The following is a 72,089-nucleotide window of genomic DNA, read 5'->3' on the forward strand; positions in this document are numbered from 1 at the left end:
AAATGTCCTACTTTTTAATCTATTTTTATCTGAACAATTTTTAATATCTGGGAATTGTAAACAAGGCAATTTTAGTAAATGTCAATGACTGGGATGCTTGAATGTTTTATTGAAGGTCTGTTATGTCAACACAATCTCACAGCAATAACTTTTTGATTTAGTGTCTAATTCGTATGAATTCGTACAATTTAGTACGATTTTCTCATCCCCCAATGATGGTTGGGTTTAGGGGTGGGGTTAGGTGCCACGCCTCCTTTTTAAAATCGTACAATTTCGTACGACTGAACTTATACGAATTCGTACAAATTAGCCACCAAACTGACAAAACGTAAAATACTTAACGTTTTCTCGTGAGATCAGGCTGGTTATGTACATTTGAATAACAGTGATGGGTAAAAAATTAACCCCATGGCAGTTCTAGTGTTATTAAGGGGACTAAGCCAAAAAGAAAATGAATACCTTAATCATATCCTCACAGACAACAAGTGACATATGGAGTATGTATGACATGAAATGTTCATAAGTCTTCTTTCAATGTGCCAGAAAATGGCATGTGGCAACGGTGCCGTATTGACCTCACAGTGAAGGTGTGAAGAGCTCACAGCCTGACCCCACGCTGTCATTCGCCGAATTGAAAATATCGAGGGGGGCTTGTTGTGTAGCGTAAACTAGAAGCTGTTCCAGAGGTCAATAGTCCTTGCTTGCTTCCTTGCTTTTGTCCTCTCCTGTAATAGTACATTACAACTGAAGATGGACCATGTTTTCATTTGAATAGGTGAATATATATATACAGCAACATGCACAACACAGCTATTAGCATTCAGAAATGAAGTGAAAATTGCATCGTATGATGAGGCGGACATAATGACTTAAAGATGGGCCAGAAAAAGCACACAATCATCATTTAAATTTTTTTTTTGCACCCTCCTCTGAAAGGCTTTAAAACAGCACCCTGATTTTAGCAAAGGTCGGCACAGAAAATCCTTTTTTTTTTGGAATGAAAACATTGCATTCTCTCATCCGAGAAATCCTTGGGCAACTTAACACAACTGTGCACAATTATTTCATTATGCATTCATATCAGAATTTATTATCTATTCGGATTCACGTCCGTGTGCATGTCTCAGCTCAGCTTGGTGATTAAAAAAAGCCGTGTCCTAGGAAGAAAGGTCAGGCTTTGTGTCAAGGCAGAGCGCTGGCCTTGTTTTTGCAATGAAAGAGTTTTACCCCTTGTGGGCTCCTCCCAGTCTCCAAAAAGGACCATGCATAAGATTTTAGAGCATAACTACATGGAAAATCTGCTCTAATGACAGCCCAGGGCAAGGCTGTGTCCATTGTGCTTCTTGTTTACATGGCTTTGTGGAGATAATTGTATCAGAGGGAGGGAGAAAAAGGCTTACGAACTGAATGGGGTCTTTGTTAGGCCAAGCTTCTCATTGTACTAAATGAGTTTTAGACGAGTAAGTAGCCAGTCGCGGCTAAATGATGAGTGAAAAGCATAATGATTACTTCCTCTAAAGTGTCACAGAGCCACATTTATAAAGAAACAAATGGATACAAAAATGAACAGCAACATGTGTAACAGTGTACATTAATAAATAACATGTCTGGTGGTTAATCAGTGTGATTAATTATTGAGTGTCTTTAGGAGGTAATGCAGGTCACGGACAGTAGCTGAAAATAGCTATTGATACATTGTGTGATGTGTGAAATCAAATTTTGCAATGTTTATTTTGGTAGTGTGTGTTATTCTTTAGGTGACAAAATTAATCTGTGCATGTTAATCCATTGAAAAAAAAATGTTTGTCGTAATCTTCAATCAAAGTGTGACCATTTGCTTCTGCGTTTGGAGTGGTGATGTCCTGACTTTTTATCCTACCCATCGGATTATGCTAACAACACTGTATTTAAATGATACTGAGGTTGGGTTTAGGTAGGTTTATTCATTCATTCATTTTCTTTTCGGCTTAGTCCCATTATTATTCTGGGGTTGCCACAGCGGAATGAACCGCCAATTTATCCAGCACATGTTTTACGCAGCGGATACCCTTACAGCTTCATCCCATCACTGGGAAACATCCATACACACTCACTCACACACATACACTATGGCCAATTTTAGCATACCCAATTCACCTGTACCACATGTCTTTGGACTTGTGGGGGAAACCAGAGCGAACACTGGGAGAACATGCAAACTCCACACAGAAATGCCAACTGACCCAGCCGAGGCTCGAGCCAGTGACCTTCTTGCTGTGAGGCGATCCTTCCCGGATTAGGTAGGTTAGGGCGATATTATAGCTATCACACTACTTCACATTAAAATTTACACTGGTAGCAAAATCTGATGGGTAGCATATTCGGAGACATAAAAAATGGGCACCGGAATTGGGAACACTGACCTAGGTTAGGGATGGGCAACTTCAGTCCTGGAAGGCCACTACCCTGCAGAGTTTAGCTCCAAACCAAGTGATTTTGAAGACATTGGCTGTTTCTCAGTATGCGTTCTTAACCGCTCTTGCATCCTAGGCTGTGTCCGAAATCGCCTACCACTCAGTAGGTACTGCATTTTAATTTAAATGTACTACTCGGCCATTAGAAAAGTATGTTCGATACAGTATCAATGTAAGTAGTATGAATGGAACTTGGACGTACTACATCTGCCATTTTATCATCATCACGTGACCTACCCACGTCAGTAGCGTCATTTTACTCCCATTCATGAATTTTCTCGTGGCCATCATGGGAGATCATATAGAGCACATCAGATGCACACTTCAGAATCTCGCCGGAAGTAGTAAGGCATCAGGGTACTTCTCACATACTGTTTTTCGAATTCTATGAATTTGGACATAGACTGAAAAAAATATTCAAAGATGATTCCTTGGATTTACTAAAAAATTTTAAGTTAAGTGGTTGTAAACAATTTATTTGGACTGAATTTAAACAAACAAATTAGATTGAACATCACAAAATTTTATGTATTTGTTTAAATTCAACACATATAAATAGTTTGCAACAAATTTGCAAACATCATTTTTTTTAGTGTACTACTCGGCTTGCATATTGTTTTTAGCATACTATATAGTCGAAATATGCTATTTTGGACGCAGCTAAAGTGTCCTCATGTAACGTCATCATCAACTGGCAAAGTTAAATTCCACCTCAAAACTACAAAAGGTTATCCTTTATTTTCACGTCTCAATGTTGACAGGTATGGAATCAAAATACTTTGTTTCATTATAATGATAGACAGCTTGCTAAGTTTTACTATCACAGGGAATGACCAAGAAGTCATATTGAACCCTATTAAACACACACACAAAAAAAAGAAATTCTAAAAAAAGCTGAAAAACTGTAACCACTGACTTCAATTGTATAGGAAAAACAAACAATCGAAGTCAGGTTTCAAGCTTTCTTCAAATGAAAAAGTATCTTTTTTTTTGTGATCAACAGAAGAAAGAAACAGGTAGCCTAAGTGATAAGTTAATGATCACATTGTCATTTTTGGGTGAATCCTTTAACCTCAAATTTGGATCGAACTGAACCTTTTAATTGATTCTGTTTGATTAAGTTAGCGGAAGAAACAAAACCTGATAAACATCTGTCAATGTTGCTAAAAAGTGAAAACCTGCAAGCTAAGCGGTTATTGTTTTCCCAGATATAATACGATGAGAGGAGACGATGGTCAGTCACTAAAGCGAAAGTAGAGTCCAGTCAGTCAGTCAGTAAAGTCAGTTTTTTTCAGTCAGGGCGGGAATGGGAAACGCGCGTGCTGAAGGGAAGCGAGAGCCAGTCATTACTGAAATGTTTGGAATTCCACTTCCGTTTAGTAGAACGCAAGAACTCCCCACGACTTAAAGTCCGCTATTTACACTGCACGTCTGAATTAAAGCCGCCGTTTTTCTGATCAAATGGCTTCTTCACCGCAGAAATCACCGTCCTCGCCGAAATCGCCTTCCTCCAGGAAAAAAGATGACTCCTTTCTAGGAAAACTTGGAGGAACTTTGGCAAGAAGAAAAAAGGCAAAAGAAGGTGTGAATTAAGCTTAATATAAGTCAGTCTTAGTATTTAATTTGACTAAATTTCTCTGCTTAAAAACATCAATGTTTCAGCATAACCTGTCATATATGAACATAAACTCCTGCGTTTTTTAATGTAAGGCTGGTATATTTAATATTTTACAATGTAGTACATCTGTGAAATAGAAATGTGGTCTTATAATATAACCCTGCACATATAAATACTAATTCAGAATACTCCATACGAAAGTCATGTTTTTATAGTTTTTTTAAGGTTATTTTAAATAAAAAGATCTATCTATCTATCTATCTATCTATCTATCTATCTATCTATCTATCTATCTATCTATCTATCTATCTATCTATCTATCTATATTCTAGCAATAGGTTGAACTGTAAGTAGGCTACAGTTATACATTTGTGTTTATGTGAGTGTTTTCAAAGGCTGCACGCCTCTGATGTGTCCATATAAGGAAGAGAAGTGGTTGTTAAATACTCATGCTGTAAGATGTTTGTGTATGTGGTGATATGCATGAGAAAAATCAGACATGAAAATATCTTAAATATTTCATCATTCTGTGTTAACAGCAGCTTTGTTTTGATTCCATTTAACTTGATTTCAAGTAATTATATGAATTCCAATAATTTCCTAAATATTTAAAACAGCAAAATTAACTGTTTTTTAACTTTCTTTCTTTCTTTCTTTTACTGCCTGAACAAATTATCTAATCAAAACATATGAAAAAAATTTGTTTTTTATTTAGAATGTCAACAAATACGATGAAAACGTTTTACAAAAGTTTTGTGTGCATACAACAATGGTGTCAAAAAGATGCCCATTATAAATGCTATAAATGACTGAAACTATTTGCATACAAAAATTCCAAACCAGAATTTTATGAAGTCACATTTTAAAGAATGTGCACTTATGGTCTTGTATTATGCCATTGTTTTATTTGTGATCACGATATAGCGTGTAAGTGCATGACTTCAAAGATTTCACAAATCGCAAGTTTTTTGGCTCCCAAAACACTTTCTTATGTAAATGAACAATGCATATTTGATGTAATGATGTAAGTGTAAATGTTACCAACCCAAAGTATTCAGCTGTCTGTGTTCAAGAATAGTCTGCGCACTCCTCATAACACACTTTTTTCATCAGTGTTTGTAGACGTCCATGTAAGACAGTTTTTATGTCCATGTTGACAATGAACGTAAGGTGCTGTTAGTGCATTTTCATTTTAGAACTGCGTTTTAGAAAGAAACACCTGATTAATTGCATTTCATAACAACGATCTGCACTTTAGAGAATAAAATGTGTTGTACGTGACTTTACATGAACTTTTGCATTTTAAAACATAACTAGCACACTAGCGAAATAAAATAAAATTTTTGTTGAAGCAAATTTATTTATCTCAGTTTACATCAGTCAACGGTCTAAAACTTGAAACCTGAGTAAATTATTTAAATGAATTAAGATAACATAAAATCAGTTTCCTAAAAAACATTTTAAAATTTAAACTTATTTTTTTTTAAATAAGCCGAAACAACACAATTCTTTTTTTTTAAATCATTTTATGTCCAATTATTCATTTTATGTCCAATCCACTTAAATTTGTTAAAACTAATGAGTTAACCTAATTCCTATATGTTGTCCCAACATAAATTGATAGTATGGAGTTTTTTTTAACAGTATATGACCCATAGGAGCATTTACTAAACTAGAGCCTCCACAAGTGTGCCTCCACATTTGTTCAACATAAAAATTAAGGACTTGTGTAGCTTTGTTAGAGGCAGCACAGTGGCTCAGTGGCTAGCACTGTCGCCTTAAACCAAGAAGGTTGTGCATTCGAGTCCTAGCTAGGCCGGTTGGCATTTCTGTGTTTGCATGTTTTCCACGTGTTGGTATAGGTTTCCTCAGGGTGCAAATCCTCCAGTGCCAAGTGCCTAAATGTAAATAATCATTTAAAAAAATTGGAAATAGCAAAGAAAAGTGGGTAAGACACCTTTTAAAAAGTTTATGCATTGCATGTAATGATCCTGCATTTGTATTAAAGCTGAGGCAAAATCTTGATTCTGAGCTTTTCAAATAAAAAAGAGAAAAAATCTTCAATAAAGCTTCAACTCTTTTGAATCGATTGTGAGCTCTTAGTTTTTAACAGCAGATGGCACTGTTGGCTAGTTTTTAATCTTACACTCAAATTCAAACGAAGAGCCATGTGTCCAATTACTACAGTATATGAATACGGAAAAACGTATATGAAAACATCCAAAATAGGCTCAATCTGAAAACGTAGCCCTAAATAAGTTTCTGGAGATCACCAAGTATGTAGCCAGAGGAGGGTATTTCTTTAAAACGAACGCTACAGGGTAGTATGATAGTTCCTTTTCTCGCTTACCAGCTGACTATTTGTCTGGTAGCTCGACACTTAGGTCGGCGGACTTGAGATGCAGAGGGAGTTGACTGCGACAACGGGGTTGGAGTTCGGTGAAGAATAGTTCCAGAAAGCCAAAAAATAAAATAAACAAGTAAATAACAGGGTGGGAATGTGGTAAAACACTGGTTGGGTTTAGGGAAGGGGATGGACGAATCAATCGGTGCTTTAAAAACACTATTGGTTAGGTTTAGGGAAGGGGGAGGGTGGGTGTATTGGTTGGTTGGTCAGTCAGTCAGTTAACAGCGGCCTCTGGTGGATTTGCGAATAACATAGCTCCTGGGACGTATTTTGCGCTCTCCAAAAATATATATAGGGGTACATAATCAGAATGAGCCCGGGTTTAAATTTTTACACTCCGGTGTGCAAAGACCTTATCTTTAAAACGTAACTAAAAGTCTTAATAAACTGCTTGCACAAACCACCAATTTCATTTTTTGGAGGAGAAAACTGTCTTAAAAGCTGTGTACCCAATGAAGCACAATGTGGGAAAAAAAGTTTACCCAGTCCTACAAATAGCTGCTGTGTTTATTTTTGGGTTTAAAACAGAAACGACCACAAGCCACAACAGGAAGTACAATCTGGCACCCCTAGAGAGAGAAAAAATCCGGTAAATCAGTTGTTATGCGCATGTGAGTTCATCGGGAAGCCGAAGAGTTGCTTCTCGTTGCCCTCGACTGACCAAGTTTAAAGCATGTTACAAGCCACCATGGCAGGATTCGAAGCTGATTAAAAACAGGATGTCAATATCTCTAGGGATCTGTACCGATTCTTCTTCTGGACTGCCTCGCTGCAGCATTGCTTTAGTGATTGGCCAGTATTGACCTGACAGACGGAGACAGAGAAGCGTGTTCAGAAGATCACCTACATGAGGGCCAGTCCAGAAACCACATGTACTGATTCACAGGGTCAATTAAATGAGAGATTCAATGAAACAGTGAGATTTTGGAGACTTAATCTATAAGTACTAAGCAGCACTAATCTGGTTAATTGGTTTGACAGTTACAAGTCCAGTGTCTAGCAGTAGCAAACCAGCCAATGTTACCATTTACCACTGACAGCATATTAATGTGCTCTTTCGACAAAAAAGAAGTATGCTTAGCTGTACAACTACAATTTTATGCACTTCAAATCTATATATGCTTGTGCTTAAGTATACAGTTGAAGTCAGAATTATTAGCCCCCCTGAATTATTAGCCCCCCTGTTTATTTTTTCCCCCAATTTCTGCTTAAAGGAGAGAAGTTTTTTTCAACACATTTCTAAACATAATAGTTTTAGTAACTCTTCTCTAATATAATTTATTTTATCTTTGCCATGATGACAGTAAATAATATTTGACTAGATATTTTTCAAGACACTTCTATACAGCTTAAAGTGACATTTAAAGGCTTAACTAGGTTAATTAGGTTAACTAGGCGGGTTAGGATAATTAGGCAACTTATTGTATAATGATGGTTTGTTCTGTAGACTATCGAAAAAATATAGCTTAAAGGGGCTAATAATTTTGACCTTAAAATGATGTTAAAAAAATGTAAAACTGCTTTTATTCTAGCCGAAATAAAACAAATAAGACTTTCTCCAGAAGAAAAAATATTATCAGACATACTGTGAAAATTTCCTTGCTCTGTTAAACATCATTTTGGGAAATATTTAAAAAAAAAAAATAATTAATCAAGTAGGGCTATTATTCTGACTTCAGCTGTATATATACTTAGACTGTATTTTAAGATAATGTGTGACCATGGACCACAAAACCAGTCATATTGGTATCAGTGTTGGAAATTGAGATCTATACATCAAGTGAAAGATGAATAAATAGACTTCACATTGTTAGATCATTTTGGCTGAGATACAATTATTAGATAATCATGAGTCTCAAGGTTTAAACAATTAAAACAGGAAATTCCATTTAAAGTTGTCCAAATGACTAAGTTTTGATATTTACATAAGGAAATTTACAAATATATATTCATGGAACATGATCTTTAATTAATATTCTAATGATATTTTTGGCAAACAAACAAACAAATTATAAGTGTTGAGGGTATGATTAGGGTATAATTATTTGGACTCATACAATGTGTTTTGGCTATTCCCACAAATATACCGTACCTGTGCAACATCTGTAAGACTTTACCTTCATTCATTCATTTTCCTTCGGCTTAATCCCTTTAATCATTAGTGGTCGCCACAGCGGAATGAACCGCTAACTTATCCAGCATTTGTTTTACACAACAGATGCCCTTCCAACTGCAGCCCAGTACTGGGAAACACCTCTCATTCCCACACATACACTACGCCAATATAGTTTATTCAATTCACCTATAGCGCATGTCATTGGACTGTGGGGGAAACCCCTGCACCCGGAGGAAACCCACGCGAACACGGGGCGAACATGCAAACTCCACACAAAATACTTAAACTGTAATATTTAAGTTTTCCTTGCATTTTGCAGACCATATTTTAAAGACAATAATAGTATGCAAGTGGGCCAAAAACGACAATTAATAATTTATGAATTAATTATTAACAAAGTTCATTTTATTGAAATTAACATACATTTTTAGTTTCATACATTCTCATACGATTGTTAATCACACAATTAGGTGCACAATATTACAATTTATACTTAAAGGGGCTGTTCACCCAAACATGAATATTACTTCATCTTTTACTCTCTCTTTTATAGTTATGTTTAAATATAAAAGAGGGTTGTCAGGAACCATTGACTTACATAGTAGGAAAAAAGAAATGCTACAAAAGTCAATCAGCATTCTTCAAAATATCTTCTGTTGTGTTCAACAGAAAAAAAACCTCAAATAGGTTCAGAACAAGTGAGGGATGGGGAAATGATGACAGAATTGTAGTTTTTAAGTGAACTTTTCTTTGAAGTTTTCTTTTAAAGCATACAAATGTAAAAAAAGGTAACTATGAAAACTTATTAAAATACTTAATAGTGAAAAAATATACCCAATTTTGAAATGTAAGAAAATTAGAACAATATTGACTGAAGGTCCGAGTTGTAGTTCTTTTGTTAACCTGAACGTGTTCAGGGATGAATGCATACCATTAAATCAGACCCTCTGAATAGCCCCCTCCATGGTAAAACCAATACTAACTGACCACCAGTGATGAGATGAACAACCTAAAAAGAGCTCTGCCGGCTGATAACGTATTCCTAGATGATTCTGCATTTGATGGTGCATTATTTTTCATAACATTAAACATGAATAATGTAAGTGTATTAGAAATGTTAATGTAGTGCATCATTTTTTATGGTTAATGATGCAGTGATTCACATATTTGTGTAGTGTCTGAGCTCCAGGAGGAGGGTATGAATGCGATCAACCTGCCCCTCAGTCCCACACCCTTTGAGCTGGACCCTGAAGACACCATGCTTGGTAAAGTTTCTAAGCATAATCTCAACATAATCATTCAGAGTTGAACTCTGATGTTGTTTTTCCACTTGTCTTAAAAGACGAGAATGAAGTTCGAACCATGGTTGATCCCCATTCAAGGAATGATCCCAAACTGCAAGAGCTAATGAAGGTAACGCCAACTACAATGTGAATGTAGAACTGTTTTTCCTTGAGATCTTTGACCTCTTCCATGATCAATATTTAAGCTTACATATTTTTTGAAATGTCAGGGTTATGTTGTTTTGCTCTGTCATATCTCGGGTTTGCGACAGGATCCTGACACGAGTCAAGCAATGTAAAACATGTAAATTGTAGATTGAAGTAGATTGTAATACATTTTTAATTTCAGTCTAAGTACATATTAGTTAAAGAGCCCCTATTATGCATTTTAAAAGGTCCTATTTTGGTTTTGGGGGTCTCCAACAACAGGCTGATATGCATGCAAGGTCAAAAAACACTTTCATTGTCTTATAATATGCATTTAATTTTACTTAATTATCCCAGTGGCTCCTATATGATTTGTTCAGCAATTCACTTGTTCCCAAACCCCTCCTTTGCATGAGGCTAATCTGATCACCCAGTCTACAGTGATTGGTCGCTTGCGTCAAATCGGTAAAGGAGTAAGCACACGTCACATTTTCAACATGGTTTTGGACTTGATATGTAAAATATAATACAGATTTAACCTGAGAGATACAATACATTACAAGTACTGATCTATAACAGATACAGTACATGATTACAAGCTGCGCGGAGGGATTACAAGTTTCAACACACAATTAAAAACATATTTTTCAAACTACAGAAAACGAGACAACAATTTTAATCACACTTACAGAAATTCTTACAGGGTCTGGAGGAAGAACAAACTGGTCTATATAAACTGTGTAACAGTTACTGTCAAAGTCCCATACATTAGTAGTCTTTGCTGATTCTTGCTGTAATAACAAACGCCCGACGAATCCTGTGTTGCAGCGTGGGTTATTGTGTCAATCATCAGAAAAATGACAGGAACAAACACAGCACTAGGTTGGCTATACTGTGGTATTGTTGTGAAAATTAACTGTAACCATTTTATTCCCCACAGCCACACGTCTGGCCATCTCTCAGTGATAGTAATCTTTGCATCATGATCAATGGGAACGGCGCGTTCACGTTTTACCGGAACCGGTAGTTCATATATGGTATTGTTTCGTGTCAACTTCTGTACGAACAGGCAAAAGATCCAGACAAATGATGAATCATTTAAACGACTCTGAGTCGAATCTTTTATCAAAAAAATCTTTGTTTTTAAACAAGGTGCACTTTCAGATGGAACCTTCGGCTGGATGTTTTCATTCACGTAGAGCTTCCATAATATAGAACCCTTAATAGGGGCTCTTTAAGGCATCTTAAAATAAAGCGGGACCAAATATTCTTAATGCATCTTCATACTGTTTTTATATATAATAATAATAATTGATCCGTCTAGCCTTGTGTTTTTTTCTACCAGCTGTTTAGAAGCTGATCATCCATATTTACAAATGAATCACTCTTTTGAACTGATTAAATGGATTTGCATGGATTGTGTATGATTTGATTTGAATTAGTAGGACAGACAGTTCACTCATGAATATCAGCTTGTGGACAGCTCTGTACTGTAGGTGCATATCCAGTTGCCAACATAGGCGCATTGTGAATACGTATTCACATCTACATTTCTGGAGAGCACAAATAATGTAGCCAGAGGTACGTATTGTTGAATTTCGTCTTTGAAACAAACACTATGGGGTGGACTGACGCCACCGATGGCTTCTGTTCCTTTTTGCGCTACCAGCTGACCGCTTACCTCCAAGAGAACTTAAAATTTATACTCAATTACAAGTACTGTTACATTGCTGAAATTATACTCAATTACAAGTAAAAGTACTGGTGTTAAAAAGTATTTAAGTAAAAGTACAAATTACTTTTTTAGCTGGTGGTATTGGTAGAATTATCCATAATTTCTGAACCAGACAAGATCCAGACAACAAAACACATTATTCAAAACACATTTAACGATACTATAAACACTTTTGAAACCATGTTAACAGCATTAACTGAACTGTCAGGTGTGGTTTATATAGGAATCAAAACCGGAGCACCCAGAGGAAACCCACGCCAACACAGGAAGAACATGCAAACTCCACACAAAAATGCCAACAGACTTAGCCAGGGCTTGAACTAGCAACGTTCTTGCTGTGAGGCGAAAGTGATACCCACTGCGCCACCATGTCGCCCTCCCCTAAACGTATACATACAAATAAAACAAATAAAATGTCACAAAAATTAAGTTGTAAGTCTTCTTACCATTATATGTTTTATAAAAGACTTTTGTAACTTTATAAACAGTATTAACTTATCATAACAGTTTACCTTCTGAAGTTTTTGTTTAGTTTCAGCTGTTATGATGGATGTTTCCTTTGGGGAAAAAAATCACAGAGGAATCATAAAAATTAAATTATAAATTAATTATAGATTTTCCATGTATAGGAAAAAACAGTATGCCTTACTAATATACATTTAAGATATTAAAACAAGTACACAGTAAGCAATGAAATAAGAACAAATAAACAAATTAGAAGTTAATGAATTAATACAGTCTGTATTACAGTGATTATGGATTTACATGTTCTTGTGATGATTATCTTATCAATAGAGCGCCGCAATTATTTTACAAACACAATGTTTTGGTATTGTGAGTATAAAGACAACAAAAATATACACAAATAAAATAGACTCTTTATAATTTCAAATGATGCCTCTTTATCTGTACGATCAATAGATGATTTAATTAGAAAAAACACTTGCAAATTATTGAGAAACTTTGCTAATTACCTAATCGCGGGAACGAACCGTCAAAAACCATAGAACAACACTGCCTAGTGCCTAAACATATTAATAAATAAATTCAATTCAATTCAATTCACCTTTATTTGTATAGCGCTTATACAATGTAGATTGTGTCAAAGCAGCTTCACATAAAAGGTCACAGTAAATAGGAACAGTGTAGTTCAGTTTGTAGTGTTTAAATTCAGTGCAGTTTAGCTCAGTTCAGTGTGGTTTAATAATCACTACTGAGAGTCCAAATATTGAAGGGCAAATCCAACGATGCGCAGCTCTACAGATCCCCAACCATGCAAGCCAGTGGCGACAGCTGCATAGTCTGAGGGCCTCAGGAAGAGTATCCCCAGGTGGAAATGGAGAATAAAGAGAATAATTAGCGTAGCTGATGTTCACAGTGTATATCAACACAAATTAAGTTATATGTCTTCTTGCCTTAATGTGTATTTCCAGATTAGAGACTGAAGTCTTGTAAGCCGGATGGCACAGCAGAGGCCAGTTTTCATCCACTTATTTGGATATGCACATAAAAAACGGTTGATGGAAACGCCATGATGCGCTAAAGTGTTGTTTTGGTCATTCTAAAACGCCTTAACCATTTCAGTATTAGTGTTATTTTATTATTAATTAATTATATATTAATTACCTCCATAATTCCCAAAACGTCTGCACTCCGTGTCTCGCGCCTTCAAACGCCAGCGCTCGTTCACTGCGTGTCAGGATTGCCTTCTGAGATGCAAGTCATTTATTAAATGAAGAAAATATTCACGCAGCTTCACCTACCGCAGGAAATTTCGTTTTTACTTTTGATATTTGACGCCTTTCAATCGGTGCGTCTGAAAACACTATTGGTTGGGTTTAGGGAAGGAGGAGGGTGGCCTTATTCGTCAGTCTGTCTCGCGAGAGAAATTTGAGATCTGAAAAAGCATACGCAGCGACCTCTGGAGACTTTCCGAAAACAAAAACTGCAAAAAAAAAAAAAAACATACCTCCTGGGACATATTTAGCGCTCTCCAGAAATGTATACAGGGGTATGTATCCAAAGTGTTATTGCCAGTTGCAGTGTTTAAAAAGAGTATCAAGATATAAGGCTAGAAACCCCAATGTTCTCCACCTCTCCGGTGTTTTTTGGCAGGTGCTCATCGACTGGATCAATGATGTGTTGGTGGGAGAGAGAATCATCGTGAAGGATCTGGCTGAAGACCTCTATGATGGGCAGGTTCTTCAAAAGCTCTTCGGTGAGGATTCTGCTCTGTGTTGTTGTCCCAGTAAGACCCAGTAATTGTGCATGTCACCGATAATCTGTGTATTTGTTCCCAGAGAAACTGGAGGAAGAGAAGCTAAACGTGGCTGAGGTGACTCAGTGTGAGATCGCTCAGAAACAGAAGCTGCAGGACTGTCCTAGAGAAGATCAATGACACTCTCAAAGTTTCCTCCAGGAACATTAAATGGAATGTTGAATGTATGTAGCTTTTGGATTCTTTTGTCTTTTTTATTTGTATGATATATTTGTACGTTTGTAGTATTACTGTACATTATAGGCTGTAATTAGAAATGAACTTTTTCAATAGTGTAAGATGCAGTGTTAATACTTTTATAATTACCTTATGTGTATCTGTATTGATTTTGATTGATGTCAGATATTTACATTTATTACTTCAGTCAAAAACTGTTATCCATAATAACAAATTGTTTAAATCAGTATTTCTGATTTCTCTTGAAATTTCAGTAATGGTTATATATTTCAAATGAACAGAATATAAAAAGGTTTTTGTGTTTGTGAAGTTGCATGTCATCTTCTGGCTATTCTACTCACTAAATCTTCCCTTAATATTCACAATTACAAATTTTTGAATGTTCTTAAAATGTTCTCAGAACATGGTTTAAATTCCATCCACATTACATTAATGTTCTAAGTTGTTTCCCTAACATTCTCAGAAAGTTACAAAAAAGTTATTGTGGAAAGTTCTTAGAATGTTTAAAATGTCCCTTTTTTTACACAATGTAATAAAAAAAAATGTTTTTACTACCGCCAGTTATAATAACATTATTCAAAATGTTTTCATAATGTTTCCGTTGCATGTTATGTTAATGTTCTCAGGATGTTATTTTAAAACATTATTAGAACATTCCATTCACATTGTAATTAAATGTATTTAAGTTTCTCCTTAATCGCAACATAATATTTTAGATTAATTGCACAGGGCTGTATTTCACCCCCATATCTTGAATATGTGGTGCATTTTTATTTTATTTAATTAATTGAATTTAATTTAGTTTAATTTTAATTTATTTTATTTTATTTTATTTATTTTTATTTAACTTTATTTATTATTATTTTTTTATTAGTTATTTAAATTTGATTTATTTTTATTTTATTAATTAATTTATTTTATTTTATTTTATTTTAATTTGTTTTATTTAATTTAATTTATTTATTTTAATTTGTTTATTTAAATTGTTTTATTTTATTATTTTATTATTCTTTTCTGCTTATCCCTTTATTAATCCGGGGTCGCCACAGCGGAATGAACCGCCTATTTTATTTTATTTTATTTTATTTTATTTTATTTTATTTTATTTTATTTTATTTTATTTTATTTTATTTTATTTTATTTTATTTTATTTTATTCATTTTCTTTTCAGCTTAGTCCCTTTATTAATCAGGGGTTGCCACAATGGAATTAGTTTAGTTTAGTAAATGTAATTTCTGAACCTGATTCAAAACAGCTAATTTTCTACTTTTTGCATCAATTGTAACTGGACATCATGGATTCTATTGCATACATTTAAAAACAGATAATCAGAAAAAAAGTATATAAATAATCTAAGTAAATAAGTCATAGTATAAAAAATAATCATAGATTTTATAAATTGCCTGAAATCTGCCATGAATTGGAATTGGCAATGCATTTTTAATAATGCATAAACAACAGTTTCCGCTTCTAAATGTTGCTTTGTACACTTTAATATGTTTTTATTGCATTAATTAAATGTAGTTTTATCTGTTAGCTGTAATTCTGTAAATTGAGAACCACTGTTAAATAGAACACAGAGTTAAGCCAATTTAATTGCTGACCTTTCTTCACATTATGATGAATGTTCAATATTTTTAACAGCTTGGGGATATTAAGAAACATTTCAGCCTGCTGTTTATTTTCTTGTGTGTTTCTCAGCTGTTCATGCTAAGAATATTGTGGCCATTCTTCACCTGCTGGTGGCTCTTTCTCAGCATTTCCGGGCCCCTATCAGACTGCCCGAACATGTGTCCATTCAAGTGGTCGTGGTCCAGGTTTTGTTTCCCGTTCATAATTGCTTTGCTCTCAGTTAATACATCGCTTTACACACAATTAAGGTTGTTGATGTTTAATGGGCTTTATTTTTTAAACAATTGTTAGTTAGTAAGTTAGTAAATGCTTTAACATTCATACAGATACTTATTTTACAGTTTTGGTAAATCTGTATTTCTCTATCCTAACAGAAACGAGAAGGAATACTTCAGTCTCGGCAGATACAGGAGGAAATTACAGGCAACTTCGAGTATGTGTTTCTTTTTTTTTTAATAAATAAAACAAATATTGCAAACTAAAAGGGTCAACATTAGCATAGTTGTTAAGTAAGGGATAAAGTACATCCAGATGGTTGTTATCACAGAATAAACCCGACAGGCTTATCTGCAGCTTGACAAACTGGATGGCTGCTGTATACGACTGAAAGGCGAAAACAATTGCCTGGATCTACTTTATCCTGCTTTTTCATGCTTATTTGTCACAAAATGTAAAATTAGACACATAATATTGTTCCAAGCCTTTAAAGTTGATTTTATTTTCGGCTTAGTCCCTTTATTAATCCGGGGTCGCCACAGTACCCAATTCACCTGTACCGCATGTCTTTGGACTGTGGGGGAAACCGGAGCACCCGGAGGAAACTCACGCAAACGCAGGGAGAACATGCAATATATACATATATATATATAAACCCACGCAAACGCAGGGAGAACTGCGTATATCCCTGCGTTTTGCGTGGGTTTATATATATATATATATATATATATATATATATATATATGTATATATTGCATGTTCTATATATATATATATATATATATATATATATATATATATATATATATATATATATATAATATATATATATATATTGCTTAAAGGGGCTAATGGTTTAAATAGTTTTTTTTTAAATTTTAAATTCTATTATTATTCTATTTTATTCTAGCCAAAATAAAATAAATAAGACTTTCTCTGGAGGAAAAAATATTAAAGGAAATACTGTGAAAAATTCCTTGCTCTGTTAAACATCATTTGAGAAGAAAGTTCACAGGAGGTCTAATATTTAATGACTTCAACTGTATATACACATATCAATCAATCAATCAATCAATCAATCAATCAATCAATCAATCAATCAATCAATCAATCAATCAATCAATCAATCAATCAAGTGAGAGGTATTTGTTGCTTTTGTTTGGTTTTGTTCCAGAAACTGTCGGAACAATATTTTCTACTTGTCTGGATAATGCTCCTTGATTTAATAATTTGGACTAGAAACAAGATGACAACTCTTTTTTGGCAGTGTGGTTCATGTTAACAAATGAAACTTTACTGTAAAATCTTCCCAATATGTGCATATGTGGTTAAAATGCTCAGATATGAGGGATCCAGTGAGTGGATCATGCAGGGACAGGTCAGTGGTCTATCCGTGCTGTGAGTCTGTGTTTCTGGAGGTTGAGCATTGAGGATGATGTTCTGCCAGCATTAACTGCGCTCCAGCGGCCTCAGATCAGCTTGGGGAGAGAAGGCAGAGAGCCGCTCTCTTTGGCTGCGGATGTGGACTCGGGCAGCAGCTGCTGATTGGAGCCTCTGCGCGGGCAAACGTCCACCAGGCCAAATCCTGGAGCCCGGTTCTGTTTGATCGGCCGCTCCTGGGACCCAAGCTTCCCCTTCCCTCATAATCTCTTTGTTTGCCTTTCATCCTGGCACTCTTGATACATCCCTCTGAATTTGGTTATTATTTTGCCATTTAGCGGCTTGCTTGCAAAAAACCCTTTCATTCAGATGTAAATAGATTGTTGATTTCTATTGTCGCTTAAATTGATATTGAATAATGATGTTTTTTTTTATTTCCCCACAGGGCACTGTCTGGAAGATATGGTGAGTGTTGTATTCATTTTGCATATGCTATAATGTCCCTATATTAGATCACTATATTGGATAAATAGATTTTCAGTTCAAAAATGTATTAATATTAAATATACTTTAGGGCGGCATGGTGGCTCAATGGTTAGCACTGTTGCCCTCACAACAAGAAGGTCGCTGCTTTGAGTCCCGGCTTGGCCACTTGCCATTTCTGTGTGGAGTTTGCATGTTCTCCTCTTGTTTTGTGGGTTTCCTCCGGGTGCTCCGGTTCACCCAGTCCAAGTGTACTATAGGTGAATTGGATGGACTTAAGGGTGTGAATTAGAGAGTGTATAGGTGGTTCTCAGTACTGGGTTGCAGCTGGAAGGACATCCGCTTTGCAACAAAATTGCCGGAATAGTTGGTGGTTCATTCTGCTGTGGTTATCCCTGATAAATAGGGGACTAAGCCGAAGGAAAATTAATGAATAAATATACTTTATTCTGTATTTACTGTGAAAGTTGCACTTTAAAGGACAATTTTAGAAAAGAAAACACAATTTTAGGCTTTTTACTTGAACATTTGTGAACATGTATTACCTGCTATGTATTTGTAATTTTGAAATCTAGTAAAAAAACATTTTTTTTTATTTTGCAAATGCTATGAATGTCATTTATATGAATGTTATTTTAATTAAATCATAGATACTTAATTAATTTTAAACATTTAAACATTAATTTTAAATGTAATTTTAATATAAAGAATGTAACTTATAATATAAGCAGATTACTTTGATGAAATTAATTTAATACAATTACTTTAATACATGAATTGTATACAAAAATATGCACATTTAAATACACCCAAAAAGACATTTTTGCTTCTTGTTTAAACTACTTATTTAAAAACTGAATCAACACAATTCTTGAGGTTTTTAGGTTCACTTAAATTTGTAAAACATTTGAGTTAACTTACTCGATTTGTGTTGGGACAACATGAAGGTAATGTGTGGAACCCAGCCCTTTTTACAGTGTATATTTATACTGTATGTACTGTAAAACGCTATTTTAGTCTTTCTACTTTAACGGACTTTAAAGTGTTACTTGCTATGTATTAGTAAATTTTTTTATTTAGTAAAAAACAATTATTCCATGTAAGCCATGAGTTTCTTTGTTTAAATTTAGAAAAAAATATTTCAATTAAACATAGACATGAAAAATAATATGGTTTTAGTAGTTGTGCGAGAAGGCAAAAAAGAAAAAAAGATGTTTTGTATAATTGTGGTGAAAATATAGAAAGAAAGTAAATTTCCTGTATTGAGTAGATTCAAAATTCATTAAGTAAACCAAACATTGTTTGAGTCATTTTTGCTCATGTTCTTTTAACCTACATGCTTTACTTAAACATATAAAGTAAGTAAACAAAAGATTTTTTGTTACAGTTTATAGAATGACATATAAAGGTGGGGAAAATAAGTATTGAACATATCACAATTTTTCTCAGTAAACATATTTCTAAAAGTGCTGTTGACTTGAAATTGTCCATGGATGTTGGTAAGAACCAAAGAAATCCATATATGCAAAGAAAACAAATCGAATTAGTTTACAAATTAAGTTATGCATAATAAAATGAAATGATGCAGAGAAAACGTATTGAACACATGAAGGAACGAAAGTGTTGAAAGGCAGTGAAAGCCCAGACAGCAGCTGAAATCTCTCAGTAGTTATTCAGCAACCATCTGCTCTTCGTTATTGTAAATAAATATTAACTGCTTTACATTAGCAAGATGATGAAGATGAAACCAGGGTGGACATTTCAGCAAGACAATGATCCAAAACAACCAAGGAAACTCTCAAATGCTTTCAGAGAAAGAAAATCAAGCTGTAATAATGACCCAGCTAATCATCTGACTTGAATCCAATACAAAATACAAAATAAAGATCAGATTTGATAGACGAGACCTACAGAACCATCAAGATTTTAGTGTGTGAAAAACTCACACCTGAGCAATGCATGTGACTTAATTCTCCATATGAGAGGTGTCTTTAGGCTGCTGTCACCAAAAAAGCCTTTTATATAAAGTATTAAATACATTTCAGTAGTTCAGTACATTCTCCTTGTGTCATTGCATTATTATTACACAGAACTAAATTTTCAGATTTTTATTAATGTTTGTATTGTTTGGGTTTTTACCAAAATCCAGTTCAATTCCATGTCAACATCTCCTTTAGAATCATTATTCCCAGGAAAAAGGCATGACGTGTTCAACACTTATTTTCCCAGCTGTATACACATAGGTGATGAATTATCTAATGCTGAGTTCAGACTGCATGATTTTCAAAGTAGTCGTGTCACGGATGTTTTCACACTGCATGACTATCTGGGCTAGCGTTCCGTCGTGCTGTGTTTAGACTGTAGGATGGATCGGCGACAGGAGGTTTCACACTGCATGATTTTAAAATAGGAAGAATCGCAGACAACTTTGTCCAAACTTCGTATCACAACCAAACACGTGAGAAGTGACATGGAAACAACATTAGGTCACGTAGTATATCTTTTGTTATCAATGATAACATACATAATGAGACATCATGAGACCTAATGAGAGAATAAGAAAGAAGCCTTTAGTGGAGTAGAAAATGTACTTATTTTGCTCACCTGGGTTTAAAGGGAATTATCAATTTCTCCTCAATTTTTTTTCTTTTTTGACTCGGTTGTGGTCTTGACACGTCAAACAGACACTAGTGCTCCTGCCAAATTTCCAATAGTTTTTCCTTCATTTTTTGGGTCCAAATAAACTGATAATGAGAGCTTTTACGTCTCCCCCAACCTCCCGCTGGCCTGCAGGTACCCATGCTAGTAAATGCTGCTTTATCATTGGCTGTAGGTGATCACCGATGTTATTTTCAATCAGAACTCATTCACACGGTATGATTTGAATCGCTACATATATCCAGATATGTAGCACGCCAAATATCTCACGGGTGTCTGCGACTCATCGGCGATTCTCTTAGATCGCGTCTTTGCTAATTCATACTGTGTGATTGTTACTCATGTGCACGAGCACCGATTTGCCTGTGATTTCAGGCATTTGTCGGCAATTTCTCAAAAACCTGTCGGCGAGTCAAAACCGGGGCTAAAATCATGCAGTCTGAACTCGGCATAACCAAACTCAGAGACCTTGTACACAAGAGAGAACTTTTTACAACAATAAACAATGCCTGCACTGCGGCGGTTTGCTTCCGAGTGTGGTGCGGCTGGGATGAGAATCAGCACCTCCAAGTCTGAGGCCATGGTGCTCCACCGGAAAAAGATGGTTTGCCATCTCCACGTTGAAGGAAAGTTCTTACCCCAGGTGGAGGAGTTTAAGTATCTCTGGGTTTTGTTCACGAGTGAGGGAAGGATGGAACGTGAGATTGACAGGCGGATTGGTGCAGCAGCAGCAGTAATGCGGTCGATGTACCGGTCTGTTGTGGTGAAGAAGGAGCTGAGCCGAAAGGCAAAGCTCTTGATTTACCGGTCAATCTACGTTCTTACTCTCACTTATGGTCATGAGCTTTGGGTCATGACTGAAAGGACAAGATCTTGGATACAAGCGGCCCGAAATGAGTTTTCCTGCGTAGGGTAGCAGGGCACTCTTATGGATAGGGTAAGGAGCTCTGACACCCGGGAGGAGCTCGGAGTAGAGCCGCTGCTCCTCCAAAATGAGAGAAGTCAGCTGAGGTGGTTCGGGCATCTGTTTCGGATGCCTCCTGGACGCCTACCTAGGGAGGTGTTCCAGGCATCTCCCACCGGGAGGAGGCCTCGGGGAAGACCCAGGACACGCTGGAGGGACTATGTCTCTCGGCTGGCCTGAGAACGCTTCGGGAACCCCCGGGAGGAGCTGGAGGAAGTGTCTGGGGAGAGGGAAGTCTGGGGTTCTCTCCTAAGACTGCTGCCCCTGCGACCCGGCCCCGGAAAAGAGGCAGAAAATAAATGAATGAATGAATGAATAAACAATGCTTTTAGCAATCAGTGTTTATTTAGATTTTTTGAAAAGTCAGTGAATGTGTCATATTGAGTAGAATATTAACTTCAGATGTCATAAAACAGCGAGACACAGCACCCAAAAATAAACGCAATGATAAATACAACCCAGGCTCATTCTGAAAATGTACCTCCACGGACGTTTCTGGAGACCGCGAAATACGTCCCTGCGGCACATTTTTCTACAGTTTTTGTTTTCGCGAATCCACCAGAGGTCGTCGTGTATGCTTTTCGAGATCTCAAATTTCCCTCGCGAGTGCCATTCTCGCCTGCTGTTCTCGCGTAAACCCACCAGAGGCCGCTGTCGACTCACTTTTGGACAGACTTTCTGACTGACTGAGCGAACGATCGGCTGACCCACCCTCCCCCTTCCCTGAACCCAACCAATTTTATCGATTGACCCAACCACCCACTTCCCTAAACCCAACCAACACGTTTCAAAAGCAATCCAAAAAAATAAAAAACCTCGTCTGACTTTTTTTTTTACAACATTCTCAGATTTTACGACGTTCTCACACTGCTATTCGCTTGTTTGTTTTATATTTTGGATTTTGTTTTTGTCTTACCTGCTTTCTGGAACCGCTCTTCACCGGACTCGAACCCCCATCTTCGTGGTCAACTCGTCTCTGCATCTCAAATTCGCCAACGGACGTGGTGCGCTAACGGGACAAACTGGTTGCGGCCGGAATGCCGTCCATACGGTCGGCTTGAGGTAAGCGGTCAGCTGGTAAGCGTGAAAAGGAATGGCGTCACACCGCCCCGTAGCGTTCGTTTAAAGAAATGAAATGCAGCCATACGTACCTCTGCCTACGTAATTCGCTGTCTCCAGAAACGTCCGCAGGGCTACGTTTTCACAATGAGCCTGTGTTGGATAAATACAACAGGAAAACAGTGAAATATATCAAAACATAATGTTTTTACATAACCTAAATTATTCAAATATATTAATATGTTGAAGCTTTAATTAGTGCAAGCTTAAATTGAGTCCTGATATTCAGTACAATATATTAATTAATATTTTTAGACATTTATTTAATGTAAATGCCATGTTTTTTTTATTGATTTCCTGTTGATTGATTTGAATGATGACACAAATAATAATAATAATAATAATACATTAATAATTATAATACATTAACAAGTGGAAACTTTACTTTTGTACAAGCTTAAATGGAGTACGAATATAGATTATATTATGTTTTAATGAACTTTTTTTTTACATTTATTTAATGTATAAATTAAATTAGGGGTAGTGCGGTGGCTCAGTGAACAGTACTGTCGCCTCACAGCAAGAAGGTTGCTGGTTTGAGCCCTGGCTGGGTCAGTTGGTATTTCTGTGTGGAGTTTGTATGTTCCCCCCATGTTGGGTTTCCTCCAGGTGCTCCGGTTTCCCCCACAGTCAAAAGTCATGCGCTATAGGTGAATTGAATAAGCTAAACTGGCTTGTAAGTTGTTTCCCAGTACTGGATTGCGGGTGGAAGGGTATCCGATGCGCAAAACGTATGCTGGATATGTTGGCAGTTCATTCCACTGTGGTGACCCCTGATAAATAAATGGACTAAACCAAAGGAACATGAATGAATGAAATTAAATTAGGCTCTTCTGTGGTATACAGTTTACTTGATCACAGAATCATTTTATCAGTGTATGGCCAATTGTTGTCAAACCTCAGTGAATGATGTTCATCAGTGGACAGATGTTTTTATTTTCTGCAGTCACCTTGAAACATATTGATAGCAAAAAATAAAAAAAAGTGTATTCATTTCTGAGAAAGGGATTGAATCATTTGTTTGCGGGTACAGCTTGGTTTAATATTTTATATCTAAGGCTTATTTATTGTCCAAATACTCTTCAGGGTTACTGTACATATTAACATGCTTTTTTTAAGTGATACAAATGTCGTTTTCTTCTTTAAATCTTCTGGTGCATTTAAGCATTCATGTCTTTTTTTTGTTCTCTAACAGAGCGAGACGCCTTTGACACTCTCTTTGACCACGCGCCAGATAAACTGAATGTGGTGAAAAAGGCAAGTGCAGATTACACACTATTTGAGAGGTTTTACACTTCGAGAGCTTTGATTTTTTTCCCCCCTCTGATCTCTTGAAAACTCTCACATGAAAAAAAATACTATAGTAACTTATAGTAAATACTGTAGTGTTTTTTTAATCATGTAGTGCACTTGTATTATTCTGTGGTTTTAATTCTGTAGTTTCAATACAACAACTCTAGCAATATGAACAGGTTTGGGTGCAATTGGTTGTAAAAGCAGTCAGTTTTTGTGAAAAAGAAAGGATTACTATTATTTTTTACATAATTTATTTACAGTTGCTTATAATATGCTCGTCTTACTCAACAGATTTAGTTCAGAGAAGCAGAGTAATTTATTTTTTGCAGAATAATTAAAAGTAAAGAAGAACACTCATATAATTAATCAATACAACTGCATATTCTTAAGAAAAAATAATAAATATGTTGATTTTTATTACTAAGTGAATTTAAAATTATTAAATTAGTCAGTGAGTAACTAAGTTACTTTTCAGAAAAATTTATTAGAAAAGTACTTTAAATGCAATTGTAGAAATATAATTAGCAAAGGGTAAAGCGGTGGCGCAGTGGGTAGCAAGAAGGTCGCTGGTTCTAGCCCCGGCTGGGTCAGGTGGCGTTTCTGTGTGGAGTTTGCATGTTCTCCCTGCATTTGCGCGAGTTTCCTCCGGCTGTTCCGGTTTCCCCCACAGTCCAAAGACATGCGGTACAGGTGAATTGGGTAAGCTAAATTGTCCGTAGTGTATGTGTGTGTATGAGAGTGTATAGGTGTTTCCCAGGGTTGCAGCTGGAAGGACATATGCTGCGTAAAACATGTGCTGGATAAGTTGGCAGTTCATTCCACTGTGGCGACCCCAGATTAATAAAGGGACTAAGCCGAAAAGAAGATGAATGAATGAATAATAATTAGTAATATTTTTTTTTTTTTCATTAAATATAAACAACAATATACTGTAAATAAACTACCCAGTAGGGTTTTCTACAAATATAGATTATATTCCACCACATCCCAAAGGTGCTCTTTTGCTCAATTGGTAGTAAAGTGTGTCAAGAAAATATCCCCCACACCATTACACCACCATCACCAGTAACTGTTGATACAAGGCAGGATGGATCCATGCTTTCATGGTGTTGATGCCAAATTCTGACCCTACCATCTGAATGTCGCAGCAGAAATCAAAACTCATCAGACCAGGTGTTTTTCCAATTTTCTATTGTCCACTTTTGGTGAGCCTGTGTGAATTGTAGCCTCAGTTTCCTGTTCTTAGCTGACAGGAGTGGCACCCGGTGTGGTTTTCTGCTGCTGTAGCGCATCTGCCTCAATGTTGTACGTGTTGTACATTCAGAGATGCTCTTCTGTATACCTCGGTTGTAACGAGTGGTCGTTTGAGTTACTGTTGTTTTTCTATCAGCTGGAATCAGTCTGGCCATTCTCCTCTGACCTCTGGCATCAACAAGGCATTTGTGCACACAGAACTGCCGCTCACTGGATATTTTTTCTTTTTCAGACCATTCTCTGTAAACCCTAGAGATGGTTGTGCGTGAAAATCCCAGTAGATCAGCAGTTTCTGAAATACTCAGACCAGCCCGTCTGACACCACCAACCATGTCACGTTCAAAGTCACTTGAATCACCTTTCTTCCCCATTCTGATGCTCGGTTTGAACTGCAGCAGATTGTCTTGACCATGTCTACAAGCCTAAATGCATTGAGCTGCTGCCATGTTATTGGATGATTAGAAATTTGCGTTAACGAGAAGTTGGACAGGTGTACCTAATAAAGTGGCCAGTGAGTGTATATTACAGTATTTATTTACTTGAGTTGATCAGTTCACTATAGTTAATACTATAGCATGATGTACCATTATTACAAAGTGTTTTAAATGCTATAATATATACAGTGTACAATACTATAGTATGGTTAAAAAGCAGTAGTGAATATAAATTACTATAATTTTTTTATTATTTGTGGGCTTTTTTTCAGACTCTTATTACATTCGTGAACAAGCACTTGAACAAGCTAAATTTGGAAGTGTCGGAGCTGGAAACTCAGGTATAACATGCTTTTCACCGCAGTCTTGTAGCTATGGACGTTTCAATGTTCTGCAATCTCCTGCAGTTTGCTGATGGTGTGTATCTGGTCCTGCTGATGGGGCTCCTGGAAGGATACTTTGTCCCCCTCTATAACTTCTTCCTCATCCCTGAACATTTTGATCACAAGGTATTGCTAATTAAAAATCAATTGTGTGTTGCAATGCTGACTATAATAGTAATTAACGCAACAAAACATACCCATAGCAACACATTTTACATTTCGCAAAAGACACATATTTTCAATGAGCCTGGGCTGTATTTATGAGTCCATAGAAGATGTTTAAGAACTCTGCTTGTCCGTGGTCCATATTGGCACCTCTGTTTGTTTTAAAAGCATTCTTATTTCTTGTTTAATCACTTTGTCACTTAATCACCTAATTGGTTTTCATTGTATGTTTTACATGTAGGTCCACAATGTCGCTTTTTCTTTTGAACTGATGCAAGATGGTGACTTGGAGAAGCCAAAGCCCAGACCAGAAGGTAACATTAAGCTTTATCTTGAAGAAGCTGTATGCAGAATTCTAAATCCCTTGTTATTAGCGACATTGGTGGCCATTAAGTGAACTGCAGCCTGCAATTTTTGCCCTTGCAAACACTTGCACACACGGAATGTACACCTGTATACTTGTGGTAAAGTTTTTTTAAATTCTTTTTATAGAGCTAAAATAAAGATTAAAATATCTTTTCAGCGATACACTAAAGGCCCGATATACCTCAAATAAAGTTTTTTCGTTCTTTGCAAACTACTGAAAGGAACTTTGAAAAAAAGGAAAACCACATCATTTCAGTTAATTCGTTCACTCGTTCGTTCGTTCGTTTGATCGCTCGTTAGTTCATTTGTTCGTTCATTCATTTGTTCATTTTCATCCACTTTTCCGGGGCCGGATTGCAGGCAGCAGTCTTAGGAGAGAACCCCAGACTTCCCTCTCCCCAGACACTACCTCCAGCTCCTCCAGGAGAGATCATAAGGCGTTCCCAGGCCAGCCGAGAGACATAGTCCCTCCAGCGTGTCCTAGGTCTTCCCCGAGGCCTCCTCCCAGTGGGGCACCCCTGGAACACCTCCCTAGGTAGGTGTCCAGGAGGCATCTGAAACAGATGCCCGAGCCCCCTCAGCTGACTTTTCTGGATGTGGAGGAGCAGCGGGTCTACTCCGAGCTCTTCTCGTGTGACAGAGCTCCTCACCCTATCTATAAGGGTGCGCCCTGCCACCCTGCGAAGGAAACTCATTTCGGCCGCTTGTACTCATGCCATCTATTGGCAAAGTTCATGACCATAGGTGAGAGTAGGAACGTAGATTGACCAGTAAATCGAGAGCTTTGCCTTTCGGCTCAGCTCCTTCTTTACCACAATGAACCAGTACATCTACCGCATTACTGCTGCCGCTGCACCAATCCACCTGCCAATCTCACGATCCATCCTTCCCACACTCGTGAATAAACCCCAAGATACTTGGGGTCACCTGGGGTAAGGGCTTTCCTCCAACCTGGAGTAGCAAACCATCTTTTTTCAAGTCATTCTGTGATTTTAATTTGAAGTATACCAGGGCCTTAAGAAAGCATGTCCACCTAAGTGTTTTTTTCCCAAGCAAGGCACTGAGCATCTATTGTACACAAAACATTCTAAACTGCAACAGTTGGAGAAGTGCTCATGGTGGACCACTTTTGGAAGAGCACTGGCATTTTCAGCTGCGCTAAAATGCTTCAGTGAACACATACCCTAATACTGAGCCAGATGTTGTCTACACTGCTAGAGCGATGTTTAGATGAATATGTAAATATGTAAAGTCTTTTTTCGAATTTGAGTGAGATGCTAATGGTCTAATCCATTTCAGTGTATTGTGCTAAGCTAAGCTAAAACTGCTTCTGCCAGTCCTGGAGATTGGCTGAATGGATTAAAAAAGGGTAAAACCCAATTCTATAACTGTAGGCAAGATGTAAAATGAGCATATTACTAGTTTGTCACCCAGAAGGCATAGCCGTGGCTCTACAGGTAACTCACAGCCTAGCCACTCCTCCATTATCCTTAAAATATTAAATCAGAATGGAAAGCAACATTCTCAGATGATAAATAAGTACCCTCTTCTTTATTGCATTTCCAACACCGATTATTTCCAGCTAGTCCCATCCAATAGAGTCTAGATGATGTGTAGTAGTATCTTTGTATTATTTTGTACTGAATGAACTTCTTCCTCTAACTATTTTTGCCTACATTGGAAAGGATGTCCAGCCACTCATTCTCCTCAATATCAATCCCCAGATCCTTCTTCCAGATTATTCTCAGATTATTATATACTTCTGAATTTACACTGAGCATCATTTTGTAACACATAAAGGCAGTCCTAGCATCCTGTGGTGAATGTAAATAAGCATATACAGGATTGTCCTTCACATTAAATTTGTACTTGATGCAGTGTCTAATTTGCAGGTATTTCCAGAAGTCCCCTTGGGCTCCAATATCATATTTGTCCACTAGATCAGAGTATGAGCAATTTGTTTTAGTTGCCATTGTTTCTAAAACAGTGGAACGCATCTTTAAAACAAACCCATGAAACTTTCATACAGGTGTGTTGAGACTATTGGGTCTAGATTGAAGGTATTATCTAATAAAGAAAAGTCACATATAGTCAGTTTACAGGTTATTGTACGCACATTTTTTAAATGTATTTCTTTATTCATTCGTTTTTTACACTTTTAAGATGTACTGCTGGAGATAATCTAGAGGTTCTTGTAATGAATAATGTGCTTCTGTTGTGCGAAACAGATGCCACACTGCTTGATTTAGCACAGAACAGTCATGGCATGCTGCCTGATTGCAGTAGTTTATTGTAGTTAGGAAGTATCAGCTGAATTGATCTCCTCATTGCCTCCTCTACTGTTGCTGTTCAGCTACTTGAATGTGAAGATAATCAACAGATGGGGCTTGCGCCTTGCTTTATTTAAAAGGTCTGCTGAATGTCCCGATTGCATGCTGCATTTACAATTGCATTTTCGTTTCACTGCAAGAGAGTTCCCTTGTAATCACAGGGCTTAAACAACATCTGGTTAATGCGGCACAGATCATTAAACTGAGAATAAGCCTCATGGGCGGTTGTCACTAAATGAGGTCTAATGCAAAATACATTGATAGCATGAATGTGTTGCTGTTAATTATAAGCAGTGATTGTTCAATGAGAAACCGAGTGAGGGATTTAAATGTTGTTAGAGACTAAACATGAGATCGATTTACGCTTGAGCTTGTTTTATTCGAGCACGTACTTAGCAACACCCTAACAACCACTTAAAATCCCTTGTGAGTATAAAAAGCACTTAATTGTATTGAATGTGCACTTGTACTTCACTACAGATTGTGAAAGTACTTATTTGTACCCCTGTATACATTTCTGGTCTTTAAAACGAATGCTATGATGTCGCTGACGGCTTTTGTTTATTTTTATGGACAATTTCTCAGTGTGAATGGCTTTTTTCGTTATTACGGGTTTGCTCAGTGGCTCATCATGTACTTCAGTGGACTTAGGATGCAGAGAGGAGTTGACTACGACGACAGGGTTTGAGTGCTGCGAAGAACGGTTCCAGAAAGCGGGTAAAACTAAAAGGCAAAGAACAAAATTAACAAGTAGAAAACAGGGTGAGAACATGGTAAAATCAGAAAACGTGGGAAAAATCAGGCTGCCACGAGGGCTTTTCTTTTTCTGGATTGCTTTTGAAAACCTGTCGTTTAGGGAAGGGGTGGGTGGGTCAAACTGTGCTTTTGAAAACACTATTGGTTGGGTTTGGGGAAAGGGGTGGGCGGGTCAAGCTGTACTTTTGAAAACACTATTGGTTGGGTGTGGGGAAGGCGGTGGGCGGGTCAAGCTGTGTTTTTGAAAACACTATTGGTTGGGTTTGGGGAAGGGGGTGGGCGGGTCAAGCTGTGCCTTTGAAAATACTGTTGGTTGGGTTTGGGGAAGGGGGTGGGTGGGTCAAGCTGTGCTTTTGAAAACACTATTGGTTAGATTTGGGGAAGGGGTGGGCAGGTCAAACTGTGATTTTGAAAACACTAGGGTGTGGCTGGGGGATTGGTCGGTCGGTCAGTCAGTCAGTCAGTCGACAGCGGCCTCTGGTGGATTTACATGAGAACAGCAGGCTCGTTCTTTGAGATCTCAAAAAGCATACACAGCAGCCTCTGGTGGATTCATGAAAAACAAAAAACTGCAAAAAAAAAACATACCTCCTGGGACAGATTCGAGGCTCTCCAAAAATGTATGCAGGGGTACATATCCATAATGAGACTGGGTTAAATCATTGATATAAAATGAAATATAAGGCCACTTAATGATATTTCACTTTCATGTCAAGATCACTAAATTTCATAATAATATTAAACGATTTGATCTCCCAAAAAAGAAAATGTTATTATTAATTACTCACCCTTATGCCATTTTAATCCATTGAGAGATTTATTTATCTTCGAAACACAGATTAAGATATTTTAGGAGAAATCCGAGAGCTCCGTCATCCTCTATTGACAGCAATGTCTTTTAAAATTCAGAAAAGGAAACAAAAATATTGTCAAAATATTCCTTGTGACTTCAGTGATTCGTCTGTAATCATGCGAAGCTCCAAAATCACTTTTGTGCACCAAAAATGGTAATCAATTATAGTTTTTGGTGCACAGTAAAGTTCAATTATTCTTTAAAGTGTATTTAAACAACTATAATGTATATTTAAGTTTATTTTGGCCATACACATGAAAGGTTTAATTAAAATCTGCATGAACCAGATGTTGCTGTAAACTTTTTACTTGGGCTGCACAATATATCGTTTCAAAATCGATATCACAATGTGAACATTCGCAATAGTCACATTGCGAGTATACGCAATATTGAGTCTGAATTATAATTTATCATTTCGCAAGTGTTTTTTGAGGCCTGTGACCATGTAAGGGTTTAAAAAGCCTCCAGGCCTATGGAATAGTACTGTTTTTAACTTTGACAAATTAATAATGATAAATTGTATTGAATTGTTTATAAAACGAAGACTATGCAGTATTATTTTACATTTGATTATTCAATTACAGTATAGCTGAATACAGTTTGACTCCTCGAAAAACAATAAAATCCTGTTTATATATTTTGTATATTTTTCTTTATTGTATTTATCTGTGCTTGTAGATTGTTTCTTATATTTTATGCATATGCACTCCCCTACGGAATCATCCCAATCAATTCAAAATAATAAATTCTTTCCAAATAGTTATTCAAAACATCTAGTGAAATTGTATTCATATTGCAATATATATCGCAGAATTAAAAAACAAACAAACGCAATGTTCGATTTTTTCCAATATCGTGCAGCCCTTTTTAGTATTTCCAATGCTTTTGCTCATTTGTAAAATTGAGTACAATTTGCTCATCCCCCAATGACTGTTGAGATTAGGGGCTATGAATTAGCCACTAAACTGACAAAATGTAAATTAGTTACGTTTCCCTGTAAAATAAGGCTGGTATGTCAGTATGATTGCGTGTTTTCTACTGAAATGGAATATTGAGTAGGGGGGCGGGGTTTAATTTTGGGCTCATCTTTCACTCTTAGCAAACTAACGGTTGGAGGAGAATGACTAAGCAGATACTTGTGTGATATTGTGATTATACTACAGTTTAACTGGTTATATACTACAGTTCAACAGCAGAAGTGTGTAAACAAAATGAAACAACTACTGAGTGTCTCAAAAGTCCTTTTGTCGGAAGAACTACTTCTGAAGCTATGAAGAATAAATTGAGTTGTCAATTTAACCTCCATTAAGAATTTGAAAAAGTCACTATAAAAATTGCCAGGTTATTTCATCTCAATTCTGGGTGTAATAGAGACACACCCAACTGCTGGGTTATTTTTTTTGTATTAAATTAATAGGACCAAATTTAACTAAATTTTTGGGTTAATCCAAATGGGCTCAAATTTAATCCAAATTTGAATGAAAATTGATCCAATTTGGGGGTGACATGGTGGCTCAGTGGTTAGCGCTGTCACCTCACTGTATGAAGGTCACTGGTTCGAGTCCCGGCTGGGTCAGATGGCATTTCTGTGTGGAGTTTGCATGTTCTCCTTGTGTTTGTGTCGGTTTGCACTGATTTCCACAGTCCAAAGACATGCGGTATAGGTGAATTGAATAAACAAAATTGGCCGTAGTGTATGTGGGTGAATGAGTGAGTATGGATGTTTCCCAGTACTGGGTTGCAGCTGGAAGGGCATCCGCTGCGTAAAACATATGCTGGATAAGTTGGTGGTTCATTACACTGTAGCAACCCCTGATGAATAAAGGGACTAAGCTGAAGAAAGTTAATGATCCAATTTCGGTTTAAATAACCCAGCATTTCTTAGAGGGAACTATTTTTGAGATTCTTCATTACATATATTATTGATTCATTCATTTTCCTTCAGTTTAGTCCCTTATTTATCTGGGATCACCACAGAGTAATGAACCACCAACTATTCTGTCGTGTGTTTTAAGCAATGGATGCCCTTCCAGCCACAACCCAGTACTGGGAAAAGATATATTACAGATTATACATAGATATATGTAGATATATGAATATTATTTTATGTTTAACCACTGTAGAGACATTCATCAGATTCTACAAGAACTGTCCATGGTTTGTCTTGGCAGGGTACGCCACATTTACAGGGGATTATTGTCTGCCAAAACTATTGAGGTCACAGATAAATAATAATCATAAATAAATAAAGAAACACATAAAACTATATTTCAAAAAAACTCAAATTTAACGCTAAACAATTTAGAATAATAATCAATGCGAACATAGATTGAGAAATACATTTAAAATTATATTACACAAAACTGAAACCTAAATTTAAAGATTACCAAATTGCAAAGAAAATCATTATTCATTCATTTTCCTTCGGCTTAGTCCCTTTATTCATCAGGGGTTGCCACAGCGGAATGAACCGCCAACTATTCCAGCATATGTTTTACATAGCGGATGCCCTTTCAGCTGCAACCGAGTAAAGGGAAATATCCATACACACTCATTCACACACATACACTACGGCCAATTTAGCTTATTCAAGTCACCTATAGCGCATGTCTTTAGACTGTGGTGAAACTGGAGCCCCCGAAGGAAACCCACATGAACACGGGTAGAACATGCAAACTTCACACAGAAATGCCAACCGGCCCGGCTGGGACTCGAACCACCAATCTCCTTGCTATGAGGTGACAGTGCTAACTTAAATCAGCTTTCAGGTTTTTTTTTTTGCTGTAACTAGTTTAAATTGCCTTGTATTGTGTGTATTCTAAAATAACAGTAATAGTTAAAAAAGCTATATGCCCAACTGTGCTTTTTAACCAGTTTTAGACTCCGTAAAACTGGAACATCTAACATTGTAAATGTGTTTTGGAAGCCGCACTTGACATTATCAGTTGAAATGTCAGGAATGTTGAGAGAGAAGAAAGATTATGTTTCGTACTGAAATTAACAGTGCATCCAGTCACCTCATTACATACCTGAATCATGTTCATCTCTTTTATGTGTCTCTTCAGACATTGTCAACTGCGACCTCAAGTCCACACTGAGGGTCCTCTACAATCTCTTCACCAAGTACAGGAATGTGGAGTGACGGAGAAGCTCCAACATGCAAAAATGGCTTGATTTATTCAACCAAAATGCCCAGCGCATAAAGTCACAGCCGTATCAGTATTATTAGTATTTTTCTGTTGAATTCTTTTCTGTATTTCATTGAAGTTTGAAATTGAGCCTAAACGGTAGTTTTATTTATTCAGTTCACTTGGTCTTTTATAAAGTTCTGATTTGTTTAATTGTTATTTTTTAGAAAAGAATATGCCTGGAAATATAGGAAATGTAGAGATATAGTGGAAGTCTTTGACTTATTAGCCCCCTTGTATTTTCCCCCCCAATTTCTGTTTAACGGAGAGAAGATTTTTTTCAACACATTTTTAAACATAATAGTTTTAATAACTCATCTCTAATAACTGATTTATTTTATCTTTGCCATGATGACAGCACATAATATTTTACTAGACATTTTTCAAGATACTAGTATTCAGCTTAAAGGGCACCTAGTTTACCCCTTTTACAAGATGTTAGGGTGCTTTCACATCTGTAGTTCGGTTCATTTGGTCCAAACCAAGGGCAAGAAATGATGCATTGTACCATTTTTCTGTCGATTTTGGGTCTCTTTCACACCACACTGATTGCTTTGGTCCGAACCAGTTGAAAAGAACCAAAATTTAGTCATGTGACAAAGTCCACATCACCCATTGGCCAGATGTTATTGAACGTATTTCCTAAACTGCTTTTCGATTGGTCAGAATTAATGTGCAGGAAAATGCCAATGGAACTCCCGCAAGTAAACAAACAGCAGACACAAAACGTTGCGTTTTATGATGACTGCACAGGCTGATTGTATCTCTGGTCATAGTATACTAAATAGCTTGTATACATCACTTTAGACAAACTATGCATTTCGAGAATGAAGTGCAGCTGCGGCTGGAAAACAATGTTTTAATGCTTTGCAAATGGCGAAGGCGCATCGCAAGTCACTTCAGGAGGAGGCATGAATTAATTTAGCTAAACTGCAACATGGTCATCTTCTGAAAATATTACCAACGATCCATCAGGTAATGTTTTCCCTCTCTCTCTCTCTCTCTCTCTCTCTCTCCTTGCTTAAAGTTGTTGGTAAAGCAACAAATATTTTTCCTACACATCCCATAATGCACAGCACATCGGCCTACGGCAGCTGGATTAGTCCAAAAAGGTGCAGTACTTTTTGAGGTTGGGTCTGTTTTAGTTCGTATCATCTTCTCACCACAAACGAAGCACTCCAGGGTTCGTTTGAAAGAGTACCAAGACCACCTCTTCAAGAAGGTCTCTGTACACTTTTTTGGTCCGCACTCGAGTATGATTGCTTCATTCACACCTGCCCAAACGAACCGCACCAAGAGGGAAAACAAACTCTAGTGCGATTCAACCGAACTAAATAAGGCAGGTGTGAGAACACCCTAGGATAAGCCTTTAGTGTCTCCAGAATGTGTCTATAAAGTTTCAGCTCGAAATACCCATTAGATCATTTATTATAGCCTCCAGAATCTGCCCATTTTGGTGTCTGAGTACAATGTAGCTGTTTTTGTAGCCTGTGGCTTTAAATGTAAATGAACTGCTTCTCCCTGCCCACCGTTCCCATGTGCATATCTGCTTATCATGCGTTATGTCAGATAAACAGCAGTCAGTGACAGAGACAGACTCGGATGAAGCTAAAATACAGCTCATTAGTCAAAAATAAAGTTTAAAGTTTATTTGGTGTATTTGTGGTGGAGTTTATTCAAGCCTTTCTGAAATTATGAGTCTAACACTGTTGTGCGTCCTGATTGGCACATTATGTTCTGCGTCCTGATTGGCTGTAGACCATTGGCAATCAATCTCCTCCGTGCCGTGTCACCTGTACAGTCCAGAATGCGTTCAGCTTGCCAAATTTACATAAATCTTTGATCGTTAGCAGTGTGACTCTGAGGTGCTGTACTGTATATTTGCAAGTCTTCTCCCCAACAAACCCCACAAAGTCGACAAAACATTCTGCACCATCAATGGTGCCCAAGATAGCACCCAAAAGGCAGAGAAAGATGCTGACCATCGCACAAAAAGTTGGATTTTGGACATGTTAAAGGAAAGTAGAAGTTACGTGAGTGTTTAAACAAGAGAGAAAGTGTGAAAATGTTAATGCCTGTCTGAGAAAAGTGTATAAAGTGTGTAGTGAGGGGTTTTACAACCTTAAAACATCTATAATATTAGTAAAAAATAAGATGGACTACTTCACAGATTTTGCCTATTGCGGGTTATTTTTAGAATGTAACTCACGCGATTAACTAGGGACCAAATGTTATTATAGAAACATGGTGCCTGTCGATCAATTTGGTGGGTGGGGAAAATTGCACTCCTATGTCACTTTGCGGTAAGCCTCAAAATCACTGGGATTTTAAAGTTTTTTTTATTTTAAAGTCAGGAAATTTGAAAAAAGACACGTTGTGTTTATAACACTCCAATATGATAGTGGACACACTATACACACACAAACATTTCTTTCCAAATAGCTTAAAAAAGTTGATTTTCATCATAAGTGCCCTTTAAAGTGACATTCAAAGGCTTAATTAGGTTAATAAGGCAAGCTAGGGTAATTAGGCAGGTCCTTGTATCACAATGTTTTGTTCTGTAGACAATCAAAAAATATATATTGCTTAGGGGCTAATAATATTGACCTTAAAATGGTTTAAAAAATTAAAACTTCTTTTATTCTAGCTGAATAAAACAAATAAGAAGAAAAAATATTATCTGAAATACTATGAAAAGTTCCTTGCTCTGTTGAACATCATATATTTTGAAAAAATATCACTGGAGGGCTAATCATTTTGACTTAAACTGTATTTCTTTTATTTGCCCACTTTCTGTGATGTCAATCTATTTTTCTATGTTTGTAAGAGTCAAATTCAATCTTTGATCAATGCTTAACATTTCAATAAAATGAACTAAAGATTCAATGTTATTTTTGTGCATGTCTTAAACTTCATAGCACTACCAGCGGATCAAGGTTTTGAGATGGTTTTGAGTCCTAGGGTATGCATGACCATTTCAATGTAGAGATGTCATTGACCCATGAACATTTCCTGTCTGTTATCCAATTATTTCATAACTGTAAAAAAGAGGGAGTTTAATCATAACTCAACGTTAAAACAGCTATCGTAACATTATTTATCAATATGTGTACCTTTTTGGATTCTAGGAAACTTTGAAAATGATAAATGTAAAACAGGAAATACGTTGTTTTACAGGACTATTGTTATTGTTTACATCCCTCAAAATGAGCTATTCACATTGGTTTCGTTTTTACTTTGGAATTGTCTACTAAATGAATAAATAAATGAATTTTTTATTATCTCAGAGACATCACCTGATAAAAGGTAATCATGTTCTTTATTTGTCCAAATTAGTTTGCAAATTACTCTGGCCTGATTCACTATTCATTCTTGTCACTTTCCTATTCTATAATTTAGAGCAGAAAACAAATGAAAGAGAATGGAACTCTGGATTGAACCATAAGGGACACCAAAAGGGTTCAGATTTTACATGATTTCTACCACGCCCAAACACTCTCCAGAACCCTGGCCCAAGAAAAATGTAGGCTAAATAAATAAAATTGTAAAATAATATTGGAACGTTTGTGGGATCCGACCAATCTGGCAACATTAGTGTAGTTATCCTACTCCCCGAAAGAGGGCGCTGCGAGAATAGACCAGGGAAGAACAGCAGCCATTTTATTATCGATTATCAACAGAGACGTCATTGTTGCTTTTAAGGTAGGCACATGTTTACTTATCGTTTTAATTAAATCCATATTTTTGTTTGTATTATCTAAATAATATGACTGAACAAAATGGTGAGCGAATTGTTTTGCACTAAACTAGAAAATGTCCACACAGGTCCACTGTTGAAAAGTCATTCATAAACTGGGAAAATACGTCTCGATATGAATAATGACTAAACAGTTATATAGTTAACACGTCTTGTTCTCAAAATGAGGGTATAAGGGAAAATAAGATGCCAAATTATAAATACCAGTCCTAAAGATACATTCCCAAAACGTAAACAGCTCCTATTTTTAAATAAAAAAAAATATACTCTTTGTAAACAGTAGGTTTAAGTTTAAGAAAATATATAAAGTAAATATATAAATGCAATGTTAAAAACTATTACAAAAATAACTAGATTAAATCAAGTTAACCATGATTGTTTGGAACATTTGTTACTGTTTGGATAACCAAACTTTTGAGCAATTCCATGCAAACCCTACTGAAAAAAACAGCTTAAACCAGCCTCGGCTGGTTGGCTGGTTTTAGCTGGTCGACCAGCCTGGTTTTAGAGGGGTTTTGGCCGTTTCCAGGCTGGTTTCCAGCCATTTCCTGCCTGGTCTTAGCTGGTCAGGCTGGAAAATGACCAGCTAAAACCAGCTTGACCAGCCTAGCCAGGCTGGGAGTCCAGCCACAACCAGCTATGTCCAGCTTAAACCAGACTGGTCAAGCTGGTTTTAGCTGGATTAAGCTGGTCATTTTCCAGCCTGACCAGCTAAGACCAGGCAGGAAATGGCTGAAAACCAGCCTGGAAATGGCCAAAACCCCTCTAAAACCAGGCTACCAGCTAAAACCAGCCAACCAGCCTAGGCTGGTTTTAGCTGGATTTTTCAGCAGGGAATGTCAACCTATATATAAAAAAAATAAATAAATAAAAATAGGCAAAGACTTTCGAGATTTTTTTTATGTAGGCTTGTATTTATTAGAACTGCAAAAATACTCAAAAATATCTGTCATTGTTTTCAAACAACTATATTTGATTTACCAAAATCACACAAGTGGCAATTTCAATGTAAAATAAAATAAAATCAATATTTTTTGTTCTACAGAGAGCCAGCTCTTATCCTTTTGATTAGCATCGTTTCTTTTGGGTTCTGCAGTTTAATTCACAGAATTTCTACAAAGTATGTTGTATACTGCAAACTCGCTAACTTTTTTGGTCACATCGAGAGTGAGTGTTTATTTTCCTAATTTAAAATATAAAAAATGTTTACACATTGATATTTTTCTGATCCCTTAACTCTGTGGTTAGCTGTTTTGGAAAATATAAACAGATGTTTAAATATAATGTTAACATATACTTTCTACAGTATGTGAGTTTATGTTTTAAGATTTTACCTTAAATGTCACATCCATAATGCTGGAATTGCTCTTTTACTACAAATACCGTGATTAAACTTTGGAACCAAACTTAGGGATGGGCCGATAAACGATATTATATCAAATCGTGATAAAATTTATGTCAATAAAAATGATAAGCTCTGGACTTTTTTTACTCTATATTGATCTTAGAGCCAATTATACAGCAGAAATGTGCAACAATGGGAATCTAGAAGTGTGTTGATATTAGAGATATCAACACACAGAAAATTTATCAGCCAAAAATCTTATGCCATTTAATGGACCTTCTAATTTTTGTGGCTTCAGTCATTGTTGGGGTAGTCTTTTAAATTTGGAAGCATTACAACTTATATTGAAATATATAATATATATATATATATATATATATATATATATATATATATTGTATATATCATTCAATATGGAAAATAATTATCAAGATTACATTTTTGCCATATTACCCTGTAATGTTGACAACACAAAACTGCAACAGTCTTATAACCATATCATTTTTTTCTAGTCATTAAGTTAATTTAATATTAACCTGAAATATTATATTTGTTATGTATGAGAGTGCCGTAAAGGTTGTCAGAAAGTTTAACCTGGCCCCATAAAATCAATCTGCTGCAGCTGACACAATTGCTGTGTGGTTAATCTAAACACCCCAGGGATCACAATCCAATGGAAAAAAAATATTGAAAGGCTGATAAATATTTATTTGTATTTAGTGTAACTATTAACTATATTCTGTGGGTTATGAATAAAATATGGTAATTCTTATATTTAAATAAAATTTATTTGAGTTTGTAAATCACTAAACTACCCCTCGTCATTGTCCTGTGACCCCCAGTTTGGGAACCACTGAACTAATCTACTGGTTAACTGGAACTAATCTATCAATAAACTTAAAATTGGTGCACGCAAATTATTATGTTGTAGAAAAACGTTAAATAACATTGTAATAAACAGGAAAAATCAAGAGAATCATAAAAAATATATGAAATTAAATGTTTTTCCCACTAACTCACTTGAATTTAAATGAAATATTTTTCTATGGCTAAAGATGTTGATTAAGATGTTTTTTTTATGAGAATATCACTAATATTATCACCTCTGAACGTCTCCAATTTCCATTTCACAAATCTGGTCACCTTATTTAATGGTGATTCATGAATTCCTATTTGAAGGCTCTTCTGTTTATTTAGACACATTTTTAATCACGCATTCGCATTCAGGACTAAATGTGTGGTTATCAAGAGCATGGTGACATTTGAATACTACACAGAAGTCCAACCAAAAACAAATGTTTTGTTGATCGGTACTGCAAATTAGCTTGATCAAGTTGAACATGAGCAAAATCTGTGTGAAAACTTTATTAGTACAATGTTTAAAGTGCAAATGAAATCAAAAACAAGCATATGATTTAGTTAGAACACATTGCTAGTTTTGTGGTGAACAATTCATCTGTGCATCTCTTTAAGAAAAAATAGTTTTCCCTTGTAATCTAAAATGTGTAGCTTGGCTCTAGGGATCAAAAAATAAGGTCAAGAATGTTGGTGTGATTCTGGAGTCAGATCTGAATTTCAGTAGTCATGTCAAAGCAGTAAAAACATTGCAAGAATTCGATGCTTTATTTCCATTGAGGATTTAGAGACATCTGTTCATGTTTTTATCACCAGCAGGGTGGATTACTGGAATGGACTCCTCACTGGCTTTCCTAAAAAGACAGTCAGACATACGGGTATTGTTCGGGTTATTTCGATACCGCTGCTAAATCGATACTTTTAAAACGGTAGCGGTGCCTGAACCGATACTTTTGAGCCACAAAATTATGGTAAATGACTCCACAAAAATATTTGAATCATTTTAATTGAACAATATAATTAAATTTTAAAGTATACATCAATTCATATTTTATATATTTGAATTGAATTGCATTAATACATTTCTTTTGATTATTTGTTTGTTTGTTAGCATGAATTTAAGATTTGCATTATGCAATTACTATTACTGCACATTACTACTAACCTGTGGAAAGGTCATTAAAATCAGGGAATACCTTTTTTCTACGTTGGGGCTTATCACCACATTTTACACGGAAATCAGTAATCGAATGATTTGCCTTAATCTGAAGAAGACAATAATATGATTAAGGTGTTTATATGATTTGATTTTGAATGTTCCTTTTATGATCCTGTTTTACATGTTGTAGTACATAGCTCAATTAACATCATTACGTCATCAGGCTATCCAGCGTTTCATGAGATTTTCATCTAATTTCGAAATGTTTCATTTTTAATTTTTCGACTTTTAACTGCAGTTCGCCCCATGACAAACTCAGGTATTGGATGAAAATAAGAAGTAAGGACTGGTGGAAGAGTGTTGTTTTAATAGAATTTGATACTGCACGCTGAATGGAACGAAAAAAAGTTAATTCATTAAGTTTTACGTGTTTCCCCCCCTTCCATGCAACTTTTTATAAATCATCTGCTTCATGTTGCTCTGTCAGAATCCTTGTTTGTAAAATATAGCTGTACTTTAGAATGCTCAGTTTAAGAAAATGTGATGAACGCAATCATCCCTGTTGATGAATCTGAAGGGAGTCGTTCACCGTATGCGCTGTACTGCGCTTGTTGCCTACGTCTGTGTGTTCCATAAGCAATAAGTGCAAAAGCCCAACATCGCCGGCGGTGTCCGTTTCCCCTTAAAGTTGTTTATGTGGTCACACTTTATTTTGATAGTCCGTTTGTTGAATTTAGGTTACATTGCATCTACATGCCAACTAATTCTCATTAGGTTATAAGTACACTTTTAGGTTAGTGTTAATGTAAGTTGACATGTACTTACAAAGTTTTTTATAGTCAGTTAAATGTCTGTTTAGCAGCAGTATCAACAGATATTAAGCAGACAGTCTACTAATACTCAAATGGGCCATCAAACTCAAATGGACCGTCAAAATAAAGTGTTACTGTTTATAATTAAATGTTTAGAGATGGTGTGACACAACGTGTACCTATGTGTGCCTTTGATGTATGTACCTCTTGATGCTTTTTAGCTACGTCCTTGTCGCAGTTACCAGTGGCACCATAATTCATATGCCGATTTGCTCCGGTTCTTACCAGTTACATAGGTACCGGTGGCACCGGGTTTTGGTACCCAACCCTAGTCAGACAGTTTCAGCTCATCCAGAACGAAGCTGACAGGATTCTGACCAGAACCAAATAAACCAGAGCACATTACACCTGTCAACAGATCTTTACGCTGGCTCCCAGTTACATTCAGAATAGATTTTAAAGTACTATTATCTATCTATAAATCACTAATTGGCCTAGGAGCTCAATACATTACAGATATGCTCACTGAATACAAACCTAATAGATCACTCAGATCATTATGATCAAGTAAATTAGAAATTCCAAAAATTCATTCAAAGCAGGGTGAATCCAACTTCAGCTACTACACCCCCCACTGCTGGAATCAGCTTCCTGAAATGATCGGGTGTGCTCCAACATTAGGCACATTCAAATCAAGACTGAAAACACATCTGTTTAGCTGTGCCTTTAGTGAATTAGCACTATGCTACATCAGACAGATCGCACTATTGTGTCTTTCTTTTATTTTCATTTCTTTATAACCTGTTTTAACACATTTTAATCTGTTTTTAATTATTTTCTTGTTTCTTTTATTCTTGTTTATGTAAAGCTTTTTGAATTACCACTGTGTGTGAATGTGCTATGTAAATAAACTTTCCTTGCCTTAAATTTAAAATCTGAAAACGCACTTTGTTTTCAGTTAAATTCTCAGATTACATCTGTTATAGGTATTGAGTGTAGCTAACTTACTTAACCACGCCCATCCAACTGTCAACCAGAGAAGGTGTCTGTAAACCCATTTCCAGATCTTTCAGAATGAATTGCTTACTTTACTACATGCAATCAGCTTGCAGTAGAAAAAAAAGCCACGCCCACTGTTTTCTCATTTAATATTCAGTTTCCTAGGAACTGTGTCAAAATCATAGACTGTAAAAGATATGGAAGTAGTATCCTTAATGTCACCCATAGGATTCTGAAGAGCGCAAATGATTCTACAAGTTGGCGTAGTCAACCATGGCCATTTTGTTCACAGGAAATATACCCTCTCTTTCATTGAATATCAGTTTTAATAATGTACAGTAAGTTTATACAATAGAGAAAATAAAGGTAAGCAATCAGTCAAATGTCCGGAATCAGTGTACGCGGTAACATTAATGAATATATTATCCTTATCTTTGCGCTCAGTCAGAACACATTACCTGAGAACAAGTTATAGATTCAAAAGACCAAAGTTGGGGAATACAGTATGTCGATAGATAGAGACTAGATGAATTAAAAATCACGCTTAACAAATATAGTGAGATTAGATCCAGTGGTAGATCCTTGATGAACAGTCCGACGTGCACAGCTCTCATATGGGTATGTGCTCAAAGCACGCTGCAGTGCATGCCAGAGTGTGTGTGTGTGGTCACCTGATGTGCGTTTCCAGCGGTGTAATGTGGACGGAGAGAAAACGCTGGGTGAAACGCTAGCCTGGACGTGGATCGTTTTCATTCTAAAATGCCATTTTAAAACTAAAACATACTAGTGTAAACGGCACCTCAGTTACTTCCGTTTGGCTTCACAAGCTAATACGGAGGAGCAGGATGTTGCTGCTTGTTCATAATTCCAAAAAAACAAAACAAAAACAACGGTCGCAGCTTCTGCTTCATGTGGACTTTAAAGTAACAGCACTTTCTAGTGAGTGATAAGACACTTTCAGTCTAAATCTGTATTTGTTTTCAGGTAGTTTTACAGAAAGTCTCTGATGCCTGAGAAGCCCAGAAGTATCGAAACAGTCTTAAAAATTGCAGGTTGTCACTCTGCAGGTTGGTGTATTTTTTATTTATTTTTTTATGTGAAGCCACAACAAAATTGCAGACTCGCACTCCAGTCTGTCCGGCCTATGAAGTGTTTTGAGAAATAATGCACTTACCTATCATATACTTTGTCTGGTGTTAAGTGCTGGTGTTAAATATGAAACGTGTGTTTAGAAGAGTCTGCGACAATTGCCTTTCGATAAACCTTTGTTCTGACGCCTTCTCTGCCGCCCCATTATCACCAGAGGCAGGGGGATTAAGTGGTGAGTGTGTCTTCATCAGAGAAGCGCCTTTGAGAGCAGAAATAACAGAGAAGAACACCTGTGCAATCGAGCGTCCTGCACCAAGGTGTCCAGAATAGAGCTGTCCCCACCATTAGCGGCCCGCTGCAATTACCTTCCCCTGAGTTTCCTTCTGATCCCTCCCTTCATAATATCAAACAAAACCCACGAGCTGGGTTCAGCTTCCAGAACCGCTGTTTACTCACAAACACAAAGGGCCGAGGAGGACCAAATAGCTGCTAAATGCTGGACTCTCTCTGGCCAAGCAGCAGATCTGAGCTGCTATTGATTTGTACTAAAGATCCGGGTCATTATGAGTAATTGATTCCAGCATCTAAGCAGTGTCTTTAGGGGATTATTAGAATGCCTCTGGCGTTTATTCCCACCAGAGAGTGCTTTTGAAGCTTTTTTCAATGCTAAATTTCATTAGCAAGGGGGCTTGTGTTGGTGGAGCTGGAATTGCAGTGGGCTGTTTGGTAAATACAGTATTTCAGCTGAAGCCATAAGGAGGTAAGGGTTTATGGAGATTTGTTCTTCAAGACCTTTTTGGTCAGCTTTTTTTGAGTACTGTAGGAATGGCCAAAATGTAAGATTAGTTAGTGCTCATTTTCCATGTCCACTTCTATCACCTTTCTTAAAGTGATCTTTTTTTAAAGGGCCCATGAAATTGAAATAAAGTTTTTTTTAGATGTTAGTATTAGTATTGATCATTTTTAGGATATCTATAAGCTAGTGTGCTCCAAAACAGTGATAAAATTTGCGTTTAGAAGATATAAAACTGATATATAAACATATAAAACTTGTAATTTGTCACTTCCGCCTAAATGTTTTATCAAATGTCTTTTATTAAATGAAGAGTTCAGATGCAAAATGAGATAATGACATTGCGTGAATTCTTTAGGCATTTAGTACACCATCAACAAATAGATTTGCTTCAAATCATCTAAATCGCAGCATCAACCTATTCAGAAATAACAGTTTGCATGCAAAAGCCGCTAAACGCCACTTGCCTTTGACAGCAAAAGCCGGTATATCCCAAGAACCAATCAGAAGGCACGAATCGATTCATGTTTTCAATGTAGCAGCGCGCTGATAAGCTGGCTTTTATAATAAGACAGTTTTTTCCACTTTCGATTTTAAAAGATGGAGTTTGATGAACTGGATGAGCCTGTCCGACTGTCAGTGAATGGCAAATGAAAATGTCCCTTACCTCAACTGTGTGCATTATAAGAAAAAGAAAACACAACATGCATTCGGAAGTGTAGCATGCATTCATAACGTTTGTTTGCGCAGCAACATTAAACAGCAACACCGTTTCACGAAAGACAGAGTTAAGATGCCTTTCTTTTATTCCACATGGATGCTATGAGGATAAACAAGAGATAAAAAAGAGACCAAGACCTTGAGTATGGTGAGAATGAATGAATGACAGCTTCTAAAATTGTCTGAGGGACATTCCCTTTTTGCCCAGTAGGCCTACCTTGTGATTTATCTGCTAATGTAAGAAGATAAATTTGATGTATAAAACTATACATTTATATTAGCCTACTTCATATTACCTATACGTCTGATAAGCTTTTTATATTAATGGACAATACACAGATATTGATGTTTCACAGTGTTTTAAACTACAATAGTTGAATCAACCAAGCTTAGTTTACAATGTTTACATTGCTCTACTTGCAATAAATCTTAATCCCAAATATCAGAAATGTCTGATTGTTAAGATTTAATTAATGTCAGTTTTAATCTTATTGATTCAAGAGTTCACACTTTGATATTATTTGACCAATGATAGCTGGTTTGGCATACTGTCCCGGGAGAGAAACCTAAAACTATTATGTTTAGAAATGTGTTGAAAAAAATCTTCTTTTTTTGTTTAAGCAAGACCTGAAACCTGCGTTGGACCATCAGCTGAAGACAGCGCCCTGATTGTTTATTCAGCAACAAATCAGAGCGCAAGTGAATTGAAGTAGCAACGTAGGGAAGCGATGTAGCAAGTTAACAACACAAATTAAGAAGGTACGCAAAGAGGTCAGCTGTAATTTCACTACATTTTTCTAATATTTGCAAAAGATATGGTTTATTTGATTATCAGACATATCCCTCATCCACGGATCCTGCCCTGCCCACACTCATCACCGCTATCAATCCGACCAATCAGACCACTGGCACAATGTGTTGCTGTGACGTATAGTAAAAATTTTTTGAGAGGTATGCGTTAGGGTCCGTGTCAGATTAAAGGTTATTTAGATTTTTGCATCGAGTGACCGCCGTGACCCACGGCGCATGACTTGTGTGTAGCCATGCATTTTTACTTTAGTGCACTGTTTGTGTTGCTCTGCAATAACAGTTCTGAAATGCTAGCTGGCAGTAGGCTTTTATGTTCCTCTGTATCGAGTTTCTTTGGTGTTTTGTTTTTTCTGAACGCTACCTTATTGTACAAGTAGCTAAAACTTGCTCATTCAGAGGTGGGAACCGGAGGATGTGCAACAACTTTATTCATAAGGTAACCACAAAACATCTGGAGCTCCTTCATGGGACTCGACACTTGTAAACACTCCCTCCAACGTGTTTGTGTGGCTTTCGTCCGCACCCACACTCATCACAGCTGCCAAGCCAACCAATCACAGAGCTTGGGATATACATCATTGCGATGTTTAGTTGCATTTTTCGAGAGGTGCGCATAAGCGTCAACATCAGTCACGTCAAGGGGTATGCCATCGCACAAAGCAACCCTGGCTTGTTCTGAAAACACAGCCTTATATACATTTCTTGAGAGACGTGCCGGGAGGTAAATTTTTTTGCTGTTTTTGTTTTCACGAATCCACCAGAGGCCGCTGTGTACACTTTTTCAGATCTCAAATTTCTCTCGTAAGTGCCATTCGCGCCTGCTCTTTTTACGTAATTCCACCAGAGGCCACTGTCGACTGACTAACTGACTGACTGACCGACTGACCGATAACCCCACCCACCCCCTTCCCTAAACCCAACCAATATTGTTTTAAAAAGCACCGATTGACCCAACCACCCACTTCCCTAAACCCAACTGAAAGTATTTTGAAAAGCAATCTAGAAAAAGAAAAGCCCCTTTATTTTTACCGTGTTTTCAGGTTTTACCACGTTCTCACCCTGTTTATTTGCTTGTTTATTTTATTTTTTGGCTTCTGTCTGTATACTACCTGCTTTCTGGAACCGTTCTTCGCCGGACTCTAACCCCTTCATCGCGATTAACTCCTGTGTCTCAAGCTCGCCGACATGCTCTGCAAGCCACTGGACAAACTGGTTACCGTGGAAAAGCCATCCATACAGAGGTAAGCGGTCAGCTGCTTCATACATAAGCTAGTTCACGTGTCATAACGCTCCATAACGTTTGTTTTAAAAATGAAAGGCAGCCTTACGTACTTCTGGCTACGTAATTCGTGATATAGGATTTCGTTTTCAGAATGAGCCTATGTTGGTGCAAAGGCTGCACCGGACCCGGTGGCATAGGGCAGTGGTTCCCAAACTGGGGGTCGCGACCCCTGCGGGGGTCGCAGAATAATTTCAAGGGGTCGCGAGAGTTATTTAAAAATTGTGTAATTTTCAGTGATTATAATAAATATTTTTCAGTATTAAAAATGAAAGCTAATATTTTCAGATTTTTAAAAAGATATCACTGATAAATTCATAAAGTATTTAGGACACATTCAGGCAGAATGCATCTTTGTACTTGGAACGCAGCGCTCAGGAACAGTTTAAAACTGTTGTCATGTCAACTTGCCGCAGTAAAAAAAGCCTTCAACGCTTGCCCCGCCTTCGCGCTCTTCTTATTGGCCCACTGCTCTAAGAACTGAACACGAATGATTGGTTAAAATCAGCTGTCAATCACTCAGTCAACGCCTCCTGTCTTCAGATGACAGGAGCTACAACCGCGAAAATGTAAAGCGCTGAAGACGAGAGAATGAAAACAACACTGACAGATTTAGTTTTAGAAACACCTAAAGCTACAAATATTGGCACATCTGATTACTGATCATGTGCTGAATGTTAATCCACCAGCTATACTTATTGAAGAGTGGATAAAAGACCTCCATTGGCTTCAAGTCTGCTATGAAAATAACTAGCATTCACTGTAAAGTCTGTGGGATATCTTTTGGGATATCCGTCCGTGTATCTTTTGGTCACTCAATAATGTTATAAAAATGTCTTTTCTTGTGATAACGGGATTTCATTGAGACATATTTTCCTCACGCATGCATATTTATTTTTTTGCTTGTTAGTTTTGATTAGTGTTGATTTTCAAATGCAATAAATCTGTTTATAAAACTTGTAGTAACAGTGCGATAATTGGTGGGAGCCATTAAATTTTGGCTGGTGCGCCTACATTTTTAAAGTTAGAAGCACCAGTGTTACCAAGCAAAAATGTTAATTTCGAGCCCTGTAATCTATAGTAAATCGAGTTAAAATATTGTGAACAGCTTAAAAAAAGCTATTTTTATTGTTTGTATATGCTTTGGTAGTGGGGGGTCGCGAGTTCTTGACGATCTTACAATGGGGGTCGCGGGTTAAAAAGTTTGAGAACCACTGGCATAGGGGACAGGCATGTAAAGGGGAAGGGTATGCAACTACGCAAAGGCACCACTGGACCATCGCACATGTGCACTTGATGCAGAAGTATAAACTGGCCTTTGAGGTACCTTATATGTAAAGCGATCACTCAGTTAAGTTTTATCGGCATCAGGCTCTGTGGTGGATAACATTACTACAACAGACTTGCATAAAATAAATATCCTGAATATATGGGGTGTGTGTGTGTGTGTGTGTGTGGGGGGGGGGGGGGTTAATTTACCTAAATAAAGACTTTGTTTTGTAAATCTGCTATTTCTATTTCTATGTTTTATGTGGTCTGACAGCAATTTAAAATTGGGATGGCAGCTTTGAAAAGCTATAGTTTGACTGCTAATAGTTTGTTTACACCAGGTTTTGGCACCGTCATTGTATGCATGCTTTGATAAAATATAATTTTGTGACTGTTTCATATTAAGTAAACTCTAAAATAGTGAATATATTGAAAAATATATATTTTCACAGCAAGGCCATCAAAACCCGAAGTCCATCATCAGTGAGCAGTTCTTAAATTATCTATGTTTTCAGTAATGTGAAGATCATTTTTTATAATATAACGGACCTTTTATGAAAAGGAAAATGATGTTAAAAGTTCTTCATAAAACCAATAATTATTGTTAAAAATGATAAATATGTTCCTTTTAAAATGTTTAAATGGGATATTTGTAATTAACACACAATACTAAATCATTTTTTGTTATCTTTTTGTCATTGCTGTGGTTAATATAGTCACTAAAACCCACTTTTAGTAGCCCTGTGTCACTTATCTAATCAGCCCTCACATCTGGTTATAATCATATTTAATGGATAAGTTCTGCCAGAAGCTATTTTCAGTTTAAGATAGCTTTAACGGATCCTGTTTGTTTGTGAAAACCCTCCATTCAGAGTTTTAGTCTGAACAAAATGGAAACAAGTTGCTTAATTAAATAATTTCTTGCCACATTTACAGTTGAAGTCAAAATTAATAGTTTCAACTGTAATTAATTCTTCTGGAGGACGTCTGATTTGTTTTATTAGGGTCTTATTTGTTTTAATGACCTTATTTTAAGGTCAATATTATTAGCCCCCTTAAGCAATGTTTGTTTTCGATTGTCTACAGAACAATCGTTATAAAATGACTTGCCTAATTAAATGAAACTTGCCTAATTAACCTAGTTAAGTCTTTAAATGTCGCTTTAAGCTGAATATTAGTATCTTGAAAAATATCTAGTAAAATATTATGTACTGTCATCATGGCAAAGATGATTAGAAATGAGTGAAAACTATTATGCTAAAAAATGTGTTGATAAAAATCTTCTTTCCTTTAAACAAAATTATACAGCGGGCTAATAATTCAGGAGGGCTATTAATTCTGACTTAAGCTGTATGTCACCATTCCGTAATTGATACACTACTCAGTACATTAAAAAAAGTGCAACAGGTATATATATCCTATAATTTGCAAGCGTAGGATCCAAATGTGGGGTGACCGTGAAGGGGTTAATACACTCTTTCAATGTTTAAATACATTTAAAGTGAGTCTGTGATGAATGGACTGTCATTAGGTGGAAATCTCACTCTTCCGCGTTTCACTTTGCTCATCTTACATTAACCTAATAGCATGCTTTCAGAAACAGGGACAACACAAAAGAACAATATGATGGTCCCCTTTCAGCGTGCTGGTCTGTGGTATAGCATGTGTAGCTAATCCTTTTCTGGCAAGGATTGGCTATTAAACCCCCCTCTTTTTCCTCTCTTTGAGAAACATCAGCAGCCGAATATGATCATAGCTGTATTTGTTGCGTCCCCGCAGTGTGGGATTGTCACAATGACATGCCTCTGAGTACCAGGAGGACCATCAAAGGCAGTAGCCATTGATCCGTATCTTCAAACACTGCATTACAGAATTGAATTAAAGAGACATTTAGTCCACAAACATTTGGACATCAAAAAACCTCAGCTGTTGCCTGGAGACTAGGGCTCTTCCTGGTTCTCAGCCAGAGCACAGCAGCGGCCGGGGTTACTGTAACACAGTGACATCTGAAAACCACAGACAGCACATCTCAAAGCATTTAGGATCTTTTTTTGAGCTACCGTCAGTGTTACGTACAGTGTTACTACCCAGTAGGCACACAACGTCATAAGACATTATGTTAGGTGAGATTTAGGTCATGACGTCAGGTGACCAAAATTCAATGTCTAGTAAGCATCTAACGACGTTATTTTGATGTTATGGTTGATACAATAAACTTTGGTTGATTTTTAGGTTGTGTTGAAGAGTGACCAAAATCCAATATCCAGCCAACATCTTAAACCAATGTCATATTGACGTCAAATACTGACATTTATTCATCAAGTATGGCAATCTATCGTCTGATAGATGTTATAGTGGTAACGTCCACACAACATCAAGCTGTAACATCATTAGACGTTGATATTTAATGGATTTTTGGCTGGACGTTGGTCATTGACTTGGTCTAAGTACTGTTTCTCAGTACTGGGTTGCGGCTGGCAGGGCATCCGCTGCATAAAACATATGCCGGAATAATTGGCAGTTCTTTCCACTGTGGCAACCCCTGATAAATAAAGGGACTAAGCTGAAGAAAAATCACATCGATCACACAGAAATGATTTATTTACAGCCGCGAGTGTTTGGCGCGCTGCTTATGCACTCTGCACGCCTCATGTTTTAACCGCCTGCTGCTCCTCGCATTTTTGCAGTTGAGCGATGTGCGCTCGCAATTAAAAAAGTTAACTTTGAGCGGAAAAAGCACGTTACGTCAGCTACGTCTGTTTCATTCTCCAATCAAATAAAAACAGAGGCGGGGTTTCTGCTAAGATGACTGTGTTTGTGTCCAAGAAAACTACGAAGACTTTTGAAGATGGAGGAAAGACTTGTGGTTGCTGTTTTGCAACCCAGGCTCATTCTAAAAAACGTACCTCTACATAAATTTCTGGAGACTACAAAATACGTCCCAGGAGCTACGTGTTTTTGCAGTTTGTGTTTCGCAAATCCACAAGAGGCTGCTGTGTACGGTTTTTGAGATCTCTTTCTCTCGTGAGTGCCATTCGCGCCTGCTGTTCTCGCATAAACCCACCAGAGGCCGTAGTTGACTGACTGTTTGACTGACTTAATGACTGACTGACTAACCAACCAATCAAATGACCCACCCTCCTCCTTCCCTAAACCCAACTAATTTTATTGATTGACCCGCCCACCCACTTCCCTAAGTCCAACCAACAATTTTCAAAAGCAATCCAAAAAAGAAAAGCCCTCGCCTAATGTTTACCACATTTTCAGGTTTTACCACATTTTCAGGTTTTACCACATTTTCAGGTTTTACCACATTTTCACTCTGTTATTTACTTGTTAATTTATTTTTTGCATTCTGTTTTTGTCTTACCTGCTTTCTGGAACCGTTCTTCACTGACCTCAAACCCTGTCATCGTGGTCAACTCCTCTCTGCGTCTCAAGTCCGCCGACGTACATGGCGAGCTAATGGGACAATTTGGTTACAGCAGGAAAGCTGTTCATACGGAGGTAAGCGGTCAGCTGGTAAGCACGAAAAGGAACGGCTTCATACCGCCCCGTAGCGTTCGTTTAAAAAATTTAATGCAGCCATACATACTTCTGGCTACATAATTCACGATCTCCAGAAATGTATATAGGGCTACATTTTCAGAATGAGCCTGTGTTGCTGTTTTGAGTTATGCTTTCTTACATCCTTTCTTCCAAGTGGGAAATTTAAAATATCTGTCATCGTGATTATTTTTTACCTTTTTGATTTGTGTAATTTACTATTACAGCCCTTAACACAACAAGAACGTAACACTGTATGTACTCTGCTAAAGACGCTAAAACCACATAACAGCTAACGTTAACTCGGATACCCCACAAATGGCGGCTACATCCCATAATGCAAATCAGCGTTTACAAGGGTGACATCACCTGACAGAGAATGATACAACCGGCCTCCGAGTGAGCTGAGAGAGGATCACGTGAGCTCTACTTGTGTTCCTATTGGCTGTCGCTCAAGAAATTTGCTCTTCGTTTGCATAAAGTTGAAGGATTCATAACTTTGTTGCATTGCTCAACACGCCCACCTGGTCGCCAACGGTCGCTGTTGCTCCCGTAGATTGAGGTCACCGGAAGTCGCTCCCTCTCCATTGAAATGAATAGTTGCTTGTCGCTTTCCCATTTGTAGTGTGAATGAGGCTTAACTCCGATACCCCACAAATGGTGGCTATGTCCCATAATGCAACTCAGCGCTTACTAGGGTGACGTCACCTGACAGAGATCGATACAACCGGCCTCAGAGTGAGCTGAGAGAGGATCACGTGAGCTCTACTGGTGCTCCTATTGGTTGTCACTCAAGAAAGTCGCTTTTCATTTGCATAAAGTTAAAGGATTCTCATTTTTGTTGCATCGCTCAACACGCCCACCTGGTCACCAACTGTCGTTGTTGCTCGCGTAGATGAAAATCGTCGGTAGACGCTCGCTCTCTGTTGAAATGAATAGTCACTTATTGCTTTGCCGCTGTGAGTCGCTCGTAGTGTAAATGAGACTTTATTCAGTGCTGTATGACTTACAAATTTAGAATTTCAAAATATTATTAAATATTAAAATTATCCCAATATCAACAGCAACACTCGCGCACAATACCCAGCTGATTCAATTGTTGTATAACATACACACAACAAATTCAAAATACACACCAGTACCCTATAGATGAATTACCGGTTTGTAAACATACAGGATGTGCACGCATCGAGGTTACAGAAAAAAAACATTCATATTTACAGCGAGGGAATGACATCCGATGGGGTAGTTTGTTGTTGTTTTAGAGATAAGTTATGTTGATTACATATTATATATATTATTTACATAATGCTTTCAGCATATTATAACAGCTTGTCACCCAGTGATAAGCACAGTTATTCGGCAAAATTAACGTTAACGTAAGCGGCGTTCGTCTGACAGGTCCATCTGCGATAACACCCTCCCAATGGATATTGGATAAGACGAAATGGTCAAGCATCCAGCCCAAAATATACATCAATATCTCATTGAAAAATCTAAGTGTTTTTACAATAGTGAAGTTAAAGGCCTACAAGTCTTTGGATGCCTACAATGTTGTTCTGTGTGGTCATGTGCAAGAAAAAAATGCTCCATGATTACCAGATTCAAAACTTTGTAGTGCTAAAAATCAAGGTTTTGCCTAGCCAAAGACAAGGAAAGAAGACGGAGCTGTACAAGGCCTGGGTAATCATTAACAATCAAAACGACTGCATTCTGACAGCGAACTGCACCTGTACGGCAGGGTATGTGGGCTTACATGTTTACATTTCATTCTAAGCATTCAGTGTCCGCAGTTTAATTCACGATATGTAACTGTTTTTGCTGAAATCATTGCTGCAATCAAAGAATAGTAATGTGTATGATTCAGCATAGCGTGAACTTACTTGATATAACATGAGAACTGCAGAGTCGAACATTTTTAATTAGGTCCTCACTCCATTCAGCTCTTCTGATGGCTGTTAGCCAAAGACGTCTGCAGTTGGCATTAAAGCATTTCTATTTTTGGACTTTTCGATTTTGGCATCCTACCGCCCAACTCTTTTTTTGCAACCGGTAATTACTGGTCTGGCATGTGTAACAAAGCATTTTTGGGTATTTTCACAGATATGCATAAAACAACGGATTGTTTTTGAAACATTGTTGTGTATACATGAACGTTTTTTTTAAAACACACACACACACACACACACACACACACACACACACACACACACACACACACAGAAAAAAGTTTCAATTTTTGGTTACATTGTTGTCGTGTAAATGTAACCAAATTTTCTAGATTCTGTAAAAAAGAAATGTCAGCTATATCTAAACAGAAGATGAATCAACCTCGGTCCATTTATCCACTTATTAAATCTCTAATAATACAACTATATTAATGTCCACACCAGTGTATAAGCACATGCTGTAGTTATTGTCAGTTTAGTCAGAATCTGATTGGCTGTCAGTCTTTTTATAATTACCAGCTGGAAAAGAAAAAATCATTCTGAAATCGATCTCCATGCTGTTACTGTTGTAGTGTGCTTTTATATTTGGAATGATTTGCACAACGACAGTATGATTTCTGTAATTGTTTCGTGACCTTCAATTATAGTTATTGTCCTTGGTGAAAAAGTGTTTATAGGCAGCTGGAAACGCTATCATTTTTCTGAAAACACATAGCTATAGGCACTTCAGGGCCAGGCACACGTTTTTTTCAATGAGAGTGAGACACATTGGTTGTCATGACTCAAAATATTCTATTGGCAAATAGCAACTGATCACAAATCTTTTGTGTATGACTAAAAATGTCAGCACAGTGTAAAACAGAGCAAAAGTAATACAATTTTTCTTCATTTTGTATTGCTTGAGGTTAGGGCTGCAACAACGAGTCGATAAAAATCGATTACTAAAAGTGTTGGCAACAAATTTCATATTCGTTATGTCGTGCGACACGGGGACATTTGATTATTTAAAAAAACACTTTAGTTCAGCGCGGAGCAAAGTAAACACGGTCTCTCTCGCGCACTGATGCAGATTTCTGCGCCTCAGAGACAGGGATGAGGAGTAAGGGAGTTTAACAGCGGGGTAGATCACTAAAGAATCCTACTTTTTTTTGTTTTGAAGTGAGGAATATAAAGTCCCTGGTGCTGGTGTTTACTCTTTATCAAGCTTGACAACCATGACAAGTTAGCCTTAGCTTGTTAACTCATAGCAGCAACTGAAAAATTCAAACTGAGCTTTGGCGCGTTGTCTGGCGCTGAGCCAGAGAAAGACGTGTCATATCACAATTTTGCAGCGTTTTAACCACCTAATGCTTATTTTATGTTTTAGATATGTAAATACACACACGTACTAGTAAAACAATGCATTTAGAGTTTGTAAAACTCAAAAGAAACACACAATGGAAGTCTAACAATCTATCCAAATACAATTTGCCGATGTGTTTGATTCATATCAGATACACATAGTGAAAGTAACTATAAAGTTAAATCTATTCTTCTCTATGTTCACCAGCTACTTGAATTCACGTGCTGAATCCTGCATGTTCCGTTTTTATGAATGAGGCAAACGCGCGGCCGCAAGTAAACATTTCATAGATCACGATCAAGATCATTTATACCACCTTTAAAAACACAATGCACTCACGTTTATGTGAGTTGGAATATCAGGTAGTTGATGACATAAGCAAGCGTGTGAATATGTTGACCCAAATGGAAAAAACAAAATAAAAGGGATGCATCTGTCATACAGCTCTCTTGTGGCTGTGGTGTCATGTTACAAACATGACACGTCGCCATGGAAACATTAAGGGTGAACGTTCTAAAATAATGGTCGCCTAAAAAACTCACCTCCAGTTTCAGATAGAATATATTAAACTCACCAGTGAAAGGTTTAACAACAGTAGTAAAGCAGCGGTGGTAGAGTTACTTTGCATTGCAAGACTAAAGACACGTTTTTATTCACTCGCCTTTTTTGGATCATTCATTTTTCCATCTGTAGTCATTTATAGCTACACCTTAAAAAACGTTTCTTACTTAGTAATTTTGTCTCGTTTCTAGTCCAAATATGTAAAAAAAATCTTAGACTAGAAAAATGGCATGAGAAAATTAAGTGATGCTTAACTTCTGTTTGAGATTATATCTCATTAAGATTATTTTTCACACACCATATTCAGAAATTTTTGCTTGTTTTAAGCAAACAATCACTCAATTTTGAGGTGTTTTTTTTTCCAGAAAACAAGACATCATTTCTAACGCTATTTCATGTGTCTAGTATGTATCTTGGTTTATTTTATTTTTTTAGATATTTAGATTGAAAATAGGACAAAACTACTTAGTTTATTATTATTATTATTATTATTATTATTATTATTATTATTATCATTATTATTATTATTATTATTATTATTATTATTATTATTATTATTATAATTATTATTATTATTATTATTATCATTATTATTATTATCATTATTATTATTATTATTATTATTATTATTATTATTATTATTATTATAATTATTATTATTATTATTATTATAACAGCTCAGGAATTAGCTTTTTTGAATAAAGGGTTGGAAATGAATGGTTTTCTTGTTTTTCGATTCATCAAATCGGATTCATCGATAATCGAAAAAAATAATCAACAGATTAATCTATTATTAAAATAATCGTTAGTTGCAGCCCTACTTGAGGTGGTGAAAGTTGATCAGTATGTACCTTTTTACCACTCCCACCCCCTCCTCTAATGTGATTAGATAGTTTAGTACTGTGTTTTAAACATTTTGGACGTTCTTCAACCCTGAGTGCCTGAAAACTAAAGAAAAACATGAATTATACACTCAGACAGTTAAAACATATGGTGGTCTCATTAAAAAAAAAGAAAGATATTAATCAGATATAGAATATTTTTGCTTTGTGATACTAAAAAATAAACTGATTAGATTAAACACTGGTGTGATTGCACTGCTAAACACCTTTCATACTTAGAAAGGTTGCAAAGAGACACTGTAAAAACAATTATGGCTGTCATAAATTAACTTAACTTTTTTAGTCATCTCAATATACATCAATCAAACTGACTCAAAATATTGAGTTAAACTTTGTATAACTTAAAACATTAGTTGAAACCTGATTCACTTTTTAAAATAAGTTAAAGGGCATCTTTGATCAAAATCATCTTTTGCAAAGCAACTGGGATTTAAAGATCTGTTGACAGGGTGTCCGCAGGGTCTTAAAATGTATTAAAAGTTGATAAATCAATGTAGATAAATTTAAGGCCCTTAAAAAGTATTAAAAACTCTTAAATGCTATTTTGCAAGGTATTAAATGTTATATCATTTTGTTGTATGCCAAAAGTTTGGCTAGATTAAATCTGCGAATATCAGGATGCTATGTAGTTTATCAAATCAATAAAATCTTGCTAGATTGGACATCATGCTGCTTTGATTATTGCAGTAACACCATTATTTCTGCAGTTCTGTAGGCACCAACCTGCTGAATTAGCTAGATTTAATCGATTTTTATTCAGTATATGAATAATGTTTTATATTTAAAATGTTTTTAATATTTAGTGAATATACTGTAAGTTAAAGTCTCGCCAGTGTTTCTGGTTGAAAAGTTGTTCTTAAATGATCTTAAAATGTATGGAAAGAGTCTTAAAAAAGGTCTTAAAAGGTATCAAATTTTACTCTCTGATTTCTGTATGTTCTCTGGTTGAGCTTGCTGTGATCATCCAACACAGTCTCACGGTAATTCGTAACTTTTTGATTTAGTGGCTAATTCGTACGAATTTGTACAATCTAATTCGTACAATTTAGTACGATTTGCTCATCGCCCAATGACGGTTGAGTTTAGGGGTGGGGTTAGGTGCCACGCCTCCTTTTTAAAATCGTACAATTTCGTACGACTGAACTCGAATTCGTACGAATTAGCCTCTAAACTGACAAAACGTAAAATACTTAACGTTTTCTCGTGAGATCAGGCTGGATCATCAATCATCATCAAATGTGATCAAGAGTGAGTTTTACAAGTTAAAATGTTTTTAAAACAGTGCATGTTCGTAATAAATTTCAGCGATTTATTTCAGCTTTATATTTTTTGTCACCACAGCCGCATGTCAGTACAAATTATAAAAGAAGACGCTTCAATCCCGATTTGTGGATGTTGAATCAGGTTTATTTTGTACATCAACATAACGGATATTCATCTGGCAGTGGATATTAACGTGTATCCTGTCACATTTGCCATGCAAAAACCGTGCAAGGTTAAGCGTGGCTGTATGTGTGTTTCCGCTGTGTGTGTGCGTGAAATTTGTAGCGACATTCTGTGTGATTTATTGCAGAAAGGCTTGAATTAACTTCACAACAAATACATCCAATAATCATTGGGAAAGTTCTTACTGTAGTATTTCTCACAAACGTTACGTCTGCTTCCTTTATGTCTGTCTGTTTATCTGAGGCAGCCGAGGTGGAGACGGAGGCACACTCTGACAGGCATGTGGGAACGGTGGGCAGGGAGAACCAGCATTAAAGCCACAGGCTACAAAAAACAGCTACATGGTGTTTAAAGCATGTAAATTCCAACGTAAATTCCAACATTCTGAAAGATATAATAAATAATCTGATAAACTTTATAGATGCATTATGGAGACACAAAAGACTTGTCTTAAATCTTAAAAAAGGGGTAAAATAGGTGCCCTTTAAAGGAACATAAAAAATTGTTGTCTTGACGTTTTGTCATTACATTTTTTTTACAGTGTAACAGTTTTTTTTGTTTGTTTTTTGTCATAGTTGCAAAATTTGCCCATGATTGACTTGATAAGGTTCAATACAAAGCAACCCTTGGCGGAAAAACAGCTTCATTATTAGCGTACATAAAACAAAAGATCTAACAGTTAATAAACATACATCCAGTCTACCATAGTGTTGGTAGTATTGGTGTTAATAGTGAAAGGCTATTTAATATTGTTGCCATGTTATTCATTTTTCTTCCCCTTAGTCCCTTATTTATCAGGGGTCACGACAGCGGAATGAACCGCCAACTATTCCAGCATATGTTTTACGCAGCGTATACTCTTCCAGCCGCAACCCAGTATACTGGGAAACACCCATACACTCTCACATTCACACACATACACTCATACACCACAGCCAAATTGGCTTATTAAATTGACTTACAGTGCAGGTCTTTGGACTGAAACCTTAAAAACAGTAGATTAAAATTCAAGCATTTTCAAGGAGTTCCACCACCCATATAAACCCTGATTTATGCAATATGCAATAAATTATACTAATGATTATACCAGGGGTGTTTAAACTCGGTCCTGGGGGTTTGGTGTCCTGCAGATTTTAGCTCCAACTTGCATCAACACACCTGCATGGATGTTCTAGAAAGCCTAGTAAGAGCTTGATTAGCTAGCCCTGGTGTGTCTGATTGGAGTTGGATCTAAACATTGCACACCTGGATTATTGACCTAAAGCTGCGGTCACACTGGACTTTTCTCCCTGTAGACTTCCATTCATATGCACGCGAGTGCGTCAGTCCGGAAATGCAAGCTCATGCGACAAGTTTCGCAGTTCGCTGCGGTGCAAAGTTCAAGCTTGGTGAACTCTGACCTGCGAAATCGGGTCATGTGACTGAGTGAAACCAATTGAGGATCGAAACATACCTGTCTGGACAGAATTTTAAAATATGGACCAATCGCTGGCTTTTTTAAATGTCTAATATCTTGTTTATTCCCGCCCTGTATTCGCATATACTACAGAAATTTTCACGCACAAACTCTAGTGGCATTATTCTTTGCGTACGAGTGGGCGCAGCCCACTGAATCTCTTTGGCTCAAGACTTCCAGTCTTATTCACTTCCATTCATTTTTAGACATTAAAAACGGCTTGTTATTCTGCTTAATGTTGCAAACTTTTTTTTTAATTCAACTATTCTGCTTTGTCTGTTCAGTCATGCAAACACTTGCTTGTAGAGCTAGTAGTTTGACCATTTCTGCCGTTTATTATTTTTAGTCGATTCTCCCATAGGAAAGTGAATCAAAAGTTATAAAACAATCGCAAAAATGAGCGCTCTTCTGCATTGCAATACATGACAAAAATATATGGAATAAAAATTATTATATATTATGATGTTCCTAAATAAAAATTGATTATAAAATTAAAATAAGATTGAATTGTATATAATATAATATAATATAATATAATATAATATAATATAATATAATATAATATAATATAATATAATATAACTAATATAATTAATGTAATAATATAATATAATATACTAATATAATAATATCATATAATATAATCTAACATAATATAATATCATATCATACAATACAATACAAAACAATACAATATAATATAATGTAATATAATATAATATAACTAATATAATTAATATAATACATATAATATAATATAATATAATATAATATAATATAATATAATATAATATAATATAATATATAATATAATATAATATAAAATAATATAACATAATATAATATAACATAACATAACAACATAACATAATATAATATAATATAATATAATATAATATAATATAATATAATCATATCATATCATATCATATCATACAATACAATACAATACAAAACATTACAATATAATATAATATAACATCATATCATATAATATCATATAACAAAATATAATATCATGTAATATAATATAATATAATATAATATCGTATCGTATCATATATCATATCATATCATATTACAATACAATACAAAACAATACAATACAATACAATACATTACAATATAATATAATATAACATCATATCATATATATCATATAACAAAATATAATATAATATAATATATATAATATAATATAATATAATATCGTATCGTATATCATATCATATATCATATCATATATCATATATCATATAACAATACAATACAATACAATACAATACAATATAATAATATCATATCATATCATATCATATCATACAATACAATACAATACAATACAATATAATATAATATAATATAATATAATTATAGCTCATTGTCATACCAGACATATAATAATAAAAAATTGAAATAGACATTTGTTTGCTTTGTCCACAATATATTTTTTTCTGTTTCGAGTTTGGCATAATATCGAACTTTAACATGCTTCATGAGATTCTGGAGTGTACTAGTTTTTAAGCTTTTTGAATTATTAACATTAATAACATTTTAAATGTTCATACAGTTTGTATTTTGTATAATGATGTCTTTCTGATTAGAAACTCTGGCTGATTACTGATAAGTGTTGCAACACCCTGTTAAACAAGAATTTTATTTATTTCATTTTTTTATTTCATTTAAACCATTTTTTTATATTTTTATTTTATTTATTGTTGTACTATTGTTTTTATTTCATTAGAATTAGTTTTAATGTAATTTTATTTAATTTGATTGATAACATGCCTGCATCGACAAAAGAGCTCCAGTGTGATGCTAGATATGGATTCCAGTTGTATTTAAGATAGATAGATAGATAGATAGATAGATAGATAGATAGATAGATAGATAGATAGATAGATAGATAGATAGATAGATAGATAGATAGATAGATAGATAGATAGATTATCAAAGTCGCCTCCTTGTGGTCAGTGTTGGTATCTGAGAGATCACGCTTTGATCAACACCATCAATATTTTTATTAAAAAAAGGCTACATTTCTAAGCTTATTTTAGAGAAAATAAACTAAAAATAAAAAGGAGTGAAAATATGTTAAATCACCAGCGGAATGTGTTTGGCGCTGGTCACAAGAGAGAATTAATCAGAGGCACGGGAAGCTGTGTACACATGCTGTTACTTTAAACAAAGGCTTCATTACTGAGAAATGTTGATTAAATGCCTGATATTGTTGATGTTGCCTTTCATCAGATTCCTCTGCTGAACGCCAGAGCAATAATTAACATACAAAAACTGCTGTGGAAATAATGTTATCAAAATTTAATTAAAATCATTTTGAGGCACAACAAAAGCAGCACATATCTTCACGCCTCACAGCTTATTTAAATTTTGCGGTATGGGAATTCAATGTTACATAGAATAATAGGACCCATTCGTAAATATGATCACTATAAAAGAAGCCTCGTTTTGCATTTGTAAGGTAAATATGGGCAGTCCTTCCTTACAGAGAAATGTTCTCAATAAGATGTTCTGGATGGTTGCCAAAATGCGATTGCTGCACACTTAAGTAAAGATTCCAGAACATGTTTATTTTTTTCCGATATAAAAAAACAAAACAAATATGATCTATAGTCTCACAATATCAGATTGTTCACCAAACTCTGTAAATGCTGGGTTCCACAGAATTCCTTCATGTTGTCCCAACACAAATTCATTCATTCATTCATTCTCCTTCTGCTTATTTCCCTATTTATCAGGGGTCACCACAGCGGAATGAACCGTCAAGCAGCGGATACTCTTCCAACCGCAACCCAGTACTGGTAACCACCCATACACTCTTACATTCACACACACTCATAAACTATGAATTCAATTAAATTTTCAATTCAATTCAATTCAATTTAATTCAATTCAATTCAATTCAGCTTTACTTGTATAGCGCTTTTACAATGTAGATTGTGTCAAAGCAGCTTCACATAAAAAGTCATAGTAAATAGGAACAGTATAGTTCAGTTTTTAGTGTTTAAATTCAGTGCAGTTTAGCTCAGTTCAGTGTGGTTTAATAATCACTACTGAGAGTCCAAATACTGAAGAGCAAATCCAACGATGCGCAGCTCTACAGATCCCGAACCATGCAAGCCAGTGGCGACAGCGGAGAGGGAAAAAACCAATGGACCAATTAAGTTCATCCAGTTCATCTATAGTGCATGTCTTTGGACTGTTGGGGAAACCGGAGCATAATGTGATAAAAAAGTATGTGTATGTAAATATGCCACACTTGTAAATGTGCTGTATATGTTTGAAAATGCACCTAGAATGAACTTGAAAAGTGCTTAGATTAGACTTTGGAAAAGGTTTAAGAAGCCTGATAAATGTGGAAAAAAATAAATGTTGCTGATAACCATTAAACCAAAAAAAGGAAAGTGTGATATTTCAGACACCAACAGTGACATATAAAGTCAGAATTATTAACCCTAATTATTAGCTCTTCTGCATGTTTTTTTCCCATTTGAATGGAAAGAATATATTTTTAACACATTTCTAAACATAATAGTTTTAATAACTCATTTCTAATAACTGATTATTTTATATTTGCCCATGATGACAGGATATAATATTTTACTAGATATTTTTCAAGATACTAGTATTCAGCTTAAAGTTACATTTAAAGGCTTAACAAGGTTAATTAGATAAGTTAGTGTAATTGGGCAAGTCATTGTATAACTGTGGTTTGTTTTAATAATATTGACCTTAAAATGGTTTTACAAAATTAAAAACGTCTTTTCTTCTAGCTTAAATAAAACAAATAAGACTTTCTTCAGAAGAAAAAATATTATAGGAACTACTGTGAAAAATCCTTGCTCTGTTAAACAGAGCAAATAATATGCTCTGCTAATAATACCTCAACTGTACACTGTAAATCCCAAAAAGTTAAGGCAACTCAAACCATTTGAGGAAACCGATTGCAACAAACCATTTAAGTAAAAAAAACTAATCCTAATGAGTACTGTGAACTTAATCCATTTGAGTAAACGAAGCAATTTGAGCAGAGTAAAACCCAATAAATGAAGAGAACACAAACCAGTTGAGTACTGTAAAACCCAATAAGTTAAGGCAACTCAAACCATTTGAGGAAACTGATTGCACCAAACCATTTGAGTTAAAAAAATGAATCTATTTGAATACTGTGAACTTGCTCCATTTAAGTTGAAGTAATTTAATTAACTCATTACCTTCAACACTGAGTTCAAAACTCTTTTCACATACGGAAAGAATCTTTACAAACATATATGTTTTAATATGTTTGATAAAGGTTTTTAATAAATGTGACATATATAAAATTGGCAGTTTTTCTTTATTATATGTACATACATGCTCATATTTGTACATATACATTATGTGTACATAAATGTGTACATATGTGCATTGCATGAACGTATATAGGTACATATATGCATTTATACAGTTGAAGTCAGAATTATTAACCCCCCTGAATTATTAGATCCCCTGTTTATTTTTCTCTCCATTTTTTGTTTAACGGAGAGGACTTTTTCAAAACATTTTTCTAAACATAATAGTTTTAATAACTCATCTCTAGTAACTGATTTATTTTATCTTTGCTATGATGACAGTAAATAATATTTTACTAGATATTTTCAAGACACTTTAATTTTTACTTTACAGCTTAAAGTGACATATAAAGGCTTAACTAGGTTAATTAGGTTAACTAGCAGGTTTAGGGTAATTAGGCAAGTTATTGTATAACGACTGTTTGTTCTGTTGACTATCGGAAAAATATATAGCTTCAAGGGGCTAATAATTTTGACCTTAAAATGTTTTTAAAAAAATGTAAAACTGCTTCTATTCTAGCTGAAATAAAACAAATAAGACTTTCTCCAGAAGAAAAAATATTATCAGACCTACTGTGAAAATTTCCTGGCTCTGTTAAACATAATTTGGGAAATATTTAAAAAACAAGAAAAATTCAAGGGGGCTAATAATCTGACTTCAACTGTATATTTGTGCATATATCACACATTATGTTCACCTATATGTTTACCTGCATATTAGTAAAATTATTAAAATCCATAGCTGGTAGACAACATAAGAAATGTAGAAATTGACATTTTTATTTACTAAGAACAATCAAATACTACAAGAAAAATATATAGTGCAAGAACAAAAATAAGACAAAAAAATGAACAGAAAAAAAAAAATTAAACAACTACAAACCATATTGTTATACATTCCTTCTTTGCATCTTCATACAAGAAAGAATTGACCTTGTAAATGTTTCAGGAAAACGTTTGTAGACAATAGCTTTCCATCTCCATTTATTGCCATAGGTAAATTCCATAACATGCCAATTACATGTGAAACCAATTTCCAATTGTTCGCACATACATACGTTTTTTTTTGTTGTAAATATAAATAAAATATATAAAATAATATGAATGGTATTAAACAATATGAGCTAGGCATTATGTATGACAGTTGCCAAATGTGATATGAGCTATATAGGAGACATATATTGTATGTACATATAGGGATTATATGTGGATATAAGAAGCAATACAGGAGACCTATATGGCTTGAATATGCACATACATGCACCTCAATATTACGGAGACCCGGAAGGGACGTGATGGTGGAGAAAAAAAATGGGTTGGAGAAGTGTTGTCGAACAACATTTTTGTGTTCCCTCGCAAAACAAGTTTGCAAGATAATGCAAAAAATCTTTGTGGAGGGAACACAAAACGTTCAAAAATCTGTTTACCTATCACTCTTTTTTTTTTCTCCCACCCATTTTTTTTTTCTCCAACCATTTTTTTTCTCCACATCATGTCCCTTCGGGTCTCCGTACTACTTTGCTTATATGAGGCCATATACAGCTATATTCAGCATATACATTATCATATATGTGCATATATACTGCACATAGGTTTCATATATGCGCAAATATCCTCACATTCCATGTGGGTTCAAATGAGTAGAATTACTTTCAGTCAATTTTGCGTTAAACTACACTCATTTCAATTGATAAATTTGGCTATTGGGTTTTACAGTGTATAAATCTATACAGTATTCAGTTGTCATATTTGAACGAGAATCCATCCAGCATCCCACTGAAGCTCTTTCATTCACGCAATACAGCATGTCATCAAAACCCATTTTAATTCAACATACAATTCGCGCCCAGCTGGATGCAGTTTAAAACTCATTTCCCATGCTGACATCTTTAACTTGCTGCTGTGTTCTCCTTTAATTGAAAGTGCTAATTTCAAAGTCATTACCATTAAAGAGACATACCGAAATCTGATGGAAAAAAAGCCCTATGTGGTGGCTTTGATTTAGGCAGGGACCCTCCGCCCCGCTCCACGCTTGATTGAAATGAAGCTCTGTGTGGTTTATCACGTGAATGGTTCTGGCTGACGGGCGGGCCCTTATCTCTCAGGCTCTGAATAGGCAGTGTGGGGCTCTGTGGCTCTGCACCTGGCCTCGCAGGGGCCCCTGATTACGTGGGGTCACAGGGCAATGGCGAGTAAACTAAACCAGAGCCGGACCACCCTTGCTCCACCTCCAGCCCCGGAGCAAAAAAGGCTGCTCAACCTCAGTCTTCAAAGAGCACACACACATACACACACCAAACGAGGCCTTTGGGGCTTAATCTGGCCACATCAGATTACACTGCTGATAATGACATGGAAAAGACGCTCAATCAGGCGTGTTGTTAATGTCTGTAGCTCAACATATTGCCTGACATCTAATTATTCTAAAGTGTATTTTGTAAATATCGGACGTTTCTTTAATTATGAGCAAATAATTAAAAAAACACTTCACTGTATTTTGGAAATAAGCACATTTTACAGGTCCACTAGAGTTAGACAGTTGAGTTACACCATTTTTAAATCAATTCAGTTGAATCTCCGGGTCTGGCAGGAGGGACTTTTAGCTTAGCTTAGCATAAGACATTGAGTTGGATTAGACCATAGCATCACACTCAAAAATGACCTAAGAGTTTCAAAATTATTCCTATTTTTATTATGAACAAATCTGTTACATTTAAAGGGAACACTCCACTTTTACTTTGGAAATTAGCTAATTTTACAACTCCACTAGAGTTAAGACAATTTTTGAGTTGAGTTTCAATCATTTTTGGTCAATTAAGTTGATCTCTGGGTCCTGTCTGGAGCATTTTAGCTTAGCTTAGCATATAATTCATTGAATCAGATTAGACCGTTAGCATGTCACCTCAAAAATGACCAAAACTATCAATAATACTCCTATTTAACAGCTTGTCTTTTCTTAGTGTGTACTAGTGTTTATAAAGGACGAGGAGTGCTGGTTATAAATATAGAAGAATCAAATTATCAATTTAATAATGAAGCAATAAAAAATTCTATAATAAATCACAATTTAAATTGACAATAATAGACATTCAAATGTGTTTATTTAAATGGTTCTTTACATGACATTAATAAAGCAATGAAGAAATGCATTTAAATCGTTTTTAAACACTATTAATAAAGGCTGCACGGTGGCGCAGTGGGTAGCACGTTCGCTTCACAGCAAGAAGGTTGCTGGTTCGATTCCGGTGGGTCAGTTGTGGTTTAGGTATGGAGTTTGCATGTTCTCCCTGTGTTCGCGTGGCTGTCTGGTGCCCTGTTTTCCCCCACAAGTCCAAAGACATGGGTTAATTGAATAAACTAAATTAGCCGCTAGGGTATTTTGTGTGAATGAGAGTGTATGGGTGTTTCGCTAGTGATGGGTTTGCAGCGGAAGGGCATCGCTGCGTAAAACATATGCTGGATAAGTTGGTGGTCAATTATCGCTGTGGTGAAATAATAATACCCCAGATTAATAAAGGGACTGAGCCAAAAAGAATATGAATGAATAATATTGTAATAATAATAATAACCCTGTACATTGTAAGATGTATTTGTATGATTTGAAGCACAATACATGTATTTTAGAGATAAAATAAACACATATTTTTAAAGATCTAATTTTGTTTCTAACACATTCATGTTAATATTTTAAAAGTCGGTACAGAGTGTTTATTGATTGACTGATTGTATAGCAACACCGCAAAACATCATATTTGGAATATAACACCTAGAACACCTTAATCTGCATTGCAACATCCTGGTGGCATCCTAAATCATGTAAAAATGTTTAAGCAGTGTATAATTATGCTTATTTAATCAATTGTTACATTTTTATTAAAAAACAAAGGGCAGACTTCAGTGAAGCAGGCTGTTTAGTCTTGCTTTACCACCAGCAGCATCTGCTTTGTCACACAAACACTCTCTCCCTCTCTCTCTCTCTCTCTCTCTCTCAGGTTTCCACTGTGCATCAGGCGCTTTGTTCTCTGGCCACACCCTGAGTTAATTCAGGTGAGCTCTTTTTGTGTGCACTGCCTCTTTCAGCATATGGAGAGCTGTGCGTGTGTGTGTGCAGCATATGTGATACCTGAGAGTGTGTTTTAGTGTAAACATCTAAAGCTCGAAGTATACTTTATTTTCATTTTTAGTTAATGTATGCACACAGTCAAACACACTTTCAAAGCATGATCATAGAGGCAGGTGTTTGATACACGCACACTAAAAGAATTCATCCTACAGTCCTTTTTATTACAGAAAGTGACATATTTCTGTTCTGTTTTAAAGTAGTTGATGTTTGTTAATCCTCGTCCATGTAGATGGTAATTGGTTTTGTGGTCTTCATTATTAGTTGCTTGTTGATCTCATTCTGTCGCATACCTTGGAGTATTTACCTTTGCAGTATTGATTATGAGCTGCGAGGTGAAGTATCAAAATCATGTAAGCCCAATCACAAGAATACAATAAAAGAAAACAAAAGCATATACGAATGAACGAAAACATATTTGGGTCAAAAAATCACAGGGAAGTATATATATTATATATATATAAATATTATATATATTATATATGTATATTTATTGTTTGTCCTATGTGCCATTTGTGTGCATGGAGAGAGTGGGGCTAATGACCTGTGCTGCATCCAACCATTAGGGGGCAGCTTAAGTGTTTTGGTGTTGAGATGCACCGATATGAAATTTTTGACAGATAGCGATAACATTTTTTTAAAACTCTAACTAACCTAACTGCAAAAACAAATGGCAAGCACATACATTGAAGAACAAATTTTATTTTAAAACTAACTTCAAGAGTTCCCACTTAGATATGCTTGGCGTTTAAAGCAGGTTTGGCATGCTGTCCTGGGAGAGAACCCTGAGCTCGGAGATATTTGAGCCCAGGGCTCCCGCCCGGTCGATAAGCATCAGAGATCAGAGATGAAGTAGGTCTCAAGAGCTCCCCCTTTAGAAAAGGGAGGAAAAGGAGGAGATGGAGTGGAAGGGGGGAGTCTTCCAAACTAAGACAGAGCAGTAGGAAGGACATGATCCATTTATAGTAAACTAGGATCACTCTGATTGGATTATTACTGATTACAGATGAGCGAACAGTCGCGCTCAATCATATCACGTGCTCCTCTCGAAATTAGTTTATGAAACTTCACTTCAGAAAAGTTGGAACTGATCCCTGAACTTTTGAACTCTTTTCTATAGCTAACTTTCTTTTAAATAAAATATTGCTTGGTAAAAAAAAAATATTTAAATAAATAAATAAACAATATATAGGGCGCGCAGTAGGTAGTGCTGTCGCCTCACAGCAAGAACGAAGAAGGTCACTGGTTCGAGCCTCGGCTGGGTCAGGTGGCGTTTCTGTGTGGAGTTTGCATGTTCTGCCTGCGTTCGCGTGGGTTTCCTCCGGGTGCTCTGGTTTCCCCCACAGTCCGAAGACATGCGGTACAGGTGAATTGGGTAGGCTAAATTGTCCGTAGTGTATGTGTGTGAGTGAGTGTGTGTGGATGTTTCCCAGAGATGGGTTGCGGCTGGAAGGGCATCCGCTGCGTAAAACGTGCTGGATTAGTTGGAGCTTCATTTCTCTGCGACGACCCCGGATTAATAAAGAGACTAAGCTGAAAAGAAAATGAATGAATATATATATATATATATATATATATATAATATATTAATATATATATATATATATATATATATATATATATATATATATATATATGTATATATATAATATTCATTCATTTTCTTTTGCTCATTTAAAATGCTCACTTAAACCTTTATATATATAATACATTTGTTGTGCCTTCCATTATTTTCTATTATCAGCACATTCTATATAATATATATTACACAAAATATATATAAATATGTATATTTAAATATATAAATATGTATATTTTATATGTATATATAATATTTATATTATTATTTATTTAATTTTTTTTTCCACATACACATATTCAATGAGAACCACAGGTTAACAGGTAGATTGCAAAAGACCAGCTTCTTCTCTAAACTGGACTGATTGAATATCTACTATTTAATATCTACTATACTATACAAAAGTAAAGTAAATCACCCAAAATCATCTGATCAATCTGATGGCGGTTGAGTTTGCAGCTGCATATTATTGGGAGATCACTGACAGGAGCAGTGAACAGCTCCGCCAGCACGTCTGAAGCTCATATGCAGTTATTTTTACAGTCTATGGCAGAAACATCATTGAGCCTCGCTAGATCTTCCTGTATTGCGTTATAAAACATTCACAGGACATTAATTTGCCGACATATTAAATAGGGACGTTCACTTTGTTTTTGTGCCGAGTTTGGAGTAATGAAACAAAGAATAGGAGAATATGCATTACTTCAATCATTTTAATATACCATATTAATCATAAAATCCAAAAATTGTAGTATAATATTGAGAGTTAATTTTAAGAGTATAATTAAGAGTTAGTCTCGCGGCCCACCTGCAGGATTGCTGAGGCCCACTAGTTAGAATGGGACTGAGAATCCCTGGTTTTAGTGTGTACTCACACTAGGCATGGTTGTCTTGAACCATGCCCATGCGTGATTGTCCCCCTTCCCTCTCTCCCCTCGGCCCAAGCTTATGTCATCAATGATGCAACTGTTTAATTTAGTCAAAATGTTTTGTATTATTTCAAGTCGTTTGGGATGCGATGACACCAGGGCTGCTGACTTTTGATTTTAGCTTAGAGTGAAATTTTATAAACAATTTTATAGAATACAAAAGATGTTTTATAGAATTGTCTGTTGTGTGTTGTCTTAGACCCGACTTATGGCCGAGAATTAGGTTTATCAAGTCTTATCTCCCTGACTCGTCATTCCTCCTTTCTGCTTCATAAAAAAATCTATCAGGGGCCATGCTTAGTCAAAATAAGATCAGCATCCTATTTTTTAAACATTAGTCCTCCAAAACTCACTGCCTGCACCTCCACATAAAAGGCTGTTACGCTGGCATGCATGTTCACAACTGGGATTTATACTGGGAGCGTGAACGCGATCAGTGTGTCAGCCTCAAGCAGGAGCGGTGCAAGAGGCGTGCGGGTATGTTTTCAGCGCGCATTTGTCAGTTTAATTAAACTACATTGCTTTAACCAGGGTTGGTTCGGGTGCACAAAGGGAAAAATATCTTTATATAATGAACAAAATGTCTTTATTAAGGGAGAGCGGGGCACAAAGTAAAACTTCTTGGTTTTGGTCAAACAATAAACAAAGTAAAGGGGTTAGACAAACCATTTGTTTTTTCACCAACAACACACAAGCCTCTACTACAAATGAGCACTGGTTGTATGACCGCCGGACTTATGGTTGCTGTGCAGATTGCCAAAATGCCAGAAGTATAAATGTTACTATGTACCCCACCTGCAGGGCAAGTTGTAACTGACAGAGGGTTACGTAGTTGTAACACATGCTTAAAAAGACAGATTTTACACAATTAATTTAAATCCAGTTCACTTTAAATAGTAGCTATGTTTACTCAGTACTTTAGCTCAATTTAATTTTATTCTACATACCACAGTATGTTTTTTATATTTATTGGATAAACACATTTTGATTTGTTTGGATTATTATACAATGCATTTATTTGTAGTATTAGCAATAAAATATTTATTTTTTGTCTATTAAAAATATTTTCTATTAAAAAATATTTTATTTAAAAAGTTTTTTAACATTACACTCAAAATTCAACAATTATTGTGTTAGTTTAATTGGTGTCCAACAGTGTGTGGCCTAATTGTAACAGCCTGTTACAACTAACCCCGCGGTGTTGTATTTTCTTCAAAACTGGCTAGCAGTCACTGTGTTTTTTACGTCTTTCAAAATGGTTCCATCTTTTAGTCTAGAAGACGTTAATCACAACAATATAACAAAAATATTCACGTAATAAAATAAAATTTT

General features: G+C 36.0%; 1 protein-coding gene across 1 annotated transcript; it reads left to right on the forward strand.

The window, feature by feature from the left end:
- The first annotated feature begins 3,763 nt into the window (after positions 1-3,763).
- parvab (parvin, alpha b) lies at positions 3,764-36,942 on the forward strand. Its single transcript, XM_056462341.1, is given in 14 exon segments — positions 3,764-4,035; positions 9,770-9,859; positions 9,937-10,007; positions 13,875-13,977; positions 14,060-14,133; positions 14,135-14,201; positions 15,916-16,031; positions 16,221-16,279; positions 17,888-17,907; positions 23,862-23,923; positions 25,923-25,991; positions 26,058-26,159; positions 26,440-26,512; positions 33,569-36,942. Coding segments are annotated over 14 exon segments (1,104 nt in total). The 5' UTR covers positions 3,764-3,914; the 3' UTR covers positions 33,646-36,942.
- Positions 36,943-72,089: the final 35,147 nt, after the last annotated feature.

This window comes from Danio aesculapii, chromosome 7, assembly GCF_903798145.1.
Source record: "Danio aesculapii chromosome 7, fDanAes4.1, whole genome shotgun sequence".
Lineage (NCBI taxonomy): Eukaryota > Metazoa > Chordata > Actinopteri > Cypriniformes > Danionidae > Danio > Danio aesculapii.